Source organism: Rhinolophus ferrumequinum, chromosome 10 (assembly GCF_004115265.2).
Source record: "Rhinolophus ferrumequinum isolate MPI-CBG mRhiFer1 chromosome 10, mRhiFer1_v1.p, whole genome shotgun sequence".
Taxonomy (NCBI): Eukaryota; Metazoa; Chordata; class Mammalia; order Chiroptera; family Rhinolophidae; genus Rhinolophus; species Rhinolophus ferrumequinum.
Genome location: NC_046293.1, coordinates 25,142,871 through 25,214,959, shown reverse-complemented (window position 1 = coordinate 25,214,959; position 72,089 = coordinate 25,142,871). Strand labels below are relative to the sequence as shown.

General features: G+C 35.1%; 2 protein-coding genes across 3 annotated transcripts; one reads left to right on the top strand and one right to left on the bottom strand.

Moving 5' to 3' along the window:
- The first annotated feature begins 17,861 nt into the window (after nucleotides 1-17,861).
- Nucleotides 17,862-53,929, top strand: A2M (alpha-2-macroglobulin). The gene is made up of 36 exons (XM_033116737.1): nucleotides 17,862-18,033; nucleotides 20,353-20,536; nucleotides 21,470-21,629; nucleotides 21,789-21,841; nucleotides 23,440-23,460; nucleotides 23,738-23,906; nucleotides 24,356-24,440; nucleotides 25,782-25,902; nucleotides 26,634-26,748; nucleotides 26,893-27,002; nucleotides 28,812-28,973; nucleotides 31,268-31,495; nucleotides 31,750-31,813; nucleotides 32,950-33,092; nucleotides 33,705-33,854; nucleotides 35,886-36,050; nucleotides 36,469-36,577; nucleotides 37,930-38,044; nucleotides 38,734-38,962; nucleotides 39,689-39,815; nucleotides 40,168-40,289; nucleotides 40,687-40,738; nucleotides 43,622-43,705; nucleotides 43,988-44,164; nucleotides 44,486-44,573; nucleotides 45,384-45,540; nucleotides 45,827-45,901; nucleotides 46,364-46,544; nucleotides 48,160-48,383; nucleotides 49,723-49,941; nucleotides 50,104-50,231; nucleotides 51,128-51,218; nucleotides 51,924-51,992; nucleotides 52,861-52,963; nucleotides 53,453-53,494; nucleotides 53,789-53,929. The coding sequence occupies exons 1-36, from the start codon at nucleotides 17,948-17,950 to the stop codon at nucleotides 53,803-53,805; spliced, it is 4,425 nt and encodes a 1,474-aa protein (XP_032972628.1). The 5' UTR covers nucleotides 17,862-17,947; the 3' UTR covers nucleotides 53,806-53,929.
- A 3,257-nt stretch (nucleotides 53,930-57,186) lies between these two features.
- KLRG1 (killer cell lectin like receptor G1) lies at nucleotides 57,187-71,114 on the bottom strand. 2 transcript variants are annotated; one of them, XM_033117978.1, is made up of 5 exons: nucleotides 71,021-71,114; nucleotides 69,704-69,808; nucleotides 66,159-66,310; nucleotides 59,117-59,217; nucleotides 57,187-58,643 (listed from the first exon to the last, which is right to left on the bottom strand). In XM_033117978.1, exons 1-5 carry the CDS (start codon nucleotides 71,106-71,108, stop codon nucleotides 58,532-58,534), a joined length of 558 nt encoding a protein of 185 aa, XP_032973869.1. In that variant the 5' UTR covers nucleotides 71,109-71,114; the 3' UTR covers nucleotides 57,187-58,531. The 2 variants fall into 2 exon arrangements, with proteins under 2 accessions (XP_032973869.1, XP_032973870.1); XM_033117979.1 differs by lacking the exon at nucleotides 71,021-71,114 and adding an exon at nucleotides 70,404-70,503.
- Nucleotides 71,115-72,089: the final 975 nt, after the last annotated feature.

Here is a 72,089-nt window from a genome sequence, read left to right as displayed (position 1 = left end):
CTCCCCCTTTTTATGTTTCGGTTGCCACAAATTGTCCCTGTTGATGGTGGTCGAATAGCTTCCGTTAGTATTTCTTGTAGTGCAGGTCGTGTATTAGAAAATTCCCTCAGCTTCTGTATGTCTGGAAAGGTCTTTATTCCTCCTTAATATCTAAAGAATATCTTTGCTGGATATATTATTCTTGGCTCATACTTTCTCTCTTTCAATAGTTTGAATATTTGGTTCCACTCCCTCCTGGCTTGTAGAGTTTCTGCTGGAAAATCTGATGATAATCTAATGGGCTTTCCTTTGTAGGTTACCATCTTCTTTTCCCTAGCTGCCTTGAGGATTCTTTCTTTGTCGTTGATTTTAGACAGCTTCAATACAATGTGCCTTGGAGAAGGCCTGTTGGGGTTGAGGTAATTAGGTGTTCTATTTGCTTCTTGGATTCAAGGATCCAGTTCTGTCCACAAGTTTGGGAAGTTCTCATCAACAATTTGTTTGAATATATTCTCTGTTCCCTTCTCTCTTTCTTCTCCTTCTGGTATGCCCATTATTCTTATATTGCTCTTTCTGATGGAGTCAGAAAGTTCTTGTAGAGTTCTTTCATTTCTTTTAAGTCTCAAGTCTCTTTCTTCTTCCATCTGTGTAATTTCCAGGTTTCTGTGTTCGATGTCACTGATTCTTTCCTCCATCTGGTCAACTCTACTACCTAAGCTGGTTATTTCATTCTTAATTTCTTCTATTGAGTTCTTAATCTCCAGAAATTCTATTTGGTTCTTTTTTAAAATTTCAATCTCTTTCGTAAAATGCTCATGTTGTTCTTTGATTGTGTTTCTGAGTTCATGAAGGCACTTGACATACTGCGATGTCATTGTTTATTAATCTGTCACTCACTAGATTCAGTTCTCTCAGGGCTTTTTATCTTTATGAATTACAGAGCACCTCATGCAGAATTAGTGTGAAAATGATTGTGAAATTAGTTCATTGCTTACACAAAGTGGCATTGTGGATCTGTACAATTTTGTTTTTTGGACATAGGTTTATAAATTGTGCACACAGTAAAAGATATCTTTCAGATAGTTTGAATGAAAATTTTCAGGACTCATCCAACTTTTCAATCACTCAGCTTGTTTTCCTTAAAAATTTTAATTAGGATTTTTATGGGTAACAGTCACATGGCTCAAGTGCTAAAACGTGTAAAAAGATACACAGTGAAAAGTCATCTTCTCATCCTGGTTCCTAATTTACCCAATTCTCACTTACCCCCTACCTGGTGTTTTATGTAACTTTCTAAACTTTCTTTGTCAATACCCAAACAAATATGCTTATTAATTCTTATTTCCACCTTAACATAAAAGGTGACATAAACATACTTTTTATCTTCACATATTATATCTTAGACATGTTTCCATATCAATACATAGAGATTTTATTTTTTTTCCCACAGCTTCACAGCATTACATTGTGTGGAAGTCCCATAATTTGGGAATATATGTATATATAAAATACATAATTATGAAACTACCTATTGATTTCTCTTTTACTAGGTATTTTTATGAAGAGTGCATGTTTAATTTTGTCAAATGCCTTCCTACATCTACGAGAATGAAATCAACTTGAACATGGTGTACAATCGATTCCTTAATGTGCTGCTGTATTGTTTACTAACTTTTCATTTAAGACATTTTATTGATATTCATAAGTGAAATTAGTCTCTTTGTGTTATCCTTGCCAGGTTTGAATGCCTATGCTATATTCAGTTCATAAAAATAATTTTGAGTTCATTGTTTCTCTGTACCCAGAAACAATTTTGATATTATTGGAATTGCTTTGCTGAAATGGCTCCACCAGTGCCAGCCTGACTTGTTCCAGCAGGATGCAGGCCCCAAACGTCAGTGCTTTTTTTACATTCACATGAGTTAACAAAGAAAGAATCTCATTGCATTTTAAGGAAGAGTTACTCACCTTGAACTCAGTGTGTGCTTAAGAAATGTTGCAGATGGATAGATGGAAGGAAAGGAAAAGAATGAATTACTGGTAGCATAGATGAAGAGGTAGCCATTGTGTAACATGATATTGGCAAGGAATACAAAGAATCATAATATCTTTATGCAAAAAACAAAATTAGAGAAATGTGAGTTACATATTTGTCAGTGATTTCATAGCTTAATGTGCAATCAAATTACTATACCTAGAACATTAATTAATAAATAGATTTATGGAAAATGTTTTCTACCAGTTCACTTCAAGTCCTTAATATTCAGTCTTTTCAATTCTACATGCTCTGGCAGTGACTAAACACACAAAAGGAATGCTTACCAGTTTTGCAAATAACACAGTGCTGAGGAAGACAACTCTGGGGACACTGGAATCATTTTGAAAAACTAAAGGTAGAGACCAGCACTTGCAAGCACAGAGTATTCATTAATACAATGGATTTTAGTCATTTATTTTTTCAACAATTATTTATTGAGGACCTAATATGAACAACTGGGCATTGTTCTAGGAATTAATATGTATATATACTGTACATATTATAAATATATGTACAAAATATCACATAGTTACATTTAATATATTTTGTCATATAATTATATATTTATACATAATATAGTCATATACATCTATATATATCTATGTTATATAGTCATACATATTTATATACTCGTATATCTATAATGTTATATAGTCATATATATATGTGTATATATATATATATATACATGATGAAATGTGCTATTAAGAATAAAAAGCAGGGTAAGAAAATAGAAGACAATGTGGAGACTGCTTTTTTGGATAGAGTGGTCAGGAAAGACCTTCGTGAGGAGGCATTGGAACAGAGAAATGAATAAAGTAAAGAAAGCCATGTTCCCAGTTCCCCAGGAAGACTAAACAGAAACTATAAATGTCCTGAGGCAAAGGCAGGACATGGACAAGAAAGAGATCAGGGTGAATGTAGCAGAGTGAGATGGTAATGAGTAGTAAACGATGAGTTCAGACCATGGGAAATAACAGGTAAATCCTGTAAGGTCTTAAAGGCTTTGGTAAAATTTTTGCGTTTTATTTTAAGGATAATGGGGAGCTGTTAGAGGCGTTTCCAAGGTCATTAAATAATTAGATTTTCATTTTAAAGGATTTATTTTGACTTTTGTGAGAAAATGGATTGTCGGAAAGCAGTGGTAGGAACAGGTGACTCTTGCACTAATACAGGCAGGGAAAGATGGTGGTTTAGACATCGAATGATGGTCCATGAGATAGAGAAAAGTGATCAGATTAAAGATACATTTTGACTTGCTGCTAAACTTCAGGTTGGAAGTAGTGCAAAGAGAGAAACCAAAGATGAATCCACATATTTTTTGACCTGAGCGATAGGTTAAATGCAGACACTACTTACTGAGAGAAAAACTACTGAGGGAGTAGGAATCAGAAGTTTAATTTTGGGCAAGATGGATTTGAGGTGCCTCTAAGACTTAAGTGGAAAGTCAGAATAAACAGTTAAGAATGCAATTCTGTATTTGAAGGGAGCAATCAGAGCTGGATACTTTTCAGTGAGAAATTGGGCATCATTAACTGTACAGTATTTAGAGCCCTAGGACAAGGAGAGACCTTTTTGGAGAGAGTATGACTTGAAAAGAGATGAAGTCAGAGGACTGTATTTGGAGATACACAATGTTTAAGTGCCCAAAAGATAATCAGTCAACAAAGGATTCTGAAAATAATTGACAGAAAATCAAAGGAGTGTGGGGTATTAAAATCCAAGTGAAGAAAGTCCTTCAAGAAGGATTTCAAGAACAGAGTAAGAAACTGTCAGTTGTTTCTGAAAAAATAGAATAAAAAGAGAACTGAGAATTGACCACTGAAATTGGCAACATGGAGATTACTTGTGACATTGCCAAAAACTGTTTAGGTAGAGTGAAGACAAAGCCTATTGAGAGTAGGTTTCTGAGCACATGGGAAAAGACGAGGTGAAAGCAGTAGTTTTGGACAAATATTGTGACAAAGAGAGCAAAATATATATATATGGTGGTAGATAGAGGGAAATGTAGAGTCAAGGATTTTGTTTTTTCACAGGTGAAATATATATTTATGTGCTGATGAGAATAATGAGGTTGAGAGGAGAAATGTTATGGTGCAGTAGAAAGAAGTAAATAATTTTAGTAATGACGTTTTTGAGGATGTAAAAAGGGATAATATCCAGTACAAACACAAACGCATGGTTTGGATTTAGATGCACAGACAGTTCATCTAGTATAACACAAGAGAAGGCAGAACACAAATGCAGAGGAGCTGGTAGTTTTTATGTTGGGGGAAAGATGATCAGAAATCTTACTTCTAATTGCTTCTATTCTCACAGTGAAATAAGAAGCAGTGTCATTTGTTGAGACAAAAGAAGGAAGGCATTTGGAATATTGAAAACATAATAAAAGGTGTCAGACAATAGCCTGGAACAGTAGGTGGATGAAGTTACTTGAGCCATACAGTAGCACTGGAGGGAAGTGCTGTGTTTGTACCCAAGTTTATATTCATGAATTTAAATCAGTCTGCATGCTCTCATGTTTTTAACCAGCCATATTCTTTAATTTTGATACAAATGATATAAACTCCCCAGTGGCAGACATACATGGTTTTTGTTAACCACAAAACAGTGTCTGGTACAAAGTATGCATTAAAATATACGTGGACTGACTAAATAATATCCATCTTTTCCACTTGACTGTGTTGCTTGCCACAATATCCCCAGTACACAACACAGAGCCTGGTTCATAGTAGGCCCTTAAATATTGTCTGAATAAATGAATGACCCAGTTAATCAATCTGGTTTTTTTCCTTAACTTCTGAATTCATACCCAACTCCCTACTGAATAGCTTCACTGTATGTATCAAAAGAGCCTCAAATTCAACATATCTAAGAATCTACCTCCTACTTTTTCTACATCTGTTATTACCATGTTTCCCCCAAAATAAGACCTAACTGGAAAACAAGCCCTAGCATGATTTTTCAGGATGACATCCCTAAACATAAGCCCTAATGCATCTTTTGGAGTAAAAATTAACATAAGACCCGGTCTTATTTTCGAGGAAACACGGTAGCAAGATCATACATGAATTTGCCCTAATGAGAAACATAGAGTCATCCTCTATTTATCATCTCTAAAATGGAGACATCCCTAGCTATTTCATAAATATTTGAGAACATGAAGTGAAGTAATCAAAGTTATTTCAAAGTTAGCACAATGCCTGGCATAGATTAGCTACTACCAGGTTTCAGTGATTCTGACATACACATCTCTTCACATCTTTTTAATCAGGATGTGTTTTACAATCAGTAATGTATCATAGTTTAATTCAATGAATTTTTTCTTTAAGTAGTATATTAAATAGTGGTGTCCTTTATATCAATAGTATCTTAGATGTGATAAAATGCAGTAATACGACTTCTGTCTCCAGTATGTCCATTGATATTAAACTAATAATTAAGTCATGTGTATTATACTTCAAAACCATATTTGTCTCCCTCTCCCCACTGTTGCAGCCTTACTTTAGGCCCTCATTTGCTCTCACCTGATCATTAAATGGCTTGCTGAATGGTCTCCTTGCCTCCTACATTACCCTTCTCCAAAGTGTGTACCACAGTCCTACCAGAGTGATCGTGTTTCTCCCAGGCCTAACTTACTTCATTGTCTGTATAACTACCTGGAGAATAAAATCTAAATTCTTTCTTATGGCACACAAGACTCTAACTCTCTCTCTAGTCTTATCCCTAAGCCCCAGCCAAATTGAACTCTTTCTGTACCCGAGGTTTCACAACCCCATGTGTTTGGTCACACTGAACTATCTATTTAGAATATATTTTGCAAATGTCTGTATATCTGCTAAGAATCTCACTGGTAATAAGTAACAGAAAAGCAACTAACATTTACTTAAACAAATACTAAAGAAGTACATAGGTTGACCTGCCAAGGTTAATGCAATTACCCAATAATACTGGCAGAGACTAAAGCCCTTTCTATCTTTGGACTGGCTTAGCATGCAGACATTGATCCTCCTGCTTGTTGTTTCATCATCTCAATATGACCAGTGAAACTTCAAGCATTACATCCATTTTCCATGCAGGAAGAATGAGGAAGGACATTCAGTGGTGTGCCCATTGAAACCTTCTCTTTTCATTAAGAAAGCAAAAGTTTTCCATAAGCCCATGTAGAAGTTTTCCACTTATTTGTCAGTGGCCAAACTAGATCAAATAACCATCCACCTTAAAGATGGACAGAGAAAAGGGTGTTGTGTAGATAGTTAAGCCAATGACCAATGTCTGCCATAGTCTGCTTGGCTAATAGCTTCTTAATTATATCTTAGAAATTTAGAAAACTTATATATATATATAGCTGTTGTTGTTGTTGTTTTTCTTTCATCATTAAAAGAATATTTATCAAGCACCTAGTACACACCAGGTACTATTCTAGGCTCGGGATACAGCAATGAACAAAATCCTTTCCCTGGTAAAGCATTAATCCTAGTACTAACCCTTTAATCCAATTTTATATTTCTAGTAATTTACCTTACAGACTACTCTTCAAAGACAAGGATGCTCATTGATTCAATAACTAAAATAACAAAAAACTGTTTGAATATTGATATGGTATTGATTAATTATGATACAGATATAAGATAATTATTCAAAAGACTATATCTCTCTTAATATAGATATTTATGCTGACATGGGAAGTTATCTCCAATATATATTTTAATGGGAAAAATGCAGAGCAAAATGTATAATATAGTAAAATCACACTTAAAAAAGAAATCCATCATAAAATTTATGTGGAATCTCAAGGGACCCTGAATAGCCAAAATAATTTTGAAAAAAGAATGAAGCTGGAGAATTTACAGTTCCTGTTTTCAAAACATTACAAAGCTACAGTAATAAAAACAGTGTGTTACTGGCATAAAGACAGACAAATAGATCAATGTAAGAGAATAGAGTCCAGAAACAAACCCTCATGTATATGATCAAATGATTTTTAACAACAGTGCCAAGACCACTCTGTGGAGGAAAGGAGAGTCTCTTCAACAAATGGTGTTGGAAACACTGTATATCCACATGCAAAAGAATGAAGTTGGACCCTTATCTCAAAAATTAACTCAAAATGAATTAAAGAAATAAATGTAAGACCTAAAACTATAAAATTCCCAGAATAAAACATAGGGGAAATCTTTATGACATTGAATGTGGCAGTTATTTCTTGGCTATGACACCAAAAGCACTAGCAACAAAAGCAAAATAGGCAACTGGGGCTATATCAAACTTAAAAACTTTTGTATATCAAAGGACACAATCAACAGAGTGTAAAGACAAACTATGAAATGGGAGAAAATATTTGCAAATATCTGATAAGGAGTTAATTATCCAGTTAATTATAAAGAACTATTATAAAATGAGAAATAAAAACTCATAGACACAGACAATAGTTTAGTGGTTACCAGAGGGTAAGTGGGGAGGGCGGGGGTAGATGAGGGTAAAGGGGATCAAATACATGGTGATGGAAGGAGAACTGACTCTGGGTGGTGAACACAAAATGTGATCTATAGATGATGTAATACAGAATTGTATACCTGAAATCTATGTAACTTTACTAACAATTGTCACCCCAATAAACTTTAATTAAAAAAAAAGAACTATTATAACTCAACAAAAAATCAAATAGGATTTTTTTTTTAAATGCGCAAAGGAAGCAAACAGACATTTCTCCAAGGATGATATACAAATGGCCAATGTGCATATTAAAAGATGTTCAACATCACTAATCATCAGAGAAGTGTAAATCAAAACCACAATGAGATATCACCTCATTCCCATTAGGATGGCCACTACTGAAAAAGAAAAAAATGTGGAGAAATTGGAACTCTGTGCACTATTGGTAGAATTGTAAAACAGTGCAACCACTATGGAAAACAGTATGGCAGCTCCTCAAAAACTTAAAACTAGAACTATCATATGATCCAGCAATCTTACTTCTTGGTATATGCCCCAAAAAATTGAAAGCAAGTTCTCAAATGGATATTAGCACACCCATATTCATAGCAGCACTATTCTCAATAGTCAAAAAGTAAAGCAACTTAAATGTCCATTGATGGATGAATGGATAAACAAAATATGGTATAGACATACAATTGAATATTACTCGCCTTAAAAAAGAACAAAATCCTGTCACATGTTGCAACCTGGATGAACCGTGAGGACATTATGCTAAGTGAAATCAACCCGTCACAAAAAGACAAATACTGTATTAGTCCACTTATATGAAATATCTAAAGTAATCAAAGCCATAGGAATAGAGAGTAGAATGGTAGTTATCAGGAGCTGGGGTAAGGGGGGAAGGGGAAGTTGTCATTTAATGGGTATAGAGTTTCAGATTTCAAGATAAAAAAGTTCTGGAAATCTGCTTTATGAAAATGTAAATATACTTAATACTACTGAACTGTCCATTTAAGAAAAGTTAAGATGATTTAAAAGGAAAATAAAAATTCACATCTACATTTCCATGTACATTATTATTACAATAATTTGTATAGACTGGAAATATTTGGAGTAGAAACCTAAATATATAGTACAGTAAATAGATTTCACAGCCTTCAAAAATGTGTTACTGAAAGGATGAAATACCTCCTGACTCCAGACACCCAACCCCAGCTTCTGCCAGAGAAACCTAGTGGGACAACAACTGCCTCTTAACTTACAAATTAATTGCATTCTTACAAACTATAAGAAGTTTTGTGATAAATTGTATATTCTACTACAAAAATGAAGAAGCCTATACCAAGACCTGGTTCATACAAAGATGAGCCACAGGAGAAACAGCAGACAAAACTCGAGTTTTTCTCTCAAAAGGTACTGTCACATGAAGGGCTGTTTCATAGAGTTAAATTTGTCCTAAACATGAAAACTTAACAGTTGTTACTCCTTTGAAATAAAGTTTCCATGGAATATCATATTTACATAACATTTAAATGAATTATGGTAAAAACTTTCTTAACTGGCCTTCACTTAAAAGATTCACCAGATAAAATAATAGTCTCCATTTCAGAAAATGAAACCAGTGAGATTTAAACAATATTTATTTAATAATAATTTATAATATCTCCACAAACCTTTGCTTCTGACACTTGAGTTATATGCTTATTCAAAATCACTGTGGTATATTGCCAAATCTGTCATAGAGTTGCATTATATAATTACAAATTTTGGTAATAAATTACATAAATGATAAAATACAAATATAGAAAAGGACCTCAGTTATTATATAAAAAGTATGTTGAAGTCATTGGAAAAACTCAAAGTAAATGAATCATTTAAAAATGCCTTAGACTAAAAAAATTAGACTTAGAGGAAATAACTATAAAGAAAAGTGTAAAGAATCTAGGAAGATTCATAACTCCAAATGCTTCACAAACAAGAGAGAACCTGAAACTACAAATATAGTCAACATATTGAGACATGCTTCAAGTAAGAAAGATAGTGCATGAAATTTAATCAGATCATTTAAGTTCCATTTATAAAATTATATCATAAAATATTTATTCTAATTATAAGAAATCTTCAACTTATTTTATGTAATAAAAATTAACATTTTTAACACTCTAGTAAAAATTAAAATATTGTGAGTGACATCAGTCATAGACACCATAGACTCATTGAGCCTAACAGACATACAGACCATTCCACACAACTCATCCTTCTCAAGTACATATGGCACATTCTCAAGGATAGAGGATAGATTACATGCTAGGTCATAAAACAACTCTAAGAAGATTGAAATTACTCCAACTGTCTTTTCCACTCACAATGGAATGAAACTAAAAATTGATAATAGGAAGAAAATGGGAAAATACACAAATACATGGAAATGAAACAATACACTTTTAAACAAATATTGGGTCAAAGGAAAAATCCAAAGAAAATTAGAACTTATCTTAAGCAAACAAAAATGAAGCACAACAAACCAAAACTTAAGGATACAACAAAAGCAATACTCCAAGGGAAATTTATGGCAATAAATGCTTATGATATAAAAGAAGAAAGATATCAAATAAACAGGCTAACTTTACACCTCAAGAAATTAGAAAATGAAGAGCAAACTAAACCCAAAATAAGCAGAAGGAAGAAGAGCATGAAGATTATAGCAAAAATAAATAAAATAGGGAAAGAAAACTAATTTTAAAAATTGATAAAACTAAGAATTGTTTTCTGAAAAGATAAACAAAATCGACAAACCCTTAGTTACACTAAGAAAGAAGTTATTCACAAAATAACATAAGAAATGAAAGAGAAGATATTACAACTATTCTCACAGAAATAGAAAAGAGCATAAGAAACTATTAAAACAATTATAAGCCAATACATTGGACAACCTATAAGAAATGGAGAAATTTCTAGAGACACAACCTACTAAGACTGAATCATGAAGAAATAGGCTGAACAGATGAATAAGGAGATTAAAGGAGTAATCCAAAACCTCCAAACAAAGAAAAGCCCAGAGCCAGATGGCTTCATGGGTAAATTCTACTAAACATTTAAAGAAGAATTAATACCAATTCTTTTTAAACTCTTCTAAAAAACAGAAGCAGAAGGAACACTTCTAAACTCATTTTACGAATTTAGCCACACAGCCACATCCTGATATCCAAGTCAGAAAAAGTCATCACAAGAAAAGAAAACTACAGGCCAATATATCTGATGAACATAGATGCAAAAATTCTATATAAAAAAAAAGAAAATTACTAACATAGTGAATTGAACACCATAATCAAGTTGGATTTATCCCTGGTATGTGAGGTTCATTCAACATACACAAATCAATCAATGTAACACACCACATTAACAGAATGAAAAATAAAAGATCACATGATAATCTCAATGGGTGCAGAAAAAGCATTTAACAAAATTCAAAACACTTTTGCGTTGAAAACTCTTAATAAATTAGGTATATAAGAAACTTACTCCAACACTAAAAAAAAAAAAAAAACTTATGAAAAGCCCACAGCTAACATCATACTCAGTAAAAATCTGAAAACTCCCTTCTAAAACCCACAAAAATACAAGGATATCTACTCTCTACTCTACTATTCAACATAGTGGTCACAGTCCTAGCCAGAACAGTTAAGCAAGAAAAAGAAGTAAAAGGCACCATATTAGAAAGGAAGAAATAAAATTATCTCTGTTTACAGATGTTATGATCATATATATATATATATATAACTACACACACACACACACACACACACAAACAATTATTGAAACTAATAAAAAAATTCAGTAAGGTTGTGGGATATAAAAATCAGTGTGCTTCTATACACTAAAAACAACCTATCTGAAAGAAAATTAAGAAAACAATTCCACTTACAATGGCACCAAAAAGAATAAAATACTTAGGAATAAATTTAACCAAGGAGGTGGAAGATCTATATACTGAGCTACAAAACATTGATAAAATAAACTTTAAAAACACAAATAAATGGAAGGACACGCTGTGTTCAAGGATTGCGACTATTAATATTGTTAAAATGTCCATATTTCCCAAAGCGATCTATAAATTTAATGTAACCCCTATCAAAATCCCAATAGTAGCATTTTTTGAAGAAATAGAAAAATTAATCCTAAAATTCACTGGGGACTACAAAAGACCCCAAATAGTCAAAATAATTGTGAACAAGGAAAACAAAGCTTGTGGTATTATACTGCCTGATTTAAAAACATATTACAAAACTATAGTAATCAAAATAGTATGGCACTGGCATAAAATAGGACATAGAGACTAATAGAACAGAATAGAGAGCCCAGAAAATAACCCCTCCATATATGGTCAACCGATCTTCAACAGGAGTGCCAAGAATACACAATGGAGAAAAGATAATCTCTTCAATAAATGGTGTTGGGAAAACTGGATTTACACATGTGTTAACCTTAAAAATAAAAAGTGGCAGGCAACAAGTATTTATCTGAGATCAAAAAATAGCTATTCAGGAAGCACTGTTTCAGGCAGAAACCTAGTGTTCTGATTATGGGGTGAAGGCAAAGGGGGTTTATTTTTAAAAGAAAGAAAATAATTACACAAGTAGAAGAAAGGAATTTCTATTGATGCTAATAAGCTAAGTTGTTCTTTAGCTATATATGGCTATTCACTAATTCTAGAGAATGTTTATAATTAGCCCTCGTAGTCAGGTAGTCTGCTTTCCTGTTAGCTTTACAAACAGTTGTTTGGAAGACAATGCTCTAGCCCAGTCAAAAGGTTATTTTGCCCACTTTAAACATTCCAAATGTTCCAGGAGTAAAACATATAATGCAGTTCCTCTGGAATATCTGCCCAACTCCATTTTAAAATTGCTCCACTTATGCCAACTTTTCACATATGCAAAAGAATGAAATTAAACCCTTATCTCACACTACATACAAAAATCAGCTCAAAATGATTTAAAGATTTAACTTTAAAACCTGAAACAATACAACTCTTAGAAGAAAACAAAGGGGAAAAGCTTGCAAACATTTGACTGGGCAATGATTTCCCAGATATGACACCAAAAGCACAGACATCAAAGACAAAAATAGACAAATGGGATTACATCAAACTAAAAAGTAACTGCACAGCAAAAGAAACAATTAACAAAGTGAAAAGGCAACCTATGGAATGAGAGAATGTATTTGCTCATTATATATCTGAAAAGGGGTTAATATATAAAATATGTAAGTAACTCATATAGCTCAAAAGCAAAACAAACAAACAAACAAAAAACCAATAACCTGACTTTAAAATGTGCAAAGGATCTGAATAGATATGTCTCAAAAGAAGACATACATATATATATGAAAAGGTGCTCAGCATCACTAATCCTCAAGGATTAGTCATGTTGATAGAAGGTAACTGGCAGTCATTTAGAAAGGCAACGTGACAATAGCTATAAAAAGTTTTAAATGCATATACTCTTTGACATAGCAAATTCACAGTACAGTTTCATTACACAAAAATAATTTTACATGTCCAAAAGTATGTGTATGGAAGAACAGTCATTGAATGCTATTGTTTGTAGTAAACTGTTTTAAGTCAGGCACTAATTCCTCTGTATCACAAGGCAGAATCCAGTAAAATAGATTTTGTGTGAATATCAGTATACTTTAGAAAACTAAAGGACCAAATGGATTTTAATTTAAAAGATAAAACACTGAACTCTTTGATAATTTTGAGAAACTATGGCAAGCATATTGTTTGAATAGAAATAATCTGAGGGTTTGTTATGCTTTTTATCTCTGTACATTCAAATATTTTTCTCATTTAAGATTTTAAAAGGGGATTAATGAGATAGCACAAATGAGAACACTCTGATCTTTGAGCACATCTCTGGGGATACCTATTTGCCTTTATCTCAGGCAGAGATAAAGCAAATACACTCTCTGATAGAGTAAATATCCAATGCCATTAACCAAGCTTTTTGGTTTTGATGGTGATTAATATATAACCAGCTGAAATGTCTGAAATATCCCTCATTATCATTACCATTAGGAACTACACCAGCCTAAACCTTCTCTTTTCTCAGCCAAAGAGAACGAAATGTAACAATTGGTGCTCTTGGAGATGATCCATTCAGTTTCTGGCAAGCTCTACAACAGTACAAGGGAAAATATTTTTTTCCATTTATTTTTATTAAGGCCCATATACCTCCTACTCCTATTTTTTTCTCAATTTCCTAAGAATCCTCCTTTGCTCTTAATGGCGTGTGTTTTCCTGCCTTTTGTTCCCTTACTTTGTTTTCCGTGAACTTCCTTTCTACTTTTCTCTTCCTTTTCTCTCTTACCCGTTCACCTTAACTTTCTAACAGTAAATTTTTGCTAAATCCTTCAAAGTTGTACAGATCTTGTCCAATTCGTGTCTCCTCTTTTCTGTCAAGGACTTGTTTACTCAGGTAACATAACTTTATTGATTTGGATGCCGTCGTATACCAAGGCCCAGACCAGGTATGAAATAGAGCTCTTCCTCACTCATAAAGATTCAAAATATATTAATTTTCACCAATAGTCAGGTGTACAGTTTTAAAAGCTCTGTTACATCTAGCATCGTGTGTAAAACCACCCCATGAAGGTGATAATACACATATTATTATCCCCTTACTTTTTGGCAAGAGGCTCAGAGCAGTTAACCAGTCAAGTTACCCAGGCTAAGAACCAGGACTCAGGTGTCCCGACACCTGATCCAGTCATTTTTTCCCCTCCAGCTCATTTTCCTTCTTCCCAAAAAGAGTAAGCTCTATCCTGGTGAAAGGAGCACTTCAGATCTAACGTTTATCTTTATCTATGATTATATTGAAATGGTGTCACTTCTCCTGAGGATAACTCCTCCATCCACTTTATTAATACATCCACCTCACTCATCCTCAAAGTCCTTTCTCTTGGGATTGTCGCTTCTCACTCCACAATGTCCAACCTGTCCCCTTTCATTTGATCCTCCCACTCAGCATTTATAGAAGCAACACTTCATTTAAACTTGTTCAATTCTCTCTCCTCTTAAAGAAACCTCCCTCTCAGCTCAACATCTCTGCCCTATCGTTCTCCTCCCCTTCAGACAAATTCTGGGACATTGGTTCCAGGTCTTCACAAGCTGCAATCACGTGTCTGTCCTACAGACACTGAAACAGCTGGGTTCCAATGTGCTTCTTGTCTCTAAATCCAGCAGAATAATGGTCATTCAACCTGTTATTTGATTTCACAGTAGCATTTGAGATGACTAGACAGGGATTTAAGCCATAACAATCTTTACTGATCATCATTGTAATTTATGACAAGGAACCAAATGAATGTTATTAATGTTATTGGTCCACCTCCTACTTTAAGTAACTAATCTTACGAATAAGTGTTTAGTTATGTCTAGATTCTTAAGAACAATTGAAGTTCTATTTTGAATTAACACATTATAAAATCATGCATACTTTTGAAATGATTTTTTTTTTATTTTATGTGGTATTAACATTGATGTCTTGGCATAAAGCCCCAATCACTCTGACTAGTAAAAATCTTTTCCTAACTATTCTTTTCTTAAAATTGTCCCTTCTTTGGGACAGAGTTCCCACCCTTTCCTGGTTGTTTCTCTCTCTCTCTCTGTCTATCCCTATCTCTATCTCTATTTCTATCTCTCCCTTCTTGTTCCATTTCTGTGCCCCTGCCCATCACTTAGACACTGGTGTTTCTTAAGGTGCTATCCTGGGCTCTTTCTCTTTTTATCAGCATATGCTATGTCAGTATTATCATCTATTTTCATGGCATCAGCTTTCCCAATAAGCTGATAAATCTTTAATCTGTATAAGTAGGCCAGATCTCAGTAAACTGGTGGTGTTCAGATTGCTTTCACTTTAACCTACAATAACAAAGGTTGTTCATTAGTTCACAATGTAATACTGTGATCACATTTTCACAAAGTATATATTTTTTACATTGTAACCTAGGACAGTCACAGTTAAGGATAAAGATGATCAGATAGAGATAGTAATAAAGAAAGAGAAATGATACTAGTTAGGATACAAGTTTTACTGCTCTAATAAATAGATCTCGAAATGCAATAGCTTAAATAAGAAGTATTTTTCCTTAAGTGAAAGTATAGGCTACAATGGCCTTTGGATGATTTAGGGACTCAGACTGTGTCATGCATGATATTCTGCCTTTCTCATCACATGGCTTCCATCTTATGTAGACCATACAATAGAAGCTCTGACTACAGTGATCATGTCTACATTCCAGCCAGCGGTCAGGAAGAGGGAGTAGCACAGAATCTAACCCATCCTTTGTAAGTCATGAACTGAAGGCGGCCTACATCACTTCCACTCACACTCCACTCACCAGGACTTAGTCATACGCAATACTGACTTCCAGAAAGAAATGAATGTTTTTAGCTAGACAGTGCCTAGCTTAAACTCAGGAGCTATAGCATGAAAGATACAATTGGAGAAGGGGCAATAGAACACAACCAACAGTTTCTGCTGAAACTATGTGCAACAGATGTTTCCAAACTCACTGTTTCTGTTTGATACACTATATTTTCTATTTTATTATATTATATTTTTTTATTTGCATCCCTTGATTTATTCCTTTATTGTTTAGTGTCCCATTGCCAACTTAAACTTTGAATAAAAGTTGACATTTCTGCAGTGTGCAAGGTGAAAGAATTGCAGGAATGCAGTGAAAACATTAAACAATTAAAACATCATAATATGTAAGAGGGTAATTTTAAACGTTTGATGAAAACTCATTTTCTGCTTGAATTTGAATAGAAAAATTAATTGCCCCACTATTTTTTTCGTAAAACCTTGGTCATGACTCACTAATCATGATATCATAACTCACTATGGACGGTGACCTATATTTGAAAAACATTGCTCTAAACCTACTATGTCAAATATAGTAATCAGTAGCCACATGAGCAACTGAAAACTTGAAATGTGTCTAATCTAAATTGATAGGTGCTGTAAGCGCAGAATCCATACCAGATTACAAAGACGTAGTACAAAAAAAAAATGTAAAGTATCTCATTAACAATTTTTACATTGATTAAATGTTGAAATTATAATATTTTAGATATACTGAGCTACATAAAGTACATTATTAAAATTAATCTGTTTCTTTTTGTTTTTTAATGTGACTACCAGAAAATGTAAATTTACATAGGTGACTCATATTTATTTTTATTAGACCTCACTGCTGTAAGCTCTAAATGCAAATGTTAAACTCTCAATGAATATTAATACTTGTATCCCACTAGCACTTTCTAAAACTAAACTCTTTATCTTTCTAACCCTCAGCTCTCTGTCCTCCTCCTGTTCCCATCCTGTGTTTCCTGTTTCACTCAGTTAAAAGCAACACAATTCATTCAGTAACCAGACAGGAAAATTGAAAGGCACGTTATCCTTTATCCATCACATTCATATATTCAGTGGATACTATAATTTTACCTCTTAAATATGATATACATCAACCTCTTTCCAAACTCATTATGAATACCCTAGTTCAAAACACCATCGTCTCTCACCTACATAACTGCCATTCCATCTCCATGATTTTGCATGATACTGTCCCTACCAGGTACAATAAATACTTATAGAACAACCAAATAGATGGATGATTGAATGGATGGATGAAACAGTTTATATGACTAAAGATTGGTAAGGACCAGCATATTTAGAAGTCAGTAACAAAAATGGTTTATATAGTAGATGGTAAAGGCAACTGGGATCCCTGTTAGGCACAGTAGGTCAAAGCTTATTTATGAGGTCTGTCTACTTCTCCTTCCCTCTTCTCACTTTCTTAATACAGGAAAATGTTTTCAATTATCATTTTTCCAGGGCCTAGCTCTTCACCTGCAATCCAGTAATATCCCTAAAGTCTAAAATTTATTAGTCTAATCCAGTATCATTTCCATAGAGGATTACTGAATTCTGAAACCACTTCAACATTTACGGTAGGCTACTGACTTGCAGTAAAAAATCTATTTTGAGCCTGTCCAGTATTGCTTAAATTGTAGCTTCCCTTACTAACTATTCATGCAAGAGATGTGAGAAAAGGCATAAAAGATTTTGTGGAGGGGAGAGTAAGAGAGAAAAAGGTTTGAAAAGCTGATCAGCTGCATTATAGTAAAACCCAGAGAAAGTGAGCATTTATGGGATATGGATTTTATCCCTCCAGGAATTCTATTTAGCTGGCTGGGAATTAACCTTGACTGTAATTAGGCCCCTGAGAGCAATGACCCTTCCAAAAAGTTTAGAGACTTCTCCTTTGTTTAGACACATTGTGGGGGTGGAACTTCCTGCTTGCTCAGAGAGCAATATAAAACCCAGTTGCTTATAAAACCCCTCTGAAGAATGCTTCAAACCAGACCTACTGCAGGGAGTAGGGTACAATACAGTCTGGTCTCCTCTGGCCCCTTCACCCTGCAGCATGGGGAAGGACAAACTCCTTCATCCAAGTCTTATTCTCCTCCTTCTGATCTTTTTGCCTACAGATGCATCAGTCTCTGGAAAACCGTGAGTTTCACATAGAGCATAAACTTAGAGTCCTTTCTTTATTTTTTGCTGCTATGAATTGGAATACTCTGTGCAGCAACCACTTTATATATCTGTTATAAACTCCTGCTTGATTCATTAATATGCAGTTTTAAGTGTTAAAAAAAAGAGTCCTTTCCTCTATTTCAGGTTCTCCTCGGTATTATTCATTTCTCTTTCCTATAATACTATCAATTTCTTATCTCTAAGGTCTCTTCCAATAATGAGATTTCATAAGTCTGGTTTATTCATTTTTCACTTATTCTTAACCATTTTTTTTCCAATTCTCTGGATCTCTGAATTTCTAAATTCTCTGGGGATACAGAAGGACTATCTAAGGAAAATTGGAAATTAATATGTTTAAAGGAATGAATTTTTAGTTCCTCACATTCATATTAACCTGCTTGAGGCCATGCTATTTATTTTTTCTTACCTCCCCTTACTTAATTGCCCACCTTTCACTTAATAAAAGAAAGACAGACCTCTCCCTCAATCAGATATCACCATGGAGCATTGTCTTGGAGTATAAAAATCTTTAGGGTGCCAAAGAAAGGAACAATTTGAAATATTGACATTGATGTTGAGAAAGCAAAGGATTCTAAGGATGGGGGAGAAAATCCTTTTGCAGATCATTTGGTGACAAGTTCTTTGTTTCAACAAAATTGATGGAAGATCTAAAGGAAATACCAGCTCATAGATAATTAGAAGTCATTCTTGATAATAGGGCACTGGGTGATTTTTGGCATGTGATGCAGAGGTGTTACAAGAACTGATAATAATGATATAACTGCTTTATCTGTCATTTATTTACTTTTATGTTAATAATTTTTCATGTCACTTACATCTACACAAACCAAAAATAGCAACAGAATTAATGTTAGGCTTTGTTTAATTCTTACAATAAGGACTATCCATCCATGGATATATAAAAACAGCTCATCATTTTTTAAAAGTGTGCTTCAAAAGTATTCTGATTTTATATCTAATACGTATGAATTATAATTTGTCATATATTTATTTTGTTTTGATCAGTTGTATATGAGTAAGACTTTTGAAAATAATTCAATCCAGAAGAAAATGTTCAACATTTATAATGTTATGGTCACATTAAATTTAAGAGTTAAAATTAAATTTATATACCCACATATAATATTATATATATATATATATGTACATTTATGTATATACTTGTTATTAAAGGAAGAGTGATCCATAAAGTATTTTGAAGCATAAAAATCTTAGTATAAACTTCTGTGTGGTTAGTGGCATGAAAATTTAAGTTTAAGGAGAAAAAAAAAGAAAAGATGTTAAATTACTGATCATTATGAAAAGAATATGTTGATGTATTTTAAAAAATAATTTATATTGGATATCATATCACTATGATATTTAAAATTCCCTGGGAAACTTATACAAGAGTAATACAAGTTTTAACTTAAAATAGCATCATAAATAATATCTTTTGCTATTATTTATACTTGTGATAGAAAAAATAGATGTCTCCTTAAAATATGTAAGGAATACATACTGTCTAAAAATTATTTTGAGAGTTCTGTGAGCAAAAATGTTTGAAAACTACAGGTCAAAAAAATTATATATGAGGGTACTGGGAAAGTTTCTGATTTGCTCATGAGTTATCAAGACCCAAAATTCAATCACTAGAAGGCCATTTTTGAGTGGAACTATTGTCTAGTCATGAGTTGAAAGGCAAATATTTAAAATGTAAACATCAGGGTTAGGTAACACACTAAGGTTTCAGTAGTTGCTTGTCACAACTGAGACTTTAAACTAATGTCTCACTTGCTTTAAGCCTCAGATTGCACATCTGTAAAGTGGAAAACAAGTACTTGCCATACCATTTTCACAGGGCTATTGAATATATAAATATACTCAATGAAAGTTCTGCAAATTGATTGGTTTCTGTAGTGTCCCACCTGAAAGCTTGTTTGCTTTTTACACGAATCCCAATGTAAAATAGATTTACAATATATAATTAGCATATTTTTAATTTGAGTTCAGATGCTTACATTTTTGGGGTTCCTTACAGTAAGGTATACCTACAAATTTTAACCTATGTAAGGCTTACTTCAAGCAAAATGTTCGCTGCCATGGTACTCATGATGAACTGGGGAATAATTCTCATATGTGCCATTCAAAAACAAAGATTAATTTTATCCTCATCAATGTCTTCTCTTGGTATAGAACTAATGAGAGTAACAATAATTTTGAAGGAAAGCAGTGCTGTTGATAACAATGCCTTTCCTCCTACACTCTCCTCTGACTGGACTCCCCCATTTCCAGACAGTATATGGTGCTTGTCCCCTCTCTGCTCCACACTGAGACCCCTGAGAAGGGCTGTGTCCTTCTGAGCCATCTGAATGAGACGGTGACAGTAAGAGCTTCCTTGGAATCTCTCAGGGAGAATAGGAGTCTCTTCACTGACCTGGTGGCCGAGAAGGACTTATTCCACTGTGTCTCCTTCACTGTGAGTATGACTGACTTAATATACTTAGTTCTATTGGTCAGGGTCCTAGAGATCGAGAGTTCAGCCAAGACAAGGCTTTCAGAGGCTGTCAGGGACTCCAGGAAGGAATCTAAATGTAGCAACTAACTGTAGAAATTAAGAAGCAATGCATAAATTTCCAACCATGGGAAGCAAATACTTACAGCATATTAAAAATCAACTTAGAAATTAATAAAGAAAAACTATTATGTAGTCACACAATGGAATATTACTAAACAGCATAAATGAATAAACTACTAATGCACACACACACACACAAAATCAACTTAATGATCAAAGAAAATTCCTACTAGCCAGTAAAAGAAGCAATATGCACTAGACAAAGGGAAAATGTGACTTCTCCTTAAAATTAAAATGGGAAGATATTAATAAAACAAATTATGCCAATACTCAACATGAGCCTCAGTGGTGGGCTGACAGGAATACATCACCCCATACTCTCTAAGAGAGAAAGTTGTAGAAATTATGATGATCCAACAACTCTTCAGTGTTACTCATATGTAAAATGCTTATAACCTGCAGCAATAAAATATTGTGATTTTCTTTCTCATAACTTTAAAATATGCTTCTACCATGCACTTTTATCACATTCCAACTTGGGAAAGTTCAGTATGTAATTGAACTGAGACTGTATTGGCTGATCTATAAGGTGATGTGAGTCTCACTTATGATTTTTCTGATCTTACTGATCTATTTTCCTTCATCTTGTGTTCTCTCTTCCCATTTGTAAAATGACAGAAGTAACTCCTTTCCATGCCAATTTTCCCTGGTAAGAATGAGGGAGAGAGGTTAAGTAGGAGCGGCAAGATCTACAGGGAAGAGTGGAACAGGGTGGGAAGGGAACGTGGAAGACTGAATGGATTCTCAGAATCTCTCCTGGGACCTGTATTTCAGGTACCAAGATCTTCATCCAATGAAGAGGTAATGTTCCTCACTGTCCAAGTGAAAGGACCAACCCAAGAATTCAAGAGGCGGACCACAGTGTTGGTTAAAAACCATGAGAGCCTGGTCTTTGTCCAGACAGACAAACCCATCTACAAACCAGGGCAGACAGGTAAAAGGAGGCCTACAGTTAGGACTACTTCAACAAGGAAAGATCTTCTTCTCCTGCCTATTCCCCAGTCAAAAGCCCTGTAATCCTTGTTCCATAATAATTTGTCTTACCAACCTAGTTTAAGATTTCTGGGACTCATGGAAAATATTTCTGTTTCAGTGAAGTTTCGTGTTGTATCGCTGGATGAAAATTTTCACCCCCTGAATGAGTTGGTGAGTCCCTAATATCTATATAGAATCATTATTATCTGTATAAACAGGCTGGAAACCTGTTTCTGGCATTGGGGGAGGACCAGATAGAAGAAGAATCTGGTATTGATAACAGTACTTTCTGGCATTACAATACTGCAAGATACTCATTTAAAACAGTATCACAGCAATAAAGTAGTCAATCCTCTCTATCTTGGTACTGGTACTTAGTTGTCACCCAATTAAATGTACTCTTTGGAAAGTTCTCAATTAGGCAAATTAGAAAGATATTTTGAGCAATAGGCACACTAAACCATCAAACTATCAAATAACTTAAGTTCAAGTAACTTTTCAAAGATATAGAATTTTGCAAAACACACCTACCAAAACCTCTTCTATAAAGGAAGATGAGTGAAATGAATGTTTGTTTCTGCGGACTAACACTTGATATTTATGATAAGAAACAACTCTTTCAATTTCAATGGCTATATCTAACCAAAGTTTTAATTTTTCTTTTCCAAATCTATTCCTCCACTACATTTTCCTCTCTTAAAAAGGGGCAATATTTTTCTTCTGGCTCCTAAAACAAAAGATTATGGCATAGTCCTCACTTGTTCTCTTTCTCTCACTCCCACATCCACATCGTCAGAAAATCATGTTAGATTAAAATGTATCCAGACTATTTCTTACCACCTGCATACCACAGCCTCGTCCTGGGCAATATCCCCTCTTAAGAGGCTATTGCAATAGTCTTGCAACTGGTCTCCTGGTTTCTACTTTCACTCCTCTATCTAAAAATCAAGCACTTCATTGTTCACTCTATCAGCTTAATCCTGCTTTATGTTATCTTGGTATTTACCCACTACCTGATAGATATAGATATATAGATACAGATGAAAATGGATATCAAATACATAGATATCTCAAACACAAATCAACTTATATATCTCAAATAAATATACATCAAATATACATATCTCATGTATATTTCAAAGATGTGTGTATACATATATATACCTACATGTATATTTCTTATGTATCCATTCCTATTAGAATGTAAACTCCATAAAAGCAGATGTATTATTCTTTTGTTCATTGTTATATTCTCAGCGCCTAAAATGATACACAGCAAATGGCAGGCACTCAATAAACAAATACTAATTTTTAAAAATTAATAAACATTGATAATAGAGGAGCTATTCCCTCCTTATTCTTGGAATTACCTAAGAATTCTGTGATACATCTTAATATTTGGGTCTGAACACGGTTACTTATAGTTCCGTTAGTGTTTATTTCTCAATCTGTAGAATTTCATAGCAAAGGAGTGTTCTTCACTGGGATGCTGTAAGCAATGAAATAATGTTAGTAAATCCCATTCCTAATGAATGGCAGAACACATATGCATTTGTTGCTCTGAGCCTAGAAAGTTCTTAACATTATGTGTTAATTGCTTATAATAGATTAATAAAAAGTTGTGTAAAACTTAACCTGGAATTTGTGTGTGCGTGTGTGTGTTTTACTACAGATAGAGTTATTCTCCGTAAAGCTGTCTCGCTTATAAATCAGAACTGAGAATATTTGAGAACAATTCTAAACTCCTTCCTTTCTCTTCTGTCTTTCAGATTCCACTAGTATACATAGAGGTAAGCAAAATGAAACATTCCATAAGTTGATGTAAAGTAATACATTTAAGGAAAATGTTCTTATTTGAGTGGTTCTTACAATATTCCAGAAACTTGTCCTTAAAGGAGAAGCTTTCAAACTCATATAGTGCTAAATGGTTCTACTCATCTCCCCTCCCCACCACTCATCACCATCTCGTTTTTCCTCATTGTGGATGATATAAGAGTTTCCATAGATTTCCTTTATTTTCTTTAATGCTCTAGGCTCTTTTGTAAGTTACAATTAATGTATCCATAGGACCCCAAAGGAAACCGCATCACACAATGGCAGAAACTCAAGTTAGAGAGTGGCCTCAATCAATTGACCTTTCCCCTCTCATCAGAGCCATTTCAGGGCTCCTATAATGTGGTGGTACAGAAGGAATCAGGTGGAAGGACAGAGCACCCCTTCACCGTGGAGGAATTTGGTATGGATTATAAAATATGATGGACGATTTTTCTTTGTAGTTAAACATCTGAGGCCTAGAATTTGAACTTATTTGGAGTCCTTTCATTTCCCATGGGTGAAATTAAGTTTGGAGTAGAACCAATTACATCTAACTCTAATGAGGACCATCAGTGATTTGTGACTGGGACTTCATATAACTTATTTATTTTCATAGCAATTTTTAATTTCCAAAAAATGTAAAATATCTTTGTTCCAGTGTAGTCTTCCATAATTCATTAAGGTTACAGTGATTTATCACAGTCCTGCAACCAGAATCTCCATTTGAGAGCAAGGTAGATATATTAGAGAAGAGAGCTACTTTTTCAGCAGCCTAAAATGTTATTAGGAAATTGTTACAGAGAACCTGAAAATACTAATTCCCCAAAATTGGAAAACCAATCACTAACTTCCTTTATCTCCAATCAACAGTGCTTCCCAAGTTTGAAGTCCAAGTAACAATGCCAAAGATAATTACTATCTTGGAAGAAGCAGTGAATGTGTCAGTGTGTGGCCTGTGAGTTTACACTTTTTTAAATCTTTTGAGGGGAATTACTTTAAGAAGACTCAGCACTGGGGATATTTTGGCTAGTTTTTCTAGGAGCAGTGGCAACACAAATAATTTAAATACATGAGAACACCCCATCTCTAGACCTCTCTAGACCTGTTGCTTTCCTACATTTCCTTCTTATTTTCTTACATGCCCTTATCAGCATTATTGTAACTATTGTGGTTCACGCAACTGTTCCTAAAGAGGCTATGCTACTAGGATTGTGAAAGCAATAAAGCTGCGTGTGTTCGCCATACTCGAACACACACACAAATGAGATAGGCTTGAAGGGTAGTGACTTTCCCTTCACCGGGTTGTGGAAGAAATTCAATCACCACCAGATTTTTTACCTGACTTTGCATACATGGTGGAAAAATAGCTTAGATTCAGAATCTATAGAGATAGACATATTACCAAAATCTCATCTAACACATTGGTCTACCTAAGGAATGTTACATACCTCTCTGCACTGCCATTTTTACTAGACGAAACTGGACATGATCTCTCAGTATGGTCCTTTCCAATCTTGAAAATTCGTATTTCCAGGATCTTATCTTCCCATCTCCAGTACCCCAGCAGCAGCACTAGCAGAAAGAGCAGAGAGTGATGAAACCAGTCTTGCCTGAAAACCACATATGTAAAGCACCCACTATTTAGCTGGTTCCCTGCCCTAGCACTGTCTCAGAGTAATGGCCACCAAGTTCCTGGTCCCACATAATTGGTGAGCCAATACTTTTGCAAATAGGGATATAGAGGAAGGAAGGAAATAGAGAAAGAAACAAATATCCTGGAAATCACAGCAATTACCAATGACATATTTATGGCACAATCACATAGTTGTAAAAAGTAAACAAGTAAAATTCTATATAAATAGAGATGGCTACACATGGGGAGAGGATGATGGAAGGAGAGATGCCATCATATTAATAATTTGTATTCGTAGGTAGAATTGAGGGTGTTTGTTTCTTTGTTTTGTTAGTGTTGTTTTTTTTCTCTTAAGAACAGGTATAGCTTTAGTAAAACAAAAGATAGTTTTTAAGATTAAACTGAAAATTAAAAGTTAAAAAAAAGACATGATAAAAGAAGACTGTAGTAAATTTCAGCATGTTGCACTGGAAAATTCTAAAAGAGAAGAAGTGTCATTACTTAACTGTGTTCAACACTGTTTAAGCCCTGCAGATGGGGAAGTATAGATTAGAGGGATGTACAGAGCGTAAATATACTGTAGCTAAAAGAGGACTATAAATAGGTAGAAAATGGGGATATTCAATGTCTTCTTTGATTCATTTGGCAATGTTTTTATGACAGATACACATATGGGAAGCCAGTCCCAGGATATGTGACTATGAGCATGTGCAGAAAGTATAATAATCCTTCCCATTGCTTTGGTAAAGAGTCAGAAGCTATGTGTGAAATTTTCAGTCAGCAGGTAGGTGGAAAACTCTTTCTTCTAGCAACTTACAACCAAGGCATTGTTAATAAGCAGTGAGTTACAACATCGTGCTAGCTAATTCAGGAAGAGAGCAATCTATAAGTGAATTCTATGCTAGCTACAGTAGTTTTCAAAAAATCAGCAACTTAGCACCATAGGAATTATTTATTTCTTGTAATTGTCCATTGTGTGCATTCTTGGTGCACCAAACATGCAGAATGATGGAAATTGAGCCAACTCCAATACTTGGTATCCAAAGCCACCTTCGGAGGGAAAAACATACCTCTTAACCACCTTGGCTGGGAGGATTGTCAGTTTTGCTCTTTCTATGAGCAAGAACTTGTCACGTATCTAGGCCCCACCTAGACACCAGGGAGGTAGGAAACACAGTCCCTAGATGGGTGGCCACTTCCCAGCCACAGCTATATACTAAGGGAGGAGAGCCAGACTTTGGTGAAGAGTTAGCTGCCTGTTAAAGTAAGTTTACTACAAAATTTTTAGGGCATTTCTATCTCATTCACTGTAGGGATTATCCTACTAAGGAATATACTAGTCAATTACAAACCAGATACTGTTGTGAAATATAATAATAATCCCTAGAGAATGGTATTGTGTTCTTATCATAGGAAATACCTAAGTTATGTTGCCCCCCACCAAATCCCATCAGATTAACTGACCACTGATTTGTCTAGTATTATGTTTTTGCATTTTATTTTATCCCTTCCTAGCTAAACAGCCAGGGCTGTTTCTCTCAGCAAGTAAACACCAAGGTCTTCCAGATGAAGAGACAAGGGTATAAAATGGAACTTGAAGTGGAGGCCAAAATCCGAGAAGAAGGAACAGGTTTGTGTACCACATGGGTGTGGGGGTAAAAGAGTGGGCATTTATTTATTTCCTTTGCCAAAGTATAAGTTGAAAGGGCGGTAGTATAAGAAGTTCAGGAAGATCATCCTTCCAAAAAAGAACTTTTTTCTTCTTCTTTTTCAGAGGTGGAATTAACCGGAAGAGGGTCCAGTGAAATAACGAGAACTATAACCAAACTCTCATTCGTGAAAGTGGACCCACACTTTAGACGAGGGATCCCCTTCTTTGGGCAGGTGGAGTATTTTTCAGCTCACAAATCAAACTGTGTATCATCACCTAATAAACGCAACATATTCTGGTAAAACTATACCTGACTTTTGTTACCTGTTGATTAATGTAACCAAAAGTATAAAATCACATGAAAATAAATCTGTTCCTCTGAAAATTTGTATATAAAATCTATAAAATCATTCTAAAGTACTAGCAAAATTAGAAGGTTTTTCTTTTTCTTTTTTCACTTTTGGAACAGCATTGTGTGATGTCGTTCAAACTCCTTTCCATGATTTACCAGGCAGTCTCAGATTCTTATATTTTCTCACAAGAATCTCAGAATTCATGGTAGCCACTCACATTAACCTTCTAACATTAACTTTGCATGGAAATGAGTGGGCAGGTGGCTTTAATTTTTATTTTGAAGCATAAAAGTTTCTGCTGCACTTAGTGCTCCTTTCAGGGGTGTTATAGTTACATTACTTTTTCTGTAACAGCAAGCATTCTTTTTAAAACTAGTACACATAGGGGTAAAATACTGCTATTTAAGGTTCCCGGCTTTTTAAAGTATAAATTTTCTCACAGATATACTAAAAACAATTCTATTGTTATTTTTCCATTATAAGCAGATGTGCAGATGGATCTTTCTGACTCCAGAAGTCTGAGATAAAAGTTGTATGTAACTTAATGTGTAATTACTGTGTATCATGTTCTTAATGGAAATAAGATTTAAACTTGGAGAGTGTAAAAGACAGAGGGACTAGACTTGACAAAGGAATGTTGGAGTAAATTTTAGAATATTTTGATTATGTTATGACAGCAGACATATTCAGAAACTTTGGTCAGTTCTTAAAATGCAAGTATAGTCTGTGTTTTTCAGTTCCTCAGAGGTATTATTGTACATTTTTGATATTTCAATTCTGTTAAATAATTACCCCATTAGTCATAAGACTCACCAAAAGAGAATGAATCAGAATTTGGTGTTTATCCTTCTCTTTGTACATACAGCTGACAGTTTGTTGGCAAACTCAGATTTTTGTTAATCAATTACAAATACTGATTCAATTTGCTGCTATGCTTCTTTCTACCATAAATAGCTTATACTGAAAAAGGATCACCATCATTACCGTCCAAACTGGACTACTCATCGCTGAGTTTAATATTAGCAATAATTTTACTTTAGGCCTTTATTTAACACTGTATGCTTCTCAATTTTACATTTTTCACATGGGAAATTCCTCATAAAATCTGCCTGCCTTCCAAAAAGTTGAAAATTTAGGCTGAAAAGCAGATATCATATATAAAACAAGTAGACAAATACCCAGAGCAATGTGCTAATTGCTTACTTGTACGATTACTATACTTCAGAACACTAATCCATAGAAAGTTAGTTGTCCCCCACACAGTAAGAGGAGCTTAATTAAATTTGTCTAGTGTGTTAAATTTTTCATTACTATATAACTCTTGTGCTCTGTGACTCTCCAATGGTACACAGCATTTCCAAAATATCTATAAAATACATTTTTCGGGTCACCTGGATTATCAGCTCCATCACTCTCTATCCCTTTACACTGTTTCATTTTTCTTCTTAGGACTGACTGCTACTAAATCAGTATGTATTATTTATGCATTTACTTAGTGTCTATCTCTTGCTAGACTCTAAGTTCAATGATGGGAGGAATTTTGTTTTGTTCAATGCTAGAGTCCCAATGCTTGGAGTCACGTTCAACATACAGGATGCACTCACTAAATAAACATTTCTGATAAAATGAAAATGTTTGGTACCTATTGGGTATTAGCCATATGACTGATCGATCACTTTTAATCTTCAGGTGCGCCTAGTAGATGGGAAAGGTGTCCCCATGCCAAATAAACTTATCTACATCACAGCAAGTGAAGCAAACTACGATTCCAATGCTACTACCGATGAGCATGGCCTGGTGCAGTTCTCCATCAACACCACCACCGTCACGGACACCTCCCTCAACATTAGAGTAAGTTTGCAAAGAAGTTACCAATGACATGAAGTAGCCTTGGAAAAATGGTTGCAACCTAACTGTGATGAAATTTCCAACTTGTTTTTAGTCCAATAGAGAGGGGAAAAACTAGAAATTAGAAACCAATTTAAGGTCAACTTTGAAAAAGTTGACTAAAAAGGAGTCTATATAGTTTTGAGATTAAGTGTGGGTTCTACTTGTGCATTATTGCTGGGAATATCAAATGGTGCAACTGCTATAGAAAACAGGATGGCAGTTCCTCAAAAAAATTAAAAATAGAACTACCATATGATCCAGTAAACCCACTTCTGGGACTAGAGCCAAAAGAATTGAAAGCAGGGTCTCAAAGGGATATTTGCACACCCATGTTCATAGTAGCACTATTTACAATAGCCACAAAGTGGAAGCAACCCAATTATCTATGAACACACAAATGGATAAGCAAAATGTGGTATAAGCATATAATTGAATAGTATTCAGCTTTAGGAAAGAAGGAAATCCTGTCACATACTATAACATGGCTGAACCTTGATGACATTATGCTAAGTGAAATAGCCAGTCACAAAAAAACAAATGCTATATGATTCCACTTATATGAGGTTTCTAAAGTAGTCAAAGTCATAGAAATAGGAAGTAGAATGGAAGGTGCCTGGGGCTGACGAGAAGGAGAAATGAAGTTGTTGTTTAATGGGTATAGAGTTTTAGTGTTCGAAGATTAAAAAAATTGGAAGATCTGTTGCACACGACTTAACACTACCAAACTGTACACTTAAAAATAGGCAAGATGGTAATTTTTGTTGTCTGCTTTTTACCACAGTTTTTTTTAAAAGGTGTGGGTTCCAAAATGACATAAATTAGATTAAAATCCTGACTCAACTCTTTTTAAGAGCAAATAACTAAAAAACTCTATACTTCATTTCTTTATCTGTACAATAGGTGCAATATTAGTACCTAGTTCTTGGGGTTGTTGTGAGGGTTAAATGAGATATTACATGTTAAAGTTTAAATATTTTACTTTAAATATTTAAAGTAAATATTATTTACTTTAATTATTATTACTATAAAATAATAATTTTATATTTAATTATTTAAATATTATTACTGTTAAATATTATTAACTATAAGATTTAAATTATAGTTAAATATTATTACTATAAATATAGTAAATATTTATATTATTTACTGTTAAATATTATTACTATAAAAGCCCATTTTAAGATCGTTTGCATTTAGTCTCAAATATATACACTCCATATTGTTCTTACTTCATTTTTGTACCACTTTTCTAATTTTCTCCAGACTTTGTCCATACCCACATAATTTGCTTTGCATGGCATATAGTCCTCTATTCATTAATGGAGATGTAGATATACATTTATAGATATATGGCTACATAATAAATATGACATAATAATATTGATGAAAAAACCCTGCTTCTTAGCATTTTTTCATATAAATAGAAAAAGGAATAAATAATTTATTGATTCAGATTTAAAGAGTTGGCATAAAAGCCCATACCTCTAATAACTGAAAATTAAATATTTACTCATTTATTCAATCAAGAAGTATCTCAAATACTTTCTATGTGCTAGGCACTGTGCTAGTCCCGAAAATGAAAATATTATTTTTAAATGCTCCCTCTTTTGATGATCATTTATATGTTATGATTATAACATACATTGAGATAGGAACAAAGTGTTTTGCTGATACAAGGATTCACTCATGCCACTTGGGAAGTGGCAGGAGGCATTAAAAAGAATCAGCCTAAGACAGTCCAGGAGAGGTGGACTTCAGTCAACTCACCAACTCAACATGTGAACCAGTTGTTTACAAAAAATGTTCTCAGACCCCTAAGATTTCAATATTGCCTTTACTCCTGATACCTATCTGAAACCTATCACAAATGAAGCATTAACTTTCTGAAATGCAATTCTTCAGTTTCTAGAAATTATTCAGTCTCCTCAATGAGGTTTTATAGCTCCAGTGTCTGTCTGCATAGTAAAGTGGGCAAAGAAATGTCAAGCAAGCTAATCAGAGCAAAGGATGCCTCCCTTTGTGCTCTTCAAAAATATAAATACCAACTCAAGGAGCCTCATCAGTGTAAACGCATAAACCATGCCACAATGCAGATAAACAAAATAAAGGGGCTCTTCTCTCTCACTTTTTACTGTGGAGCAAAAGATTTTTAGGTACTAGTTTAGGTAGGACAGTAAACTAATGCAGTTTTGTGAGAACACTGATTCTCTACGAGGTATAACCTATAAAATAATACTGTTTTTCTAATTCATTAGGTCAAACACAAGGATAATAGTAGATGTCATAGCTACGAATGGCTGTCAGAAGAAAATGAAGAAATTTATCACACTGCTAATCATGTATTCTCCCCAAGCAAGAGCTTTGTCCACCTTGAGCCCATGCCTCGTGAACTGCCCTGCGGCCAAACTCAGACAGTCCGAGTCCATTATGTTCTGAATGGACAGGTCCTGCAGGAGCTGAAGGAGCTCAAGTTCTATTACCTGGTGAGAAGGAAGATCACTACATTGACTCATCTGTAGACAAAAGCTCTCTCTGGGACAAAGATTTATGAAACTCTTTAAATATCACGACTTTGAAAGTCTGTTTCTCTTTTGAAATTTTGACTTCACCTAGGGCTAATTATTGCCAGCAGGGGTGCAATAAAACAAGCGTATCACACGGAAGACTAGACTTGTGGTAATTTTCTGTCAGGTAAATTAAATTCTTTTTCATATCTTTTTTTTCCGTTTTCTGGCAGATAATGGCAAAGGGAGGCATTGTCCAAACGGGGACTCATGTACTGCCTTTGGAGCAGGGAGACAGTGAGTATTTCCGTAATTCCACATTCTTCCCCCATTCTGACACATTCAATCTTACACTGCAGAAATACCAGGAAGAGTTTCAAATAAAGAGAGGTAATTTCCATCTAACCACAATAAAGAAGTTGAAGGGAGAAAGCAATGCTTCTTTTCTTCACCCTTTAGCAAATTTTTCTTTTCTTTCAGCATATTTTGTGCAGATTATTTAAAATGTAGATGTAGTGGTTTTATAATCCATGCTTATTCCAAATTTTTAAACCATAAATATTCATGGATCATCTTTACAAAATGTTTCAAAATTACTTTAATCAATGGAAAGAAGGTAAAATTTTGGAGTGCCTTCTATATACTAGGTCTCATGCTGAGCGATGTATATTCTTATAACATTTTTCCCTTTTAAAGATAGTTATGATTTATGAAGAGTTTAATTGGGTACTTCCACCACTAAACTGGAGTCTTCCCATGAACAAGTATAAATCTCTGCCAGCTTCTCTTATTTTAAGGAAATCTAAAAGACCACTTACTAGAAAATTATCGGTGAACTACTCTTTTGTTGCCTCCTCATAGCAACACAGAAACACCATAAGTAGACACAGAAGTATAATGCAACCTCTAATGAATTTACGTAGATGTCAACAAAATAAATTCCAAAGGAGTACAGTGCTCATTTTATGAAGAAAAGAATAGAATATTTGGTTAATAGAACATTCAAGAGGATATAAAGATGAATACAGTGTGTTAAACACTTACTGTTATAACTCACAACTTGAAGTTCTATATCCCTCCTCCAATATGAGGTCTACATCAAATGGTAGCCAAGTGGTTGTTTCCATACCCTTAGATAGCATCAGAACTTTATGTAGGTGAGCACAAATTTAAAATTGGTAAGAAGTCATGATTTAAAAGAGTCAAGATGTTTCCTCTCTTAAGGTTTGCTTTTGCCCCTAAAGTTAGAGTTCTTAGAGATACAGAGTTTTTAGAGTCAGTCATCCATTTATTATATCCATTATATCTACTAATGGAAACAATCATTAACCAGACCAGGCTTCTAAAATGGCTTTGGGCAATATAAAAATTTCATTTTAGCCCTGGGTAGATGTCTAACCTATAATCACTTCCTCATTCTTTCTGTGCTCCAGTGAAAGGCCATTTTTCGGTGTCAGTCCCTGTGGAGTCAGACATTGCTCCTATTGCTCGATTGCTCATCTATGCCATTTTACCTGATGGAGAAGTGGTTGGAGATTCTGCAAAATATGACGTTGAAAATTGTCTGGCCCACAAGGTGGGTGCTTCATACAATAAATGTTTTAACATTAAAACTAGACATTACTATGGCTATCAATTATTTTCTACATGCAAGCGTTGGGACCACAGGGTTTAAATGAATTCCGCAGAGAATTTCAGCAAGGAAATGGTAGAGTCACACTAAGAAGCTATATCACTTGACTCCTAGTGAAAAATTCTCATGCATTGTCTCTTACCATATGATACAGTTCAGAGTACCTTGTTCCTGTCTTCTATGATGAAATGTTGAGAAATATGTAAGCAAGTTTTTAAGACTACTAAAGAGCAGAAAGAAAAACACGAAAATATCTAGACCCATTTGCATTCTATCTGCCTTAATGAACACTTCACCGTGTAGCAAAGGTAAAAATGGCATATCAAATTTAATAAGTTATAAAAATAATTAGATATCATTATAATGGCTTAACTGATTCTTGAGCATTAGAGTAAATTGTAGGGGACAAAAAGCCCAAGTCTTACACAGTGCCGACCACCACAAAGTAAAACAAAGTGATTATGCACTGAATGTGAGCAGCACTCAGAAAATGCTGGTGAATGCACGGTTAAATCCAGAAATTTGTTTTTCTGACCTTTCTCCTCAATTCTACAGGTAGATTTGAGCTTCAGCCCAGCACAAAGTCTTCCCGCCTCACCTGCCCACCTGCGAGTCACAGCTTCTCCTCAATCCCTCTGTGCCCTCCGTGCAGTGGACCAAAGTGTGCTGCTCATGAAGCCCGAGGCAGAGCTCTCCCCGGCCTCGGTGAGTTCCCTCAGCCTCAGGGGTCAGGAAGGGCCAGGCAAGGGTCTCCAAGCAAGAAGAAATGCCTAGCTGAGTAGGATAAGACCTATTATAATTATATTTATCTAGGACTGAATAGTTTTTAGCTCTCTCATGTGCACTCTTTTTGGTGAGAAAGAATTACGTATGAAAATAGATGGATAGATAGGTGATAGATGATACATAGAGAGATAGATAGGCAGATAGATAGATAGATAGATAGATAGATAGATAGATAGATAGACAGACAGATAGGTAGATAATAGATAGATATAGAGAGATAAAAATCATATGCCAGCCCAAGTCCCTGAAATCCTAGAACTCTATGAAATCAATAATAGATGTTTTCAAACTAGTTTTAACATTTTGAAAAGCCTAACAAAATGGTATATTTACCTGTACTAAGACTGCACAAGCTAAATGAAATACCAAAAATCTATTTTTGTAAGAATTATATCAGTTGAAATACTGGATGTCCCAAGATGAACACAATTTCAGAAGGAAGGTATGTATTGCCTCTGATGAGTAAAAATTAAGAAAAATGAATTGCTATACGATAAACGACATTAATAAATGAAATCTTTTAAAATACTGGGTTAAGAGAAGAAATAGCAAAAGGGTATGCTGGAGTGGAAAAGTAAGAAACTATTTAAAAACATGTACTAATAGTCATTTGCTCATATCTTCAAATGTTCAATATAAAGCCAATTGGAATAACCTCTTACTGAAGTTTTTTTACTATCAAAGTTTTACAAAGCGAAATTTATATTTTTACTTCCCTAAAAAGGAAACTTGTAACAAAGGGTTTCTTACCTTTTAATTTTTCCAGTAGGATTTAATTGAAAATATTATAATACTTCTAAAAAAAAGTATTGAGTACATTTCAATAGTGGGAGTAAGAGGATATGTGGGGAAATAGTATTAATGTTTTGTGTTTGTATAACATAATTTTAGAGTTCTCAAAGTTTTGTGTTTTGTTTTTTCAATTTAACAACCCTGGTGGATAGATAAGGCAGAAAATCTGATTAATTTGTTAATAATGAATCAGAAGCTTTCAAGTATTTAGTAGTAGACCTGGGTTAGAACACTAGTTCCTCTCAATCGTTGATAATGTTTTACTAATGAAACACTTTGCTCCAAGTAGCATAAGCCATTCCATTTATTCAGCACATATTTATTTAGTGCCTACTGTGTCCTAACTGTGCCTACTGGGAATCTAGTGCTAAACTACTGGAAAGACAAAAGTTCATGCTCTTATGAAACTTAACATTTTCACAGATTAGACAGACAACAATTATATAATATGCTTTGCAGAGGGGCAATGGAGAATAGTAAGAGGGAGCTACTTTTGAAAAAGTGTCTAATTTCATTACACTACACACTTTGCTAATCTAGTCTTATCAATCAGTTTTAAATTTCTATGAATATAACACAGTGCACCTATCAGCATTTTTTGTCTGTCTTACTCTTCCTCTTCAAATGAATTTGAAAACATCATTTCCAGTATTTTACAATTCAAGTTTTAAGTATTTATGAAGATCTGGAGCGTCCTGTTCCCATGAATAATACCTAAGGAAATCCTATCCTGTTCTATATAGAGGATGTATACTTACTCATGTGCTTGTTTAGAACATGTGTCCATTAACTTTGTTATACACAGTCAGTTGCTAACCACACGGTAAAGGCAGAACTATCATTTCTTTCTATCTTCTTGAAGCTTTGTATAATGTCTCAAGCATAGCAAACCTCAATTTCTCTTAATAAAGTTTTATTTCATTCTGCTATGGAGTCTAAGGTTTGCCTCTGAACCGTATGACAAAGTGTTATGATCCTTGCTTTAACTGTATTGTTTCCCTAAAATTGTTAAACATTTTCAAAATGATCTTCTCTATCAATTATCGAAGCAACAGATACACTCAAAGACTGATGGTGATCATTCTTTTCTTTTTTCCTTGCACTTAAGAAAAATAAACAGCAAATCAGTCTGTCCTTTTGTCCTTTGTATTTGTATAGGTTTATAACCTGCTACCAGTAAAGGACCTCACTGGTTTCCCTGAGAGTTTGAATCAACAGGAGGAAGACAACAGAGACTGTGTCCAACACAATGTCAATATCGATGGAATCATCTATTCCCCAGTATCAAATACAAATGAAAAAGATATGTACAGCTTCCTACAGGTAAATGCCTTATATTGTAGATGGTCAGTTCTTAAGTTTCACAAAATATTATATATTTTCAAAATTATTTATTTTAACGCCTTCATATTAAAATATGACGTTCAAGTGACTTTTCTAAGATCACTAACAGGAGCAGATCTAATAGCAAAGAGCAAGTACTGTAACTTTTTGAACTATTAATCAAGTTTTTACTGAAATTCATCGCCTTGCTTATTTATAAATATCACATATATAAAATAATGACTGTTGAAAGAGTGAAATTGTCTCTATAAGTATATCAATATCCCTTCTACAGATAGGAACATTAAAAGTTTAATATTAAGCTAATTGGATGGTTTGTTAAATTCAATGAAAAAAGTATGTACTTATATATTTTTTATTTGTTTGTGTACTGATACGGTGATAATTTTTGTCACAGGATATGGGCTTAAAGGTATTCACCAACTCAAAGATTCATAAACCCAAAGTATGTCCACAGCATGAAGTCTATTTAAAGATGCATTCTCCAAGACTATTAGCTTTTTCAGGTAAAAATAAATTAATAAAAATTAATTGCCTAATATATTGAACTAAATAAAAGAATTTTTAAAAGATAAAATGTGATAAAATTAACAAAAAACAGACTTGTGATTCAGATATATTAAAGTTCTTGCTCAAGGTCACATAGCAATACAAACCCCAAAAATCTGATTCTGTCAAGCCCCCACATATGCAAAGCTAGATAGCATACAAGGTAGATTGTGGAAAGTGTTAGAATGAGACGCGCAGATTTGCAGAATAAAAGCAAAGATTAAATCTGATCTAGGAATCAGGAAGGCCAGTCATAAAGAATCTTTATCTAGTAAATGAAGATATGTGGAGTTGAAAAGGGAAGAGAAAGTTTCCAGGCATAGGATCAGTGTAAACAGAAATAGAAGGGTTCACAAGTGAGATTACATTCTCACCAAGCAAGTGAAGATGCTCTTTAACTTCCCCAAAACATCAGCCAATATTCATGTTGAAATCACACTAATTTGTCAATGATATGGGCTACTTCTTTAATGAGTCAGATAGTAATGAAGCATTTATTTATAGTCTGATCTGGTCAAATCATGATTGAATATAGGCTGAGTACAAACCAAAGAGTTTGTCAAAAATCAAGGAAAACATTAAGTAAGAATCTGTTGGCTATATGGAATTTAAATAAAGATTATTATATATTTTTATTATTATTTATAAATTATATTTCAGAATTCTTTATCAGCAAGATTTATAGTAAACTTATGTATAAGTATATATATATGCACAAATATTTTTCCAGAGAGCTGGTTGTTAAATATTTACCAGCACACCATTAACAGAAGGTAAATAGGATGAGAGATCCTAACTCTGATCTCCTGACGCATATGTAAATAAAGAGCTTTGTTTGTATCGTCTATCCTTTCATGCCTATAAATTGTTGCTCAAAGCCACTGTCCTAATGTCTGGGTATGGTGTTTTTTTTTTATTTTCTTTTTGGTCCCACAGAGGAACACACCAAAGGGAACATTTGACTCCTGCCCTCCTCCCACTCCGAGTTCATAGAATTCTCCACTTGCACAATGTGCAGTAGCCACAGAGGACTCCTGTCTGCTCCACAGACAATCCAAGGCTCTTTCTGCCTCTAGACCTCTAGGTTCTCTGTGATTCTCTTCCCCACCTCACTCCTAGCTTATTTTAATACTTCAGAATTCAGCTAAAATATCAACTCCTCAAAGAAGCCTTCCCTTATTAACACCCAAGTGTCCTCCCTGGTTCTTACATCATTACCCTGTTTATTTCTTTTGCAGCACTTTTTACAATCTCTTATAAGCTTTATCTTTATACTTATTGTTTCTGTCTCCTCCCTCACCCATCATAGAAGTAAGTGGATTCGACTCCAGTTCTAATTTTATACTACATGCTTCAGAGCCTCTCACAGAGACTGTGCGAAAGTACTTCCCTGAGACGTGGATCTGGGACTTAGTGGTAGTAGAGTAAGTAACTTCTTTTATATATGAGGCAACAATATAGATTCCTCACAATTTTCCATTTTTAGCTAATTTCCCAATATCCAAGTATTTCTTTTAGACACACTGCTGTTTTCAGGAGAGATTTAAAGTAAATACTTCTGCTATGAAGTCTCAATAATCTCATTTTAGTAGATCTAAGAAATTTTGCACAAATCTAATTCTAAGATTTCCAGAAAATAGGCATAAGGACTAAATATAACCAAGCATTGCATAGATTAGCACCTATAAAAGATCTTTCGTTGGTCATCAATCTTGACTTATGCATAGAATGAGTCAGGCCGACTTTACACAGTAGTAATAGAATCGAAAATTATAAACCTGCCCTCAGTGAAACAATATTTTAGAGAGGAAAATTTATGAACAATCTTAAGTTACATATTTAGTTTATAACTATGTTGTCTATAAGAGATTATACTACAGCCATATATCTATAGGAGATTCTGATATACTCGTAGACTAGAATTGAAAACAGCCAGAGTTGGAAGAAAAGGAGTTACATGTTCCCACTTTAAGCCTTGTTTATATTCTTCATTATTGGTATTTCTACTGAGCACATCCAAGTCTTGACAATAGAATCATTTATAGAGGTTCTCTTCCTAGAAAGGATTTATTTAACGGCTTACTTTTTGTTCTTCACATGGCCATCCTCCCAGCTCATCAGGTGTGGCTGAAGTAGGAGTAACAGTCCCTGATACCATCACTGAGTGGAAGGCAGGGGCCCTCTGCTTGTCCAATGACACTGGACTTGGGCTCTCTCTTCCTGCCACTCTTCGAGCTTTCCAGCCCTTCTTTGTAGAGCTCACACTGCCCTACTCTGTGATCCGCGGAGAGACCTTCACACTCAAGGCTACTGTCCGAAACTACCTTCCCAAATGCATCCGGGTAAGGACTTCTCTTTCCTAAACTGAACATAAGATCAATTCAATTAAAAATTGTATTCCTAGGAATACTAACAAACTCCTGTGTGCAAACTGTGTTCACCAGAGGGAGAATACTATCAGAGATATTCATATATATATTCGCAACTAGGGTTGCTGATATCTCCAAATACCAAATTGCAACTTAAAACAAGTTTTTGACCCTTATCACAAACCTCTAAGGTTAGGAAGTTTGTGTAGTATGAAGATTTCTGACGTGGACAACAAAAATCCATTAGGTTCCATTTTCCTGTCTTAGATTTTTCCAGGTTTCAGCCTCTACATTCCCATATATATAACTTTTCATGTATCATTAATCATATTATTTAAAAAGTATTTATGAGCATCTCACCTCTGCTGAAACCACAACTGTTTATAAATCATGTATACTCTGCTGGGAAAGCTCAGAGAATGGTCAAGTTTCCAGGCTAACCCAAGAAGTAGAGCTTCCACGGGCAACATGCCATCATGACTTTCTGGTCCCACCACATGAAAGAGCAGATTATACCAAAATACTAATACTTAGAGGTCAAATCTACCTCGAAGGTGACTGGATCTTCATTTATATCATCTTCAGTATTAGGCAACCTGAAATCTAACCAATCCTCCAGTATGCTTTATTTCAAGCCATTCTCCTTTTGGTCCCCTTCTTCCTCTGATCTCTTTATCTCTGTCTCATGTGTGGCTTCAGGTCAGTGTGCAGCTAGAAGCCTCTCCTGCATTCCTAGCTGTCCCAGGGAAGAAGGAACAAGAGTCTCACTGCATCTGTGGGAATGGCCAACAAACCGTGTCCTGGGCAGTAACCCCAAAGTCATTAGGTGAGGAACAGTCTCCTAGAAACTACTCAGTACTATTTAAGGATTGTGTATCCATGGAATCCTTATATCCAGTTCTATTTCCCTCATGTAAAGACACCCCCACACACAATTGGTAGGATTTTTTTCTTTGTCTTTCATTCTAGCAAAGACACTAGAATTCCCCACTTCCCTCACCTCCAATAATGGATGGCTCTGTGCCATTGTTCTCTAGTTTATGCTGCTTCCATTCCTGCTCCTGTGTTTTTATAAAACAAACAAATACAAAAAAGGTTACAGAACATTTATAAATCTTGGAGCTTAGAGGTGTGGAGGAAGGGGAGATGGTGCTCATTTCTATTGGCCCTTTTTTCAGGGAATGTGAATTTCACCGTGAGCGCAGAGGCACTGGAGTCTCAAGAACTGTGTGGGAATGAGATGGCTGTGGTCCCTTCATATGGAAAGAAAGACACAATCATCAAGCCACTTTTGGTTGAAGTGAGTAAGCCTGCCCATTTGGTAGGGTACAATGAGTCATTAAAAACAATGGTAAATCCAGTTGAGATTCTTCTAGGAAAGAAGGGCTAAATAATATATGATCGTGAACTATTTCATAATATTATTTTATAGATAGATATAGATATCTGTATCTGCCTCTATCTCTGTCTTTCCATCTCTGTCTTTTTCTTATTTACACATTTTCCCCCACTTTCTCATCTAGCAACTTGTCTCCTTCATATTGCTTTTACTCAGAGAATTTATTTATATACTACATTTGAAAATCAGTTCCAATTCTTCTCTTAACTATCAAGAAATTTGTGGTTCCCATATCATTATACATGTCCTGAAAATCAGTCCATTCTCACCTCTAACTTTTCTTTCTTTCTACCTAAAGCCTGAAGGACTGGAGAAGGAAGCAACATTCAACTCCCTGCTTTGTCCATCAGGTAAGAGTCAGCCTTCATCATTAAAATAACATTGACTAAAGTTTGTATAACATTTGAAGTTCAAAGAATTTTATACATTATTTCTACACTTTCCCTGAGGTAAGTAAAACGCAAAGAACCATCAATCTAATGTGTCAAATGAGAAAACAGGCTTCAGAGAAGTCACGTAATCTGATCAGGAAAATATCCCTAGCTCATGCATTCTGCGTCTTTTTCCTTACAGCACCTTTGCAAATACCAAAATGTCTTTCTGACCAGGGTATGATGTGGTTATAGGTAAAAAGTGGGTAGAATGAGAATATTGCCAAGGGGATATTTTCTTGAATATTTAGTAATACAATATTACTGGGAGCTGGATTCAGGCCACCCCACCACTGAGTTTTTGCATAACCAACAGCATTTGATAGTGGGACCATGCTATTTCCCAAAGAAACAGTTGTCATAGCCTGTACCATTACTGTCATAACAATATTTGATGCTAATCCTGTTCCTAATGCCTTGTCAGTCATTTGGCAGGGACTAAGGAAGCTTACAGTAAAAGATATGGTTTTATATTGCTGGAGAATTTTCTAGTCTAAACAAAAACATTTATAGAAATTTAGTACACTAAGAAATTTCTCAACACAAAGCGTTCTTACCTCAAACCAATGTCAAATCAACATCATACATATGTTCCTTGCCTTTCTCTGTCTACCTACTAATTTCTGTTCACTATGATTTTTATATTGTTAGGACTTAAAATATACAAAATGTGTTCCAAAAACATAATTGCCTGGTTGTTTAGACTTCTTCTACATTTTGAATTTGGTGCTACCACCAAATCCTTTTATCATGGTTTCCCCTCCAATTCTGAGTTCTTCATTTTGATTTGTCTCTTATGCATCTAGGGCTAATCATCAAACCATTTTATTAAAATTAATTTTAATCACCCATGCAATACAAAAATATGTTCTCCTTTTAAAAACAAAACAAAACAAAATTTCATATTGAAGGTTAATGTCACTCCCTTAATATTTTTTCCAATACTTTAATGATCATCCATGTTCATTAGAAATAATATGTATAAATAATTTGTGTATATGTAATTTACATGTATGGCACAAGTTTCATTCTATAACTTTCTTTTTTTTACTCAATAACTTGTCTTAGAAATTCATCCATGTTAAATTATAAATCTAAGTCATTCCTTTCAGTTCCCTTTAAGTCCATACTATCACCATATCACAGTTCTGCTTGGTTTGTTAGCCATTCCTAAGTTGGTTTTCCCAAGTATTTGCCAGAATGAATGAATACACGTATACATAAATAAATACATGTATGCACACATACATACATACATACATACATACATAAATGCAGACTTTCTTGTTTACATATGCAAGTATATCTATTTTCATACCAAAATATGAAATTCCTGATTAAGAGGCAATAAGTATATTCTTAATTTTAATAGAACTAAAAAAAAAAGCTGTCTCCTTATTCCCTAAATATGTTTATATTTCTACCAGTTTATATTCCCCATGATGATCACCATCACCTGTTACCATCAAAGTTTTTTATTTTTACCAAAAATTTGGATGATATTATATATTGTTGTTTTAATTTATATTTCTCTAATCACAAGTGAGGATGAGATTATTTTTGCATATGTATGATTGCTTTCATATACTTTGACTTTATAATGGAGTAGTTTGTCTTTTTCCTGATTCAGCTGTATGACACTGAATCTTTATCGAATAAGTTGCAAATATTTTCTTTCACTTGGTAATTTGTCTTTTTACTTTGCTTATGGCATGCTTCCTTACAGAAGTTTTTTTTTTTTTTTGAATGTAAGAGAGTTTTTTGACATGCAAGCATGTATGTATTTAATACATAATTATATTAGGTATTTAATTACATGATTAAATTTAATTACATGACCATGTGTAATTAATATAATTAATGAAATATACATAGTTAATGTATACAACTTGCTGAGTTTGGAGATTTAAGTAAACATCTGTGAAGCTATCACCATAATCTATACCTTAAACCTATCCATTACCTCCAAGAGTTCCTCCCCACTCTCCTAATTATTATTATACTTTGTGTGAGATAAGAATACTTAATATATGATCTATCCTGTTATTATCAAATGTTTAAGTATACAATAGAGGCACTATACTGTATAGTAGCTCTTTAGAATTTATTCATCTTGTATAACTGAAACTTTGTACTCTTTGACAAAAGTTTTATTAATTTTATGAGGAAGGAATGTAGTATGAAGATAAATACCACATTTTCTCTCCTTTTCATCTTCATGTAATTCACCATTAAAATGGCAGTAAATGTATGCTTATCAGCATACATTTTATTTATTTTCAATGAGTCAAATATTGTTCATCTTCCACCCCCATGTCTAGGGCTTCCATAAAATACTACCTTCACATCTGGTAAAATATGATGGAAGTTAAGATGAGCATTATTGTAGAATTCAGGAACTTGATGGTATCTTTATTTTGTTTATGTATACATAAGGGTTTTTTCTTTTTCATACAAGTGTTGAGTAAGGAGGTTGGGGACGGACATATAAATATATCATCTTATGATAACCATCCTATGTTAGCCATAGAATGACATCATGGGTCCATTTCAATTTGTAGACTTCTTTTGGAAAGTAATTCTATATGTATGGAGAAAAAAAATGGTTAGGGAAGAAGTTCTGGAAATCTCAGAAGCCTGTTCATACACGTTTAAGATATAAAAATCTAGAATAGTAAAAGAGCAACAACTTTTCAGAAGCTTGGGTGTAAGGCATAATTTTGACTTCTTGGTCTTAGAGCTTTTTGGGTAGATAGATGGCAGAAATAATTTGCATTATGGCTGATTTGTTTTTTTTTCTAGGTGCTGAGGTACCCGAACAATTATCTCTGAAGCTGCCACCAAATGTGGTAGAAGGATCTGCCCGAGCCTCCTTCTCAGTTTTAGGTGAGTCTCCAGCTCTAGTAGACTATTCTACTATATTGACAGTTTGTGCTATATTTCTTTACTGTAAATACTGTTTCCAAAATAACAACTGTAATTTAACTCCTTTCTTCTCTCCTTTTTTAGGCACGTTGATTGCTTCCAATCATACTTCTGTCCATGCAAGACTCACCTTTCCTAAAAGTCCTCATTTCTCTACCTCACATAATAATTTATTTCTTCTTAATGATTCTGATAGGTTATAATCTATGAGCTTTATGACTTCCCATCTCTTCCATTCCCTAGGAGACATATTAGGCTCTGCCATGCGAAACACACAAAATCTCCTCCAGATGCCCTACGGCTGTGGAGAACAGAACATGGTCCTCTTTGCTCCTAACATCTATGTTCTGGATTATCTAAAAGAAACACAGCAATTGACTCCAGAGGTCAAGTCCAAGGCCATTGGCTACCTCAACACTGGTGAGTGATTAAATAAGTTAGTGAAAACTTCATAGTTATTACTTTAACAATAGATTCAATTTCCCAGTAGGTGTGAGTTACTTATCAATACTATTATACATTAGCTGATCATACTGTAATAGTTACTATGATAAGCATACTATGACAGTTAATTTCATTGTAACCAGTGTCCAACCTCCAATAAAATGTTTAGGACTCAGAACCTTCTAACATATGACAGCAAAATTTTTAAAATATCACAAGAGAGGCAAAAAACATTTTGGTATTTCTCGGGCACAATATGTACAATAGGTCATTTGTTTAATTAACCGTCCATTCCAGGTTACCAGAGACAGCTAACCTACAGGCACTATGATGGCTCCTATAGCACCTTTGGAGAACAACACGGCAGAAGTGAAGGCAATACTTGGTAAGAGAGAGTTTTTTGAGCTTCTATCTTTGTGCCAGTTCATTGATATTTATTATCATAATTACATTCACAGTAACCTTATCAGATATGTATTATTAAACCTATAGTTGGTTATACTAGATAAATCCACCAAGATTAGCAAGGTAACAAGCAGAAAAGCTGAGATTCACATACATGTATGTTACACCTGTCCCCCAAATTCATTCTGTTAATACTACATCAAGGTATTCTTTCTAAAATAGCTACTTTTTTCTAAAATAACTCCCATAACCATGAGTTCTTTTTAATGATATGGCCAATGAATGTATCATATAACTTCTAGATAAACTATGATCACTTCAGGTTATATTATATTTTTTAGATCACACTCATCTTGACTGAAAATAAATTCACCAATAGGAGGAAAATGAGAAGGGCCCAGTGATATGATATGAAACATTGCATTAAAATCCCTAGGGCAAATCAGTATTAGAGATTGTTACTGCATGTAAGAGTTGTATATGAGAAGATTCTGCCACCTACAGAAGGAAATCTCTAAAGAGAAGAAAAATTTAAAGACTTACTCAAATTAAGAAAAGTAACATTAGAAGTACTTAGACTCTTTATAGCAAAGAGAAAGTGAGTCAGCAAGGAAGTAATGGATCTAGGAGAAGAAGCAGGTCATCTAAAGGAGATGGGAGCTCTAAGGATACAAGAATTTCTGTTAGATGTCTATCAATGTAAGAAGTGTCCTATGAAACCTGTTACTGTGAAGTGGTTGTAGAAACATTGTAACAACAAAAATGTCATCATCACTTCCTCTCACCTCAGGCTCACTGCCTTTGTACTGAAGACTTTTGCCCAGGCTCGAACTTACATCTTCATTGATGAAGCACACATTACCGAAGCCCTCACCTGGCTCTCCCAAAATCAGAGGGACAATGGCTGTTTCAGAAGTTCTGGGTCACTGCTCAACAATGCCATTAAGGTGAAGTGTTCTCAGAACTCATTGTAATTTGTCCATTATGATGTGTACAAGGATGAGGAGAAGGGGTAATAACATAGGAATTCTTTAGGGAAGGTATCAAAGGAAAATAAAATCTGGATAGCACCAAGAAGAGAGTGTGGCACTTAGGTTGATTGTGGTACTGTTCCCCATGGGGATGAATATGGGTAAGATCAAATTCTATGACACAGCATAAAGCAAAGAGCTGATTAAGAGCCTTCTTAGAAGTTAAATTACTCAAATCTCTCTCTGTCACTCATATTTACAGGGAGGAGTAGAAGATGAAGAGACCCTCTCTGCCTATATTACCATAGCCCTTCTGGAGATTCCTCTTCCCATCACGGTAGGTACCACCTTCTTCCCCTGCTGAAGCTTAATTCTGGATACAATGAAAATACTGATCTACTGATCTGCCGTTTGAAATATTCTACTAAAAGCCAAGTGTCAGCTTTCCTTCTATGTAATGCCAATGCTTCCCAATCAATAGAGAATTCAGTCAATCCTTTAAGATTTACACTTTCCCAGTGATGCCCCTAGGCTAGTTCTCCCCTAACACACACACACACACACACACACACACACACACACTCACACACACATAAAATTCTAAAAATACACATATATGCCTGCCTTGTGAATGTAAGAATAACAGATAAAAAATACTATTCTCTCCATCCATAAGAATGAGGATAGATGGACAAATCTATTTGAAAACCTTCCTTACCTCCTGTGCTGCAGCTTACCTGGGGATGCCAGCCTCTCTGTTCACATAGCTCTCGGTTCCCTTCTTGTTCTTCCTTCACAGCACCCTGTTGTCCGCAGTGCCATATTCTGCCTGGAGTCAGCCTGGAAGTCAGCAAAGGAAGGACCCGATGGAAGCCATGTCTACACCAAGGCACTGTTGGCCTATGCTTTTGCCCTGGCAGGTAACCAGGAAAAAAGGAGAGAAGTACTCCAATCACTTAATGAGGAAGCAGTGAAGGAAGGTGAGAGCACACCTGAAATCGTTCTTCCATCCCACCTTCTCTACTATATTGCAAATATTCCCTACACCTACCTCCTGTGATCCCTTTCCCCTCTCTTCCTGTATCTATATCATTATAAAAATCTAGGATTTCTGAATGAAGTCACGCATCAAAAGATAAGAGTCAGTATACTGTAATAGTGAGAAGCTTGGCCTCTGGAGACCAGCTCCAAAATGTATTACATATGTGACCTTGAGAGGTCACTTGTCTGTGTTTCATTTCCTTCATCACTAAAATGGGGATAATAATAGTATTTACTTCATAATGTTGTTGTCAGAGTTAAATACATTAATACATGTAAAGCACTTACTAGAGTATATGGCACATAGTAAGTGCTTTAAAAGTATTAATATGATCTACTATGATTAAGATATCAGTTCTTAATACATATCCAACTCTTATCTGGTGCATCATATCATCTTAAATATAACAAAGGACTGAAGGAAGTAACCCCATGAATAAAATTGGGTATTTTATGCTCATTTCACAAGACTGATAATGTTGACAAATCTGTTCATATTCACTCAATACTTCTACGTAAACAGTGGTCTATATGGGGGGAGCCAAAGAAATAAAAAATCAAATGCAAATGATGATAAGATATCCAATAAAACATATTCTATCTTTCTCCCTTGACAGTGCTATTAATTATTTATTCTTAAAATTGTATTGGGAAATATTTCAGATATGCAAAAAGGCATAAAGAATAATTAGCAAACACCTTTATACCTCCCTCCCAGCTTAAGAAATAAAATATTACCAATGCAGGAAAAAATCCCCCGTGTACCACTCCTACCCTAAATATAATCATTATCCTGAATTTGTCATTACAATCTCTGTGGATTTCTTTATATTTTACTGCATATGTATCCCTAGGTAATATTCAAAATTTTTAAATGTTTTTCATCTTTAGATACGCAGCATCATACTTTTGAGTATTTCTGCACCTTGGTTTCTTGTCTGTCTGTTTGCCTTTTGTATTTGTTTTTTTTAAGTTCAACATTATGCTAATAAGAGTCCCCTACATGGGGACCTATAACTCTAGTTCATTAATTTTCACTGCTGCATAATATATTACAATATATAGAAAGGTCATAATTTACATAGAGAGTCTCTCCTCATGGATCTTCCTTGTTTCTTATTTGTTGCTATAACAAACCATGCTGCAATGAACACATACATGACAAATAACATCACAAACAGGAAATTATCACAACCAATGAGAGAACTTGCTCTTTTTTTGCACTCCCATCAACCTAACGACAGCATCTGAAAATTTAGATGGTTATGGGCTTCTGATTCCAGCACCATTATCTGCCTTAGCCTGGCTGAAACAAACCACATTCAGATTTATTAGGATGGTGCAAAAGTAATTGCGGTTTACACGGTTAAAAGTAATTGCAAAAAACGCAATTACTTTTGCACCAACCTCATACATGGAAGGAAAACCATACAGATAAGGTTCAAGACATTGTAATAAGAGTGCAATCCTTATTTCAGCTCTGGCTTGGGTACTTTCACCTTAAATTAAATGTGAATATGTAGTCACTTGTAAATCTATTTTTCTCACTCCCAGATAATTCCGTCCACTGGACGCGGCCTCAGAAACCCAAGGCACCAGTGAAACATTTTTACCAAACCCCGGCTCCCTCTGCTGAGGTGGAGATGACGTCCTATGTACTCCTGGCTCACCTGACAGCCCAGCCTGCCCCGACCTCAGAGGAGCTGCTATCTGCATCGCACATTGTGAAGTGGATCACAAAGCAACAGAATTCCCAAGGGGGCTTCTCTTCCACCCAGGTCTGTGATTTGCCAGAACCTTTTATTTCACTTTCAGGTATCAAAAGGTTTGAACAAGATATAAACATATCCAAGAATGAAAAATAAAGATGAGAATAGCTTGAAATGAGGAAAATATATTATTATTCAGGAATAGTGAGAAATAAGGGAAAATGAAAGTCAAAAAGAGCTAAAAGGAAAATGCCAAGAATTTTGGCACCCGTCCCTTTGTTATTATCACAGTGTCTTCTGTCAACAACTCTACCTCCCTAAAGCAATAATGGGGCACCACTATCAATAGCCATAGCAAAATGAATTTAAAAATCTACTGTTCTTTTGGAAATTCTGAGAGTCCTTTTTAAACTGTTCCTAGAAACACTATTCATAATCTCTCCAACTGGTTTCTTCTAAAGTTGGTACATTTCATGCTTTCTCTACCCACTTCTAAATATACAGATACTTTTTCATCAGGAACATAAAGAACTATCTTTTTTCATCCAACCTTTTGAGCTTAACTGTATAATTTTATATCTAAGAAATTCATTAATACATACACAGGAGGAAGTTTCATCTTCAAAGAATTTAGATGTCAGCCTATATTCCCTAAAAGAGACAGAAAATGTGACAAAATGCCATCGCATTTTTCCATTGTACATCTTTTATTTTTCTATATGAATGGAAAAAAATGAATAATTTTATTAGAATGGCTACATTCATTTCATAGAAATGTATTATTTAAAGGATGTCATCCAGGTTCAGTGCTGGTGAGAATTGAAAATATAAATATGAGTAGGAGAATTCAAATTTCCAGTAAAAAAGGAAGAGCCAAATAAAAATGTCAATAAATCAGGGAAATAATTATAATTGTCTATTTCCTTTGGAGAAACTGAAACATGACCTTGATCATGGCTGCAAAGGACATTGGGTTCTTTCAGGGCACTGACCTCAGCAACACAGTAGAATTTAATTTGGGGTGAGAGTCCGACTGAACTTTGGTTTGGGAAAGTGGCAGATATGACAACAGTTGTTGAGTAAGATAATAGCTAATGCCAATAAATGAGTCCCATCCACATGTATTTTCTACATTACATATCCCACATATATTTATAGAAAGAAAGGGACCAATTTTCTGAGAAATAAACTTTCGGGCATATAGTCTAAGGCATCTACATATATGAATGTTATGGTTCTGTCATCTATCTAAGGATTATAACCAATATTGAAATTAGAACTTCACTATTTAAGTAGTGAGAGAAATGGGAAGTAGGAAATCAAAGCCCCTTTCATGGCATCTACCACGGGCCTTTGAACCCTCAAAGCATTATCAGACCTAGGTGGTTCTCTCACTTGTCTCTTCCAGGATACAGTGGTGGCTCTCCATGCTTTGTCCAAATATGGAGCAGCCACTTTCACCACCACTGGGAAAGCTGCACACGTGACCATCCAATCTTCAGGGACGTTTTCCACAAATTTCCAAGTAGACAACAACAATCGCCTGCTACTCCAGCAGATTTCATTGCCAAAGGTGCCTGGAGAATACAGCACGACAGTGACAGGAGAAGGATGTGTCTACCTCCAGGTGAGACTCTTAGGGCAGATGAGGACAGAGGGTCCACAGTAACTGTTCTCACCAAAAAGTCCTAATTCAGGAAATGGTGGAGCAACTCAAAGAAAGAGTTGAGGAAGCTGGGAGGAATCCTGGGGAAGGGAGAAACAGATTTTTGTCTTTGATGTTCCACAGACATCCTTGAAATACAATGTTCTCCCAGAAAAGGAAGCATTCCCATTTGCTTTGAACGTGCAGACTCTGCCCCAAACTTGTGATGAACCCAAAGCCCACACCAGCTTCCAGATCTCATTGAATGTCAGGTAAGACATTTTGACTGAATCACCTAATTCTGGGTATAACAACCAATCTTCTTACTGGAACTCCTCATTAAGCAAAGCAGTGTGACAGCAAATGTTTGCACTACATTTATTGAAAAAGTAATATGTCCTCAGGCTGATACAGAATTTCTCAGTGATGGGGATTACCTTGTACAGCCCCTGCCTCCAGAATCTATTATTGTCAGACTTCATTACTTAAACATTTTTTGTTTCCCTCAATAATAACTAAACCAAGAACGTTACCCCTTGCCTCTGACCTGATTTTCTGATTTCATTCTAATGTGATGATTTATCCTAATTTCATTCTATTGTTATGAAATCCTATATTATTCTTGATCTATCCAGAACAGAGAAGAGAAATTCTTGAAAATGAATATAAGGAAGTAGTGACTCTCTACTTAGAATTCCTACTAGCGATAATTAAATTAAAATAATCAGTTTTGAGGAAAATACATAGACATGCAGCAATATTCAAATAGCTGCAGGACTTATCTGAGCCCAAGAATATTAAAACCCGGTTGGGGATACTATTCAGGAAAAACAAGTTAAAATCAAGTATATGTAACAAATAACTGGCATAGATTAGAGGTCTCAAGCCCAGCTATGCATCACTTGTAGAGCTTTCTTAAAGTGCAGATACTCAGAGGCCACACACGTGAAATTCTGATTCATCAGGGCTAGAGTCGGCCTGCTCTCTGTGGCTTTAACAGGCTCCCGGAAGATTCCAGTGCACAACCAGTTTTCTGAACCACTGGATAGAATATTCAAGAAGACTCACATGTACCTTTTAGGGCTGTTGAGTGCTTACTGTGGACATAGAAAAAGAGATTATTTAATAACACAGAAAACCCTAATTCCTTCCTTCCCGGGATCTTCAGTTACACTGGCAGCCGCCCTGCCTCCAATATGGCGATTGTTGATGTGAAGATGGTATCTGGCTTCATTCCTCTGAAACCAACAGTGAAAATGGTAGGTTTATTACAAATTCAGGAGTCCCTATTTTATTTAATGTCTTATGTATCTCCAGACTAAAACAATAGAAATATTAAAATCCTATTAAAGCAATCTCTATGAAAGACTTATACTTTCTCCAAACTCATAAATATAATTTAGCATGATTGCATTGATGCCCACCATTTGCATAACATCTGGTTAGAAAAGAAACTAGAAAAGAAAATGGCATCAGGTTCCCGCTTTCATGGAGCTTAGACTCTCGTTAAGAAAATAAAGCATCTACATATGATCCAGTGGAAAAAATATGGAAATGTAGATTGACATAAACTATAATAATACAGAAATTCAGACAAAAATTAGATTGCTATAAGTTAGAGCAAGCAAAAGAAGTGAAAAACAAAACGAAAAAAAGAAACCTACTTCTTTAAGGAATAGACTGCAAATTGAACCTGGAAATATGGGTAATTCCCAAGTTTAGTTCTCTTTTCCTCAGATAAATAAACTTTAAACATAGGCCATGTATTATACTAATATTAAACTGTGCATCCCAGTTATCTTTCATTTTTAGTTTTACCACGTTATTGTCCTTCACACACAAAAAAACATTGGAAGAAATTTTACCCTCAGGCTTAATTTGGTAATACGTACTCTTATTTTCTCTGGGTTTCCCCAGGGCTTTCTTCTGTTTATTAACATTTGTAGTGTCTTAATTTTCTTCAGCTTGAAAGATCTAATGATGTGAGCCGAACAGAAGTCAGCAACAACCATGTTTTGATTTACCTGGATAAGGTGAGAGCCTTGCCACTCTAGTTGCAAAAAGTATAGATAATAATCTCTCTAAGGGAGGTATCTGGGAAGTGAATGAAGGCATTTTGGAGACATCAGCTCCATGCTAAATATTTGAAAATTCTAATATTATTCCAGTAAATATTCTCCTCTCCTTTATATTTCATCTGGGACTATAGGGGAAAATAGCTTATTATAATATTGGGATATGAATATTTCTAGGACCCCATAAGCAAGAAATTCTTCACAAAATGTGCTTATTATGTCCTCAAGTAATTTTGAAGATATTGATTAATGTAAGGAGGTAACCATTCGGATTAGTTAATTATTATATTAACAACACATCAACAATATAAAAGGGGAAAATACTGTCAATCTCAGCAAGGACTTGGACCATAAAATAATAAGATCAGTCCACAAATAAAACAAGCTCATTTTATAGTTGTGTGTGGTAGCATAGTTTATTCATTTATAGATTGATGAATAGTATAGTTTACAAATTTATGAAACTTAACAAGACTGAAGTGATCAACCTTTTACAGTTTTTTGAATCAACACAACAAGATAGAGAAATGAAACTGTACCAAGTCTCTGGATATTCAAAAATGAGCATAACTACTGAACCATATATCATTCACCCTCTATGAATAGAGCCTATACTAGCATTGATGGGAGTATATGAATTGTTTCAGTTATTTAAGAAATAATTGGGGGAGGTTTTCATCCACTCTGGGAGCTTTCTGCACAATTTAGGGACCCTGTTAGTTGACAAAAAGTTTTTTTTTCCCCCAAAACAAATGAACACTTAAACTCATTCAAAGAAGAGAAGAAAACTCCCTGGAAGTTTGTTTAATTCCTTTTTGCTTTCTAGATGACAAATCAGACACTGAGCTTGTCCTTCATGGTTCTACAAGATATCCCAGTAAGAGATCTGAAATCAGCCATAGTGAAAGTCTATGATTACTACGAGACAGGTGAGTATGAGCAAATTTCACATAGAAATTAAGTTCCTGATCACAGAAATTTAGATTTGAGAATTGTGTAGGGGCAATTCATTACACTAACAGCTCTGAACACTTCATTTATCTCCATCAAGTCTGATTCTCCTGTCTTTGCCTTCTGTACATACATAGTAGAAACTACCTGTAGAATAAATATATCAACTAATACAAAACACCTGTAGGATATTTAGTTCCCTTTTCTTCAGATAAATCAACAATACGACAATATTAGATTTAAATTAGTATAACATTTAATTGTCCCTCAGGAGGTTAGGGTAAAGGGAAACATTCTGTACTCAAAAAGTTAACAATATGAGATAGCAAACAGCCCATCAAATGAACAATGCTGATGTTTCTGACACAATGTAGTTCTTCCCACAATAAAGATTCTTTCACTGATCTCTATCCCATAGATGTTTGCTTTCCCTCTCACTTCACCTAATGATTTTTGTTTTCATTCAGATGAGTTTGCGATTGCTGAGTACAATGCTCCTTGTAGCAAAGGTAAGAAATTCACACTCCCTTTGGCTTGTCCCTCAAATCTCCTCCATAAAATTATGGATAAATATTATTCATAGAAATCATATTGCTCAAAATGCAACTTATTATAGAAGAGTGCCACTGATGGTCAAACTTTCATAGGATTGCTTATTTGATAATTATAAGTAATGGATCTTGTTTCCCACTATACTAATTGGGTTTCCTTAGGCACTAGGATACCCAAATCTAAGGGAAGGAATGGTCACTGCTCAGAAAACTCAAGTCCATCTTAATTTTCTCTTCTTACCACTGTCACAGATCATGGAAATGTTTGAAGATCATGTCATTGAAAACTGCTCTGCTGGAGTCCCTGTTCCATAGACTCCGATCTCCATGGAGAAAACAAAAGAGTTTTTGTATCTCTAAAGCCTTAATGAATAAACCATTTTTTCTAGTCAACCTTTATCACTGTATCCTTGTTCATTCGATAAACATTTATTACATTTCAATATGACTCCCAATAGAATCAATGTTTTTCTATGAGAGAAGATCATTACTAGCAATGATCTTACAGCTCTTCCAATGTGAAGACGCTAAAAAAACTTCACCTAAGTAAAAACTCATCATTATCCTTCCAGGATAGAGCCAGAGTGAAAGTCATCATGATTTTGAGGAGCTCGTGGTTTACATACTTTTGCTTGATGAGGTATGGAGAAATAGGCCCTCTAACTCATACATTCCTAGAGAGTTTAAATTAGGGGACCAATTTGAAAGTATCCACTGACACAGCAATTCCCCCTGATATAATCATATATGTATAAAACAACACAGATAGGATATTTATCTAAAATCTACAGAAAAAATTATAGGAGCCAGAATAGCTAAAACAATTTTGAAAAAGAAAAACAAAATTAGAGGACTATACTACCTGATTTCAAGACTTACTATAAAATTATAGTGAGGTAGAAGTGAAAAGATAGACACAAAAATAAACAGAACAGAAGAGAAAATGTAAAAATAGACCTACATGTTAGTGATCATTAATTTTCAACAAAGGTATCAAGGAAATTCAATGAAGAAAAGATAGTTATTTCAATAAATGCTGCTGGAGCAATTAGGCATCTATAGGAAGAAAAAAATGATCTCAAACCGTACTTCACACCATATATAAAAATTAGATCAAAATAAATCAGAGACCTAAATGCAAAACCTAAAACTATAAAATGTCTAGAAGACATAAAGGCAATCTTTGAGACCTTGGGCTAGGCAAAGATTTCTTAGACAACATACAAAAAGTACAAACTATAATACAAAAACTGATAAACTAGTCTTTATAAAAATTAAAATCGTATGTTCTTTGAAAAACACTGTTAAAATAATGAAAAGATAAGCCACAGACTAGGAAAAGGTATTTGCAAAATGTATATTTGATAAGAACTTCTATCCAGAACATACAAAATTCTGAAAACTCAGTAACAAGCAAACAAATAAATGGGCAAAATATTTGAACCGCTATTTCATCAAAGAAAATATATGGATGGCATATAAGCATATGAAAAGATGCTGAACATCATTAATCTTTAAGGAAATGGTAATTAAAACCACAATGAGATACCACTAGGTAAATTAGAATGGCTAAAATTAAAAAGACTCACTATGCAAAAAAAAGGAGACTCAACTATACCAAATGTTGTTGAGGATGTGAAGGAAATGGAACTCTCACACACTGCTGGTTGGAATACAAAATGGTACACCACTTTGGAAAAGAGCTTGGCAGTTCCTTAAAAAGTTAAACATGTACCTAACTCTATGAACCGTATCTCCTAAGTATTTACTCAAGAGAAAAGAAAGCCTATGTCCATACAAAGATTTGTACCCAACTATTCATAATAGCTTTATTTTTTCAATGGCCCCAAACTGGAAACAACCTAAATGTCTATCAACGACTGAATGAATAAACAAATTGTGACACATCCATATAATGGAATATTAGCAATAAAAGGTAAGCTATTCACACACACAACAACATAGATGAATTTCAAAATAATTATGCTGAGTGCAAGAAGCCAGAAAAAAAAAAAAAGAGTATATACTTAAGGACTCTGTAAAACTCTAGAAGACGCAATCTAATCTATAGTGGACAGAAAATAGGTCAGGGGTTGCCTAGGGGTGGGGAAGTGTTGGGTGACAGGGAGCAGAGACAGGGAGAAATTATAAAAAGGCACGAGGAATCAGTTCAGGATAATTGATAGATTTGCTGTATTGATTGTGGTGATAAATGCACCGGTATGTACATATGTCAAAACTTATCAAATTTTACTCTTTAAATACATTCAGTTCATTGTGTGTTAATTGCATCTAGATAAAATTATTTTTAAAGGGGATGGTGTAGTAAAAGAAGTTGTCACAGTAAGTAAAGTGAACAGTGGTTTGGACTAGAGTTAAAAGTGAAGATAAAGAGAAGTGGTGAGATCTAGAATATGCTTTAGTAGTAGAGATCATGTAGTGAGTAAAAAAAAGAAAGAGATCAGAAAGCTCTTCAGTTTGGAATCTGAACAACTTAGTGGATGGTAGGGCCATTTCCTGAGATGGGAAGACGTGGGAGTAGAGATATATAAAGAATATTCATCCCATCATTGTTTGTGATAGTGGGGAAACAAAGACAAATGAAGTATGCATCATTAAGAGAATGGATACATAAAATGGAGACTATGCAGCAGTTAAAAGGGTGAACAAATGTACGTAGCACAGCATGCACAGATCTCAACAACATAATGCTAGTGAAAAAAGTAAAACAGTGAAATATATAGAAAAATCATTTAATTAAATAGGAAACCAATAAAGAAGAAAACTACATATTTTATAAGGATACAAGCAAACTCAAGAAATATATCAAAATATGTTCTTGTGGAGGTAAGGTCAATGGCAGTGGGGTATAGGAAGTAGGGGAAAGGTACATAACACGGGAGAGGCATATACAGACTCATAAAGATGGTCACCCCATGAACTGAGAAGTTTGATTCACTCTAATCACTGTACCTGAAGTCCAAAAAATTACTTATTAAAGCACAATAAAATAACAAAAACAGAATGGACAAGAGTCCAAATTTTTGCTACCTTACAAGGATTATACGGTCATGTTATTTTCACTTTTCCTACTGAGCCCTCTCAGATACCATGTAGCTGTGACCTCTAAGAAGGATTTTTCCCTCTGTGGATTTTCATCACCCTCATTTTTGTTATTCCTCTTTTATTATCTTTAATAAATGTCTTATTCAAAACACTGCATGTCCTAGATAAGTTTAGTGTGCAATGTTCACCAAAGGGATCAACTGTAGAGTGCAAGCACTGATGGGAAATTTTTAGTTTCTAGTTTTACCAAACTTTATTTCATGAGGCAAGGTAAAAGATTTGAGTTAATCATTCATCCTAGCTTCTAATAAATAAGTCTAAGGAATAAATAAATGACTCAAAAATAAGCTATTTCAAATGTAATGTCCCTAAAGGAGACAAAGCAGTGAAGAACTTGTCCCAATTCTGATGACACGTGGAGAAAATCCTTACAAGAGGACACAGCCTAGTCACAGAGGAGAACTGCATACATCCTGCCTGCTCAAGGGAGGATTCCTTTATTTCTCTTTGAATAAGTAAATGAGATTGCATTGTGTAGCATCCAAGCCATGGCCCAAGTGGAATCACTATCATTACATCCTTAATCAAGTTGTTAGCATCACATCCATAACCAAGAGATACCCCGAGGCCCTAGAACCGAAGGTAAGAGATCAGAGGGAGATAGGAGTTGGTTTCTACTACTTCCTTCTATGAACATTATATCTGGATTAAACTGGCCCTTTGCCTTTTTAGAATCAATTGTTGAATGTTCATATGGGTGGGGTGAGGAAGGACTAAGATATACTGTGTTTCTTGCCCTTAATCCCTCTAACTTGTGGACTAACAGAAACAACTAGAATAAGAATTTTTTAATTCTTATTTTTTATTCATCCCTGCGTTTCTTCCATAGCCACTAATACAAGCACTATTTCAGGTGTTCAAGATACAATAGTGATAAGATACAGTCCGTGTACTAAAAAAAAACTATGAAAGAGGAAGACAAGTAAACAGATTCCAGTCCAGCATCATCAGCAGTGCAGAATATGGTTTCCTTCCTTACTCCCTCCTGTATCCTTGAACAGCACCTTCTCTCCTTATCTATGTCCAAACACTACTAAAAAAGAAATAATCAAGTTTTTTCTCATTTTTGAGGCATCGGTGCCTAAAATAATTTGGAGGTCAACCACACAAACTGCTTCTGGAAATTATCCTCTATAAAAAAATGCCTTATCAGATTGACCACTGTGGTAAATTAGCAAGGAAATTACACATTCACAACATGGAGAAGATATAGTCCCACATTGGTTTATTCAACCACACCTATGCATACTCAGAAAAGCTAAATTCAGTCAAGGCCAAGTCTTTAAGTAAGTGTGAAGAGCTGAGAAACTGAAAGCCCCCCTCTGCTCTCATGCAGGCTCCACAACTTATTTTCTCACCATTGGCATCATTCTTTAGAATAAAGCTTTCTCTGCAAAGGGCCACCATTAGGATAAAAATACATTATCAGGGAGAAGTAACATGTCAACCCATTAGCACACAAAGAAGCCCTGTAGTACATTAGCAACAGCATGTATTTGCATAGGTTTCATCACCTCAGCTCAGAACATAAGGTAGAAAAGGTAAATGATAGAGATGGTGTGGGTGGAGATAAAGGAGGCAGCCTTAGTCACCAGAGTGAGAAACACTGAAACAAAATTGACCTATTTCACAAATTTGCCTAGATCTCGTCTTTAATTTATTATGACCGTATCTAAATACTCTTAAAGAGAGCCCAGCAAAAAACCAGCCCAGCGAAAAACCAGCAGTCGTCCGGAAGCTGCATTCATCTTACATTTAATGCCATATCCTACAAGGTCGGCAGGCACTAAGTGTACTCTCGTGGTTATCCCAACACCCAGAGACCAGCTCCCTCTCTTCAGGGAGCCCTGTGGCAAATCTGACCAGCCATCAATGTCGGACCTTCTTACAGACACAGTGTAAAGGAACTTCACAGCTAGAGGCTTGCAGACCATCTTTGCTGATGGCACCACACTTCTGGATCAAGCTGTTTGAAAGAATCCTGTAAGAAATCAGAAAACCCAATCAAGGTGACATACAGAGTAAAGGAGTTGTAAGGTATGAAAGAATAAAAAGTAAGGCCCCACTTCTGTTTAGGCTCCATTTCTCAGCTCCCAAAAATAGCAGAAAATAAAAACTGCTCGTTAGCCTCTCTTTCAAATGTCGTTCTTTTTTTTTTTCCTTATCCACTGTTCATTTCCTTCCTTGTTCCCTATTTCCTTTCTTCACCCTTTCCTCTCTTCTCCATCTGCTATCCTTGATCTAATTCACATACTTTTTCTTCCCCTTCTCTCCCATTCTCTCCTCTCCTCTCCTCTCCTCTCCTCTCCCCTCCACTCCCCTCCCCTCCCTTCTTCTTCTCCTCCTCCTCCTCCTCTTCCTCGTCCTTCTCTCTCTCTCTCTCTCTCTCTCTCTCTCTCTCTCTCTCCCCCCCCCTCTCTCTCTCCCTCTCCCTCTCCCCTTTGGGCCTCTTACCTAGAGAAGTTTAAGGCTGATCCATCTTCCCACCTCCAGCCAGAATTGTTCCTCAGACCAATCCAGTAAAAGTTTTTATTGAGGAAACCTTTGAGTAGGTTCTAAAGGAGAGATTGAAGATAATGAAAATAGGTAAGAAAGGTGCAGAAAACCAAAAAGACCCAGTGTCATGGTCAAACAATTATTCCTTACACCCTCTCTTATCATCATTATTATGGACAGAATGCTTGTATCCCCTCAAAATTTAAATGTTGAAGCTCCAACCTCAATGAATGTGATGGTATTTAGAGGTTGGGCCTTTGGGAGACAAGAAGGTCTAGTTGAGGTCATGAGGGTGGGGCCCTCACTAATGATAGGATTAGTGTCCTGGCCCATGTGGGAATTGAACCCAAGACCTCAGCATTAGGAGCATGGCGCTCCAACCACCAGGGCCACCGGGCCGGCCAAGGATTAGTGTCCTTATAAGAAGAAATGGCCAGAGCTCAATTGCTCTCCACCATGTGAGGACACAATGAGAAGGTCGCTGTCTGCAAGCCAGGAAGAAGGTTCTCGTCAGGAATTAAATCAGTCAGCACCTTGATCTTGGACTTCCCAGCCTCCAGAACTGAGACATAAATGTCTGTGGTTTATTAAGCCACCCAGTCTATAGTATTTTGTTATAGCAGTCTAAGCTAACTAAAACAACCACCTAGTCCAAATAACTATTCTCTTTTTAAAACTCTAGTTGTAGAGATTTGTTGGTTGCAGAGTGGAACACTTCCTAGAGTTGACTTTATGTCTATAATTGCATTCTTATAATGTGACAGATAAGATAAATATTATATCTCTATCTTCCATTGCAGCTTCTTTCTTGATTGGATGGCACCTGATAAGTATTCAAATAACTGAAAGAAAAAAGCTAAATACTGCTGTAGAAGCAGTCATCTTTCTCATTATCATTTAATACATAAATTATGAAGACTAAAGCAGTATATTTGTTTCTTTTTCCCTACTAAACTCCCATTTTCCAAGTCCTTGTCAATTTTGCATATGACAAGGGGGAAAAAAGCAGATCTTGAGGAAACAAGCTTAAAATAAAGTTGGCTATACCCTTTATATATCCCATGCTACCCACTAGAACAGAGATAAAAGATTATTTTCTCTGCAGAGTCTGACATTTAAATGCGGGAATTTAATTCCTAAGGGAATTACCTCTATAAATGAAATAACATAAAGGATAAATCCCCAAAGATTAATTTTGTGATAGGATTTCGTATTTGTGTAATGAATATTTTGCAACAAATGAACTATCACCTTGCTTTTGTTACAGTATCATTGTGATGATGAATTTTCAATGTGATGTTAATATAACAAGTATTGTGTTTGTTCATGAGCAAGAAGAGGATAAAACTATAAATCTGAAGACCAAAAAATTGATGGAAAACCCTTACCTATAAAATAAAGAGCTCAATGTTTGTGTGTGTTTTAAAGTATGAGTGAATATGCAAAGGTATTCATTCATATGTGTCTTAACAGATACCAAAGCCTCCTGGTTACATGTTGGGGGCAGGAGTAAATGTGTACAGTGGCATTCATGGGCAGCTAACGAATGTCTCTGTGTGTCCAGACGACATTATGCATAATTAACGAGATAATTGTCCAGCATATTCTCTTCACTTCTTATTCTAATTCCCTAAAGTCATTGCAAATCCCTTGTGAAAGAAAATGGAAAACTAATAAGAAAGCATTTAAATTGTTCTCTGTTCCTCTTATTTTGTTCCCAGAAAGCTTGTTATTTAGTGTTTTTGTTTGGTTGCTTGGTTGCTTTGGTTTTCTTTGAGCTAGATCTTGATCTGATACATAGATGCTAAAGAAAAAGACCATAACTTGTTCCAGTGATCATTTCCTGAGTGATCATTTGCCACAAGCCTCCTTCGTGCAGTAATGCTTTGAGATAATCTGCCATTTCATCTGGCAGTGGCCATTACACAGAACATATTTTCAAATTCAGTGAACTTGATTTGACCCCTCTCCTTCCCCTGTAAACTTCTCACCTGCGGAGGAATAGAAGCTCAAAAAAAAGGGCAGTGATGTGTGTTATTTCACAGTAATTTCGTGGTAGGACGTGGACTAGAACCCAAGGCTGAAAATGTGTCTGGAGGTTAAATAAAAACACACTGAGCTAGGGTGGCCGGATAGCTCAGTTGGTTAGAGCGCGAGCTCTGAACAACAGGGTTGCCTGTTCGATTCCCACATGGGCCAGTGAGCTGCGCCCTCCACAACTAGATAGAAGACAAGGAGCTGCAGCTGGGCTTCCAGAGGGGCGGCCGGATGGCTCAGTTGGTTAGACCTCAAGCTCTCAACAACAAGGTTGGAAGTTCAATTCCCATGGGATGGTGGGCTGCGCCCCCCTCAACTAAAAACTGAAAACAGTGATTGGACTTGGAGCTGAGCTGCGCTCTCCACAACTAGATTGAAGGACAATGACTTGGAGCTGATGGGCCCTGGAGAAACACACTGTTCCCCAATATTCCCCAATAAAATTTTTTTAAAAAATTAATTTAAAAAAAACATAGGCTGAGCACATTACTTGAAAATGTAACATGATATTTAAAAATAAGCTTTTCCTATTTCCAGACTTTTCAGCTATCCTGTAGCAAGTAAACATGCAGATGCATTAAGAGATTGCAAAAGAAAATTTGACAGGCTAAAATTACTAGAGTTTCTTTCATATTGATAAGAATTTTCCTTATAATTTTGTGTGTGTGCACAATATTAAAAGTAAATAATCCTTGCTCTGTAAACCAGAGCACTCTTGCAAAAAGATAGTGAAAAACTGTTCATCAACAGATAAATGGTTAAACAAAATGTTATATATCCATATAATGGAATATTATTCAGCCACAAAAAGGAATGAAATTCTGATACATGCTATAGCACTGATGAACTTTGAAGACATGCTAAGTGAAATAAGCCAGATACAAAAGGATGTAATAGGCAAACTCAGAGAGACAAAATGTAAAACAGTTGTGGGGGGGAGAAGCGTGGGGAGGAGGAAATGGGAGCTATTTTTCAGTGAGTACAGAGTTACTGTTTAGAATGATAAAAACATTTTGGCGATAAATAATGGTGACGGTTGGACAACAAAGTGAATATACTTAATGCCACTTAATTGTAAATAAAAATGACTTGAAAATGAATAAATGCTAACTTTTATGTTATGCATATTTTACCACATTTTTTTTAAGTTAAAAAAAAAGATAGTGAGAGATATCCTAACCTACCTACCACACCTATGCTTGGTGTGAAGTTCATACTGGTTACTTGATCTACTTATGAAGAAAAGGGTGACAAAAGACACACACACTACCAGACTATAAATACCTCCAAAGTAAAACATTTCTCCTACTATCTGCCCTGTGTTTCCAGCCATTTCTTTCAATCTTCTGACATATTTCAGATTTCCTCATAAGGGAAATATTCAATTCAACAAGTCATAATTTACTTTGTAATACGTACTTTACTGAAATTTCATGTCTTGGGATACAGGAGAGAAAATCAAAAGTTATTTTGACTCTGGGTTTTATTTTGAGAGACAAGGAAAATTAGTCAAAGTGGAAAAGAAGAAAAAATAAAATTAAGTGATTCCCACTATGTTAAAGAAGTTTTCACATAGATTTTCTCACTTAATATTCATTAACAATTCTGAAATTTTTTTTTCTCCACTGATACATTCCCATGGGATGTTGAAATTGAGAATCAGAGAGGTTCAGAAAATTGCTGAAGTTCACATAGTAAGTAATGCAGTAAAAACAAACTCAAAACTGTCTGAAAGAAACTAAGCTCTTTCTATTACCTGATTCTACTTTAAAATATGGAGGAAAGTGACCAAATTGTGTTTGTATTGTGACCATAATGTTTGTATTGCAGTCTCCAAAGAAGGAAACTTTGCATATAATTAGATGTAAACCCTAAATACAAGAAAAGCCAATATCGTAAGTTCAGGGAGAAGAAAGGGAAAATCCCAGTCATAAATTCTATTAAGGAAGATGGTTAAATGAGAGGTTGTTAAAGCAATAAATTCTGATGATATCATCTCAAATTATGATCATGAGGAAGGAAGATATTATAGGGTGAGGAGCATCAGGATAAATGTAAAGAAACCAAAATACTTCCACAGGAAACTCTCTAGTAAGTGTGTACTTTAAAATAATACAGCAACAACTCTAAGAAACAAATGCTAATATTCTAAATGAACTGAGCCTTGTGTGGGAAAAAATGACAACAAAAATTAAGAATTTGAATATATCTAAAGTTCTAAATTCAAAGAGCAAGAACAACAAAGGCCAGATACAGTTATGTAAACAAAACACTGAGGAAATAGCAAAGGAATTTCACTTCAATTTTGGTTTTTTCCTCAAAAACAAAAAATAATCTTGAAGTCCAAGATAGAAAAAATAGATAAGTGAGCACCTCACTATTCTAAATATATTTCAAATATATTTAAATACCAATGTACATTCCAGGCTTGAAATTCAAATAATTTTTTAAACATGTATAGGAAAGAAAAAGCACCAAAAGATAAATAATACAAAAAGTTCTCTTGTTTCGAAGCACACAAGATAGATTGTGGAAGCTGTCAAATACTATATTTCTATAAGTGACTTTAAAAGGTAGGGTAATATGGAGTTTAAACTGTCTCTGCAAAAATTAAAAGAGAGTTGGGGAGAGAGAGAGGGGTAAGAAGGAGAAGAAGAAGGAAAAGGAGAAGGAGGAGAAAAAGAAGGAGGAGGAGGGGAAGAAAGAGGAGAAGGAGGAGGAGGAGGAGGAGGAGGAGGAGGAGGAGGAGGAGGAGGAGGAGGAGGAGGAGGAAGAGAAGGAAGAGAAGAAAAAACTGGCTCTGCCAGATTTGTAGTTTTGGACTTGTTAATGAACTCTTCCAAATATTATTCACATATCAACGAAATGGAGGTGTTGAATTGTGCTATGTCTGCTATGCTGTGAAGATTAATATACATAAAATACCTACCTTGTTCATAGCAGTTCCAAAATAATAACTCTATTATTATTATTATTATTATTATTATTATTATTATTCACTCTGCTATAACTGGTTTAAGATAAGATGGACTATATACAGAGGGTGCCAAAAAATGCATACACATTTTAAGAAAGAAAAACTGTATTAAAATTGTAATACTCAATATATACTGATAACAAAAGATAAATACAAGTCATGTTTGACTTCAGCAATTACAAGGGGTGCTCAAAGTGGTTACCATCAGCATCCAGACACTTCTGATTACGGCAAACTACGGCTTGAGTAACGTTGACTAAAGTGTCCACTTGTACATATTTTTTGGCACCCCTGGTATATGTACATTACTGAAAGATGACTAACAACATGAGATGGAGGTAGCCTCTAGCATATAGCAACCTAATTCCTTAGCAGTATTCTCTTGCTGTTCGGGTAGGAGTTCCGACCTAAATATGATACTAGGAATATCAAGTATACCTTAACATAGTATGTAAAACTTGCCCTGATGAGCAAAGGCTTATCAGATCAAATATAAGTCAAGTTCGTTCTACAGAACCTGACAAAATCTGAGGACAAGAAAAAGAACTAGGCCAGAGAACCACAGGAATATCAGAAGCAAAACTATCTGTGGTTGTGATTAAATCTATCAGGGATATTCTACCCTCTCTAGTACTGACTTGAACCAAGGGGCTTAAAAGAAAATAAACCAGTTTTAGAAATGCAGCCAATCTAACTCTGTTGAGCTTACACAATCACAGAGGCAAGATTCAGGGAAAGTGAAGAAAGAAAGGAAAGACAAAAATTCCTGAAATAACCATTGTGTTCCTCTGGGGGACCTCAGAGACACAGAAATATCCCCAATTCCCAGAGACTGTGCCTTAGCCCTTTTCTTCCTCCTATTATCACACTGTATAATCTATAGTAGCTGCTACCCCACAATTCTCTGTGGCAGTGTCTTGCATTATGACTCACTAATCTCTTTATCAGTATTTGCCCAGCAATGTTTCAAGTTCTTTGCTCACTTCTGCTATTGACTTCAGTTAGCTCAAGTTCTCAGGAGCAGTTATATCAGAGTGAGAATAGGAGTGGCTGCAAAAAGGTCCAGAAAGTCAGGTTATTATTACCGGATGCCATAAAAGAAAGATTTCATGTGTCTAATGAACAGACCCCAAAGCACTCTGCAACCTAGTTTAAGAAAGGGATAAAGGAGAAGTAAGTCACAGAGACGCACTAATTTGGAGTTGGATTCTATGCAAACTTTCAAAGGAATAAGTATTTCTTTGACAGAAAACAGGAATCTAGATGCTTTAATCTTTTCTTAAAACAGGAAATTATAAAATTTAGGAACTATATGTTCTCCCCAATTGCTTTAGAGTAATTATCTCTCTGAATTTCTCCAGGGGATGTTAATATACTTGAATTTTTAATAAACTATTCTCTGTGGCTTGATTCTACCCAAAAAGTAATATCAATACAGAAAATCAGCATGAAATTAGCACTAAAAACCTAACTAGGATTTCTTATTTTCTTTATATATGTTATTTACATTGATAAGTTAGAATCTGATTGATTTTTGTACCTCAGGATGCCCCCTCCTTGAATAAACTTGAGGTGCTCCAGGATTTATAAAGAGCTCTCTCTCCTCCAGGAGACTGCTGGGTGGACAGAAAGGATCTGAGAGCCCTGGAGGAAGTGGAGCCCACCAGCTTAACTCTGAGAGGAGCTTAAGATCTCTCACACACACACACAAACACACACACACACACACACACACACACACACACTTATGAGAAAATCTAAGTTTCTATAACAGAGGGTTGTTGGGTCAGGCATGGAAAGGGGAAGAGTGAGGAAGAAGAGGGAAGAAGGCATGCGTAGAGGAGGAGGAAAGAAGGGGGGAAGTAGCAGAGAAAAGGAGAGGGAAAAAGAAGGATATTCCTTTTTTTCCTCATAAGAGGATACATGATACATTTGAACAGCATTCACAAACAAAACAACCTACATTTGCTAAATGTTTGCATTTACCATTTCCTGGTTGTCTGTAAGCACAAGGAGATGTGAGTCTTTGGCTAAGCAGAATTCCAGACTAGAATTCCAGTCCTTTTCCTCCATTGAGAAGTAATAACAATGGTCACCAGAGCCCATCCAGAGGTCGGGGCAGTTAAGACAGCTGGAACCTAGAAAAGAAGAGGACCTGGTTCACATCTTTATGGACCATTCCGTCTTGGAAATGAAATGGGAGATAAAATGGAATATGGCACTCCCGATGTCTTCCTGCCGCTCCACCTCTCACAGTAATGTTTAGAGAAATGTGCAATAATGCATGGCCTCAAATTAAATGTCTCACAATATCCAGCTCCATTACTACTACAGTACATGACACTAAGCAAGGGTGTGACTACAACTGTAGGAGCAGGGAAGGAAATGGGAACAATCTGGCTGAGGACTGGGGAGAGAGTACATTACTTGTGCTAGAGATCTTTATGCACATGTGATAAATACACACCAGATAACATAACTGTGCATTTGCATGATATGTGTCAGTGTACTGCCTATATAGGCTCAATGTATACATTGTGTAACTATATAATGTACATTGTTTAAATCAGGCAGAATCTTTCAGAATGCCCAACCTCAACTTGACACCCCATAATAGTACGTAAGAAAAGGACAGAATTTGGGGGTATCTACCAAAAAAAATCTAAAAACATTTATCTGTAAAGATGCATGTATCCCTATGTTCATTGCAGCATTGGTCATGGTGGCTAAGCAAGAAATGTCCTTTAATAGATGATCGGACAAAGAAGATGTGATATATAAATACAATGGAATATTACTTTGCCATAAGAAAAGATGAAAGACTGCCATTTGTGACAACATGGATGGATCTTGAGATTATCATGCTAAGCAAAAGAAGTCAGACAGAAAGTTAAGAACCATATGATTTCACTCATATGGGGAATATAAAACTGAAAGCAACAAATGAACAAGACAAACAAAAACTCATAGATACAGACAACAGTTTAGTGGTTACCAGAGGTAAGCGGGAGAGAGGAGAGTTAGAAGAGGGTAAATGTGGTTAAATATATGGTGATGGAAGGAGAATTGATTTTAGGTGGTGAACACACAATGAAATATATAGATGATGTATTATAGAATTGTACACTTGAAACCTATATAATTTTATTAACTAATGTCACCCCAATAAACTTAACAGAAATTTTTTAAATAATGAAAAAAAGACCAAAAAAAAGAGAGAGAAAAGGACAGAAACTAGAAAGAGCAAACTTAACTATAATGAAATGTTGTTGTTTTTTAAATCACAAACGCAATTGTCTATCATCATTGGAAATTAGATAAAAGACATATTTCAGCAAAAAGAATTTACTTTAGATATTTACAAAAAATTTTCTGACAGAGAAGGGTATCATACACTAAAATGAAAACTGAGACAATTCTCCTCATTGAGCCCTTTAAAATACAGAATATTCTCATTCCTTTAAAATGGTTGGATTATAGTTCTGTGAAAATGAAAGGGAACTGAATAAACTTTCAAGGTAATGTTAACCAAGATTCCATAATTTTTTGATTTTCTACTTCCATGAAACATTTGTATAAACTCACCATAAGCATAATTCCACAGTGGGCAAGTATAAACTATTATATCAAGCGAATACATGTGTAGATATATAATTGGAAACTTGATTATGTATTGTGGACAAAAAAGGGGTTCTATAGAAAGTAACCTCACAGGGTGATCTGATCATAAATTCCTAACTGGGCAGGTCATGGTGGGTAGTCACACTCCAGGCCTACAACTTCTTTAGTGAGAGGTTTTAAGGCAGCCCTGTCCATTGTTCTCATGCATATAGGTTAACACATCTTTGAAATGCTAAAAACAGTATCCCTCAAAGTTGTAACTACCCTCAAGATAGCACATAATCTTAACTACCCTGTAATCCCATCCCTTCCTTGCTTTCTCCCACCTTCAAGTATTCTTCCTTACGCTCCCTCCTTAATATCAAATGCATAAAAGAAATTGCTAATTGTCACTCTCTGGAGCATTTGAAATTTTGCTTCCTGGCAATCGTCGTCAATTTGTGTCAAATAAACTCATAAAAATTATCTACAGATTTGGATGTTTCTTATGTCAACAGTATCTATTTCAGATCTGGGAATTTAAAATCTGGGGGAAGTCGTCCTTTTTAATGTAAAGATTAGACAACTTTTCTATGGGAAGCCCTGCCATAGGACAAATATAGGGTTCTAGAGAACAAGCTTAAAGTTAGCACTTCACAGATTTGTGTTTTTTCCATACAACTGTAACATTACCCAGCCTGCATGAGAAATCTCCAGCTTCCCTAGAAGTCTCTTTTTATCAAAAGTAGTACTTGGGTCTGAGGTAAAGGTACTAGGGTTGAAACCTTAGAATCCTAGTGAATACTCTCTATAACCTGTCACTGACAATCATCCCCAGATAACATAAATCTAAATTAGGATTCTAGATTGTGAAACAATAAACCGAGGGCCCTCCAGATTATCATACTTAAGGACCTAGAAGAATTAAATCTAGAAAAGTTCATTTTAAAAATATAAAAGCTCTCTAATTAGAAAACAAATCAAAATATGCTTTAATTATGATATATCTATTAGGTAAAAAGTTAAACACAATATTATAATTTGATTGCCATGATAAATATGATAATAGGTAGGAAAATGTTTGTGACACAATATAGAATTAAAAAGCAATATACAAATGTATAAGCATACTATGATTAGAACTACACCCAGTCTTACTTTAAAAAAACAAAGGTGGGAGATTTTAGAGGACTAGATTGAAATTCTGTTAAGAGAATAAATACTTATACAAATGCATATAGTCAAAGACTAGGAGGTTATACCTAGGAAATGTTGTATACAAGTGTTGATTTATACTGTTGGGATTAATATTTTTTGAAATTTTCTGTTATATTGCATTCACAGCACAAAATAGATATGAGGTGTGATTGAAAGATACGGTGAATGTTTAAATAAAAAAATTATTACAGTAAAAGACACGTTGCCATTAATCCCCATTGAAATACTCCCCTTCACTTCGAATACACTTATTCCGTCGTTCTTGCCATTTTCTGAACCAGTTTTGGAAGTCCTCTTTTGCGAGTGTCTTTATTTCACTGTCTATCATGACAACGTTGCATATCACACATCGTTTCTGATATACAGCAATTTCTGTCAAATAAAAACATTACAGTGTGTCCTCATCCACCTTATTCACTGAATCTGGCACCATATGACTTCTGGGCTCTTCCCCAAAGTCAAAATGATTCAGGACATTGAGGCAGCCACATGAGCACAACTAAAGACACTCACAAAAGAGTACTTCCAGAACTGCTTCAGAAAGTGGCAAAAACAATGGGATAGTGTGTTTGAAGCGAGGAGGGGGTATTTTGAGGGGGATTAATGGCAATGTGTCTTTTACTGTAACACATTTTTTTAATTTAAACACTCACCGTATTTTTTAATCACACCTCATACATGAAAGATTATTTTTGGTTTAAGTTAGCACTTACCCTGGCACAGAATCCATTTGAACAGCAGCAAACTCACAAGAACGGCACTCACAAGGCCCAAAACTATTGCCACATGGCAAGAGAGCGACCACCTGGAAGAAGAAGCTACAAAAACAGAATCCAAAGCAAGATCCTGAGTCATAATAAAAGTTGAAGGAAAAGAAAAGGGAAGGAAAGGATATCTGGGATCTTGAAGTGATGTGGTCTAGTGGGAACTGAGACCGAGGCCCTAAAGATTCCTTTCCTGGATCTGTCAGGGACTTGCTCTAAAGTCTAGAGAAACCACCCACATCTTTAGCAAGGAATATGCTATATTTATCAGTTAATAATACTTTTTTTCCTTTGAAATTGTGGCTTACACAATCTCATGTGTTAGTGGTGATATATAAATTGGTACAACCTCTGTGGAGGACAATTTGGCAATGTCTACCCAATTACAAAGGCAATTACTCTTTGACTCAGCAATCTCTCTTTGAGAAAAATGTTATAATTTGCTCAATCAATCCAGTATACATGGACATTTAGATTTCTTTCCATTACCATAAATTATACAGCATCGGACATTTCTAAGAACATTAAAAGTGTAATAATAAGACTATATAGTAAGAAAGGGGAAAGCTTATGGAGTTAACCTTAAAAAACATACTTATGGGAGTTTACTGCCTAAGATATAAAATCAAATATTAACTTTGGTGCTTACACTATTATCTGCCTGTCTTGGAAAGTGTTTTCTCAGGGCTCAGTGTAAAAATGGTTTATTTCATCCTCAAATCTCCAAAGAGTCACAGGGACTAGTTATCTATGGTGTTCTTGATACCCCGTCACCATTCTGGTACAACACTGTTGGGGGAAAAAACCCAGGTATGTGAATCAATTCTCTTATGATAAAACCTCACTATTACCAATTAGTAAAATTACTGGTGTCTCTCTTCTTATTTCTTAGTTGTAAAAACAGATACTTAGAATTTAAACAGCTGGTTTACAACAAACTTTACAAAAGAGATAAACTTCTCCCAACAAAGTTCTTGCCTTCATATAGGAGCAATAAAGAATAACAGAACTGTCCTAGCTGGGGTTTCGTAGATAAGATCATAGATGTGAATGATTAGAAAAGAATTTACCTGAGACCTAAGATCAGACCGGGACATGCACCAAATTTTCATATCCAACTCTGGACTTCAAACTGAAACTAAAGTATTTCCTCAAATGACCCTCAATTTTTCTGCATCCTCTACTCCAAACTTAATTCTGTCTCCCTTTCATCCCTTAGCCTATGGTAACTAAGCAGAGTTTTCCATACTAACTTGGTTAACTCACCTTTTTGCTGTGGTCTGTCATCATTCTGGGTTTGGGGTGAAGTAGACAATTCTAATGCAGAATAAATAGCATTGTCAATCATCTCCATCGCTTTCACTTCAGCTGAGAGAGTAAAATTACAGAAGTGTGAGGAGATATGCACCAGTGAGGAAACAGCCCAATCTATAAACTGCTAGCAGGAAACTTGAAGGCTTTTTTTTTTTTTAATGGTCCAGCATGACAAAAACCGAAGTAATTTTTCAGAAAATGATCAAATTCTAGGGCTGCCTATAGAAATTAATTAGAATATAAACTGCCTCACCATACTGTCTAAATGCTCATTAAATACATCTAAATTGATCCCCCATCTCATCTAATTCTACTGAGCAAGGAAAAGTTGCTCTTCAATCAGTAAATTCAATTATGGAAACTGGAATAAAAATGAGAGTAGTTCGTAGGTATGAATTTATCTCAGATTTTGTTTTTACTTTGTTTCCTTTTGAGAAAATAGATGCATGCAAAATGGGATGAGTTTCATTGTTTCTTGGACCTTTGGGGTAGTGCTACGTGGTAGAGAAATGGACTGTTGGCTGCATCTGCCTGGAACCATGAGAGAAATGGACTATTGCCCAGTCTACGTTTTGTGAATATTCTGTGCCCCTATGTTCCCTAAAACATTCTCCCAATTGTGCTCTAATCTTTACCCTTCACCGTGTCAGGAATTCCATTAAATTTCTCTCCTGTTCTCTTATATGCAAAGACAACTATGAAAGGGAACACATTAAATAAATACATACCAAAGTATAATTTATTTCTAATGGATGAATGGTTAATAAAAAAGTTAAAGAAAAACAGAAAGGAAATTGAAACGCTAAGAACAGATAAAATCACCAAGACAGAATGTATAAGACAGAAAAGAGGAGAAATAGGAAGAGCATATTAATAAAAACTAATATAGTTCTGTTTCCAGCCCTAACAGAGCAGTACTGAACTTGACCTCTAGCCAAAAAACTATACATGACGAAATATGCGAGTATGAGGCAACTGTTTCCAGGTACAGAACACGGGAAGCTCTGTGCTCCTTGAGAGA

Excerpts from the sequence above, each read along its gene's own strand:
- KLRG1 (XM_033117978.1), bottom strand. The coding sequence starts at position 71,108 with ATGGAGATGATTGACAATGCTATTTATTCTGCATTAGAATTGTCTACT. Across the intron at positions 66,311-69,703 it reads CAAATGGATTCTGTGCCAGG|GTTCCAGCTGTCTTAACTGC; the intron begins GTAAGTGCTAAC and ends CTTCTTTTCTAG. Across the intron at positions 59,218-66,158 it reads TTACAGACAACCAGGAAATG|AACCTACTCAAAGGTTTCCT; the intron begins GTAAATGCAAAC and ends TCTCTCCTTTAG.
- A2M (XM_033116737.1), top strand. The coding sequence starts at position 17,948 with ATGGGGAAGGACAAACTCCTTCATCCAAGTCTTATTCTCCTCCTTCTG. Across the intron at positions 21,630-21,788 it reads CTACAAACCAGGGCAGACAG|TGAAGTTTCGTGTTGTATCG; the intron begins GTAAAAGGAGGC and ends TTTCTGTTTCAG. Across the intron at positions 36,578-37,929 it reads AAGACTATTAGCTTTTTCAG|AAGTAAGTGGATTCGACTCC; the intron begins GTAAAAATAAAT and ends CACCCATCATAG.